General features: G+C 48.7%; 2 protein-coding genes across 3 annotated transcripts in view; both read left to right on the forward strand.

The window, feature by feature from the left end:
* Nucleotides 1-363: 363 nt before the first annotated feature.
* Nucleotides 364-53327, forward strand: FERMT2 (FERM domain containing kindlin 2). 2 transcript variants are annotated; one of them, XM_054286790.1, is made up of 15 exons: nucleotides 364-564; nucleotides 20806-21039; nucleotides 33493-33627; nucleotides 37629-37854; nucleotides 38008-38110; nucleotides 38553-38660; nucleotides 40279-40413; nucleotides 41934-41983; nucleotides 44151-44275; nucleotides 45614-45720; nucleotides 47135-47356; nucleotides 49638-49658; nucleotides 50111-50235; nucleotides 50999-51140; nucleotides 52997-53327. In XM_054286790.1, the coding sequence occupies exons 1-15, from the start codon at nucleotides 408-410 to the stop codon at nucleotides 53168-53170; spliced, it is 2064 nt and encodes a 687-aa protein (XP_054142765.1). In that variant the 5' UTR covers nucleotides 364-407; the 3' UTR covers nucleotides 53171-53327. The 2 variants fall into 2 exon arrangements, with proteins under 2 accessions (XP_054142765.1, XP_054142766.1); XM_054286791.1 differs by lacking the exon at nucleotides 49638-49658.
* A 14310-nt stretch (nucleotides 53328-67637) lies between these two features.
* Nucleotides 67638-70350, forward strand: part of GNPNAT1 (glucosamine-phosphate N-acetyltransferase 1) — a 6861-nt gene continuing 4148 nt past the window's right edge. The window contains exon 1 of the mRNA XM_054286913.1: nucleotides 67638-67694. The gene's annotated coding sequence lies outside the window, so the exon portion shown is untranslated. The remainder of the gene's footprint in view (nucleotides 67695-70350) is intronic.

The raw sequence follows: 70350 nt of genomic DNA on the forward strand, positions 1-70350 counted from the left end.
AGCCGGGCTGGGCCAGGCCGGGCCGAACCGGGCCGATCCCAAGCCGGGCCGGACCGATCCCGGCCGGGCCGCCCCCCGGCGATTCCCGGATGTTGGAGCGGCCCCCATTTACTCCGTCCTTCGCTTCCATAAAAGGCCAAGGGGCCCGGCAGCCACAGGCGCGTTTTTCCTTTAATTATTATCCCCCTCCTCCTCCTCCTCCCTCCCTCCGCCTCCCGCTCTGCCCGCCCGCGCTGCCTCTCCCGGGCGGCCCCTCAGGAGCTGCGGCGGGGTCTCGATCCCGCCCCACCGCGCCCCCAGCCCTCCCCCGGGGCGCGGAGCGGGCACAGCCGGGCCCATCCCGCCGCCGATCCTGATCCGCTCCCGCTCCGTGCCGGGCGCGGCCGGCGGCGCAGGAGGCCGGGGCCATGGCGCTGGACGGGATCCGCATGCCGGACGGCTGCTACGCCGACGGGACGTGGGAGCTGAGCGTCCATGTCACCGACCTGGGCCGCGACGTCACCCTGCGGGTCACCGGCGAGATCCACATCGGCGGCGTCATGCTGCGCCTCGTCGAGAAGCTCGGTGAGTGCCCCGGGACCCCCCGGGCAGCCCGGCATCCTCCCAGTGCTCAGCACCCTGCTCCAGTGCTGTGCTGTAACTCCCAGCGCCCTGCCTAGTGCAGTGCCCAACTCCCAGCCCTCTGCTCCAGTGTTGTGCTCCAGCTCCCAGCACCCTGCCCAGTGCAGCGCCCGAGTACCCAGTTTAGCCCCAGCACTCTGCTCCAGTGTTGTGCTCCAGCCCCCAGGACTCAGCTCCAGGATTGTGCTCCAGCTCCCAGTACCCTGCGTAGTGCAGTGCCCAGCTCCCAGCACTCTGCTCCAGTGTTGTGCTCCAGCCCCCAGCACTCAGCTCCAGGATTGTGCTCCAGCTCCCAGCACCCTGCCCAGTGCAGTGCCAGAGTACCCCAATTTAGCCCCCAGCACTCTGCTCCAGTGTTGTGCTCCAGCTCCCAGCACCCTGCCCAGTGCAGTGCCAGAGTACCCCAGTTTAGTCCCCAGCACTCTGCTCCAGTACTGCTTCAGCTCACAGCACCCTGACCCAGTACCCTGACCCAGTACCCTGCTTTAGCTCCCAGCAGCCCTGCTCCAGTACATTGCTCCAGAACCCTGCTCCAGGACTGTACTTTTGTCTCCCAGCACCCTCTCCCAGTACTGGGCTGTAGCCCTCAGCATCCTGCCCCAGTGCTGTGCTCCAGAGAGGCTCCCAGCACCCTGCCCTAGGTCCCAGCATCCTGCCCCAGTGCTGTGTTTTAGCTCCAGCACCCTCTCTCAGTACTCTGCCTTAGCTTCCAGCTGCAGGGAGCCCCCCAGGCCCCCACACCCTGCCCTAGCCCCCCATATCCTGCCCAGGCTCTCCCTCTCACCGATTTCACCACCCCGTGGCCTCAGCCCCATCCGCCGGCTGCTGCACTCCCGGGGTTTTACACTGAGTTCGGAACCAGCTCCGTTTTCGGCTTGGGGCTGGAGATTTGTTTGGGGGCGCCCCAGAATTTACCCCAAAACTCCATCCTGAAGTTTCGTGCGAGCAAAGCGCTTCCAAAGAACCCATGGGGCGATCGGTGGCGTGATGTGGGCCGGGGGACCTTGGGGACAGGGCGGTGTGCGGTGGCTTTGGGAGCACACCTGGACAAAGGGCCCGTTTGTCCGGGACGCGTGGGAACGCCGGGCCGCGACCGGAGCTCGGCTCGGTCCCCGCCGAAAGCGGGGAGCCCCGGAACCTCCTCCTCCTCCCCCTTTGTCTTTTTATCGGTTCTTTATTGCTCGGCTTTGTTTACTCAGCGGTGCAGCCCGGGCTGATGGCTGTAATTGCTCAAATAAAATATTAATTGCGAGGTCCCGCGCGTGCCTGCGGCTGTGGGAGTAGCGGAGCTGTCAGCTGCAGGTCCCGCTCCAATGCGGAGCCAGCCCTCGTGTGGCTTTAAAAAAAGCCCCATCTCTTCCCCCGTGCTTAGGTTTTGATTTATTAATTATCTCGGAGTCGCAGGAAGGAAGAGATGGATATAAATGGATATAAATACGCTGCGTTTCCAAAGGAAGCGAGCGCTCGCATCAAAGGGTCTTCGTGCTGGAGGTAGCCTGAACTCCCCGAAAACTTGATTTTATTCTGGTTGTTGGGTTTTTTTTTTATTATTATGGTTGTTTTTTGTTTTTTTTTTTAATCAGACGCTGGAGGTACAGAAAGTTTTGTTGAAGTTCAGTGGGGAAAAAAGCAAACCAGCTTTCTAGAGGTGATAAAAAATCCACTCGTGAGTGAAGGAGCGATGCTCCCCTCAGTGCCGGAGCAGCTCCAGGGCCGGAGCGTGTGTGGAAATGTGGAAAGCCAGGCATGTGCACGGGGCCGGACCTAAATTAGCCCCTGACGTAATCCATCCCCCCCGAAATGTGTGCCCGGATCCTCTCCACTTGTTAAATTAGGGATTGTATGAGAGGGAAGGAATGCGGCGGCCGTGTGGGGAGAGAGAGGGGCTCAGCCCCAGAGCCTCCCTTCCCGGCATGGTCACATCCATAGAGATCTCCCGCTGCTGCCTTCCCTTTCCCCTTGGCTTTCCTTGCCCAGCCAGGCTATACGTATTCAGCTCCTTTTAATCTTCCTGCGTGTCAGCTCTTCCAGCCCTCTCATTATTTTTATGGCTCTTCTTTGAGCTGCTGCCAGCTGAGCGGGGTCGGGTGGGACGGGGCTGGTTCCTCATCCTCTCCCCTGCTCCTCAATGCCTCCCTTCATCCAGCCTCTGCATCAATTCATTTTGCAATTTTTCCACATCAAAACCCTTTCCCTGCGTTTTTAACCTTTTCCTCCCTCTCGTTCCTCTGTTTAATTCCTTACTTCGACAACTTTCAGTGTTAAAAAGAATTATTCTTCTCCTGCCAAGCAGATTTTCTGCTTTGAGCTTTAAGGAAATTTCCTAATAGTAAAGTTTCCGTGCAGTTTTGTGCTTCCCTGTGGGATGCCCCACACTGTGGGGGATGGAAGGAAGGTGGGTCAGTGCCTTAGGCTGGGATTTGCCTGTTCCATCCTTTGGGACAAATCCTTTGGAAAGGAGATTTCTGTGGCCTGCCTGGAGTTCCACTGGAGTTTAGGACATCAGTGAGAATCTGCAGCAGATCAGCCACACTGTGGTTGCAGGGTGCTGGTAGGAAAAATGCCTTCCCTCCTCCCAGCAGCAAGGAGAGCTTGGAAAAGGGAAAAAAAAAATCTTGATTTATAAATGTTCCTACAGCATTTATTGATGCTTGTAGGAGAAAGAGTGCAGTAAATATCCTGTTGGGATGAAGCAGGAGCCCAGCAAAGTTTTTCCTCCTTAAATTCAGGGCTGCAGATATCCATAAATCCCATGGACTCGATTCCTGCCTGCACAGAGCTGCAGTTGGACTCTTTGGGAGCAGGCAGTTAAAATCTGTGGCTGATGCAGGCAGGGATTGGAGGAAGCCCAAGCAGCAGATAGAGATTCTGGTAACTCAAGTGAATTGCAATGACCTGTTGGCTCCCCTGTTATTCATCACCCGCTGGATTAAGCCACTCCATTAATTGAGCCGTGCCAAGTTCTTGGCAAAGTCATCCCTGAAAAATAAGCAAAAAACTGCTGAGGTTTTAAGAGCAGCAGCATTTAGTTGCTCTGTGAGGGCTGGGGTCTGTACTGGAAACTCCTGGTGCTCTCTCAGGGTTTTTTAGGAATTTTGCCACTATTGACTTACAAACAAAAAAAAAATAAAAATAAAGCGAGGTTTAAAATCACTGGGAGCAGAGGAAGGAAGGAAGTGAACGCAGGTTATTGTTGTTGTCAACTTGAGGCTGTTTTAAACACATGGAATTAAAAAAATCCTGCTTTTTTTTTTTTTTTGAAACATGCTTGGGAGGAGCTCTGTGGAGTTGATGGAATTCTGTGGGATATATGGGGGATGCTCTGTCTGGTCATGGGAATGAAGGAATAGCTGACAGAAACAGGGCAGGGGGGACAAATGGTGTCTGGCAGAGGCACAGCCTAAGACAGATGACCTAAATGTGCACTGAGCAGATTCAGAAAGTCTGTGCATAGAAGTTTTGTGATGGAAATGTGGATTTCTCTCTGGGATCTGAGTGGCAGCTCCAGCTCCCAGGGTTTGCTGGGAGCACTGAGCACGGTTTTGGGCTTTTACCTGAGGAAAATAGATAAGTGGGTGAAAAAAGAAAAAAACCAGCAAGATTTGAAATTATATATGTCCTTCTGGACTAAAAAGGGTTAAGGATGGGTAACGTGGTGGAATCCCTATTTTAGTGACCTGGGATGGGCAGGAGAGCTGACCTGGATAAATGTCAGAGCAAACCCTCTGCCCTCAGACAGGCTGATAATGGCAGGCACTGATGACATCTCCTGAAGCCTTGGGGTTTGTTTTTGTGAATTGAAGGTGGGATAAGGGTTTGTGCAACTGATTTAACCTCCACTGTTCCCTTTGGCAGCTCCTCCTCTATCTCTTTGTGTCACCTGGGAGAGGGTGGGATGTCACCTGAGGACTGGCACAGGGCTTGTCCCATGCAGTTTTTGGGTTGTAGCACTTCAAGCTCTTTTTTAAAGTGATTTCAGCCTGCAGATGTGTCTGGGATTCACCCCAGGGGCTCTCTTCACCATTAAATAGACTTTGCTGTGTTATCTTCCAAGGGTTTCAGCTCCACTCCGTGCAAGATCAATTCTAAATATTAGTGTTATTCTGCCTGTGAAGCCTCCTCTCCTTAATGGACCCCTGAAAGGTTTATGAATAAAACACCAGCAAAGTGCAGCGTCATTGATTTGCCCAGGTTTGTGTTTGAGGTTTTGCAGTGCTTATAAACACTCCAGGCCCTCGTGAGACTGGCTGGGGAAATTTTTTTTTTTTGCTTTGCAACTGGAATGAACTCTTAGAAACAGCTTAAGGCTATGGGGGAGAAATGCAGAGTCCTTGTCCCAGCCCATTCCTGTTGTGAGCTCAAGGCAGGAGGAGGCTGCAGGGCTTGTCTTGTGGGTGGTTTGTTCCTTCTGCTTTGGATTTTGCTGCAATGCTGCTTCCAGATCTGGGAACCTCATAGGAAGGACCTGGAGCTGCTGGAGCAAATCCAGATGAGGCCATGGAGCTGCTGCAAGGGCTGGAGCCAGGCTGGGAGAGCTGGGAATGTTCATCTGGAGAGGAGAAGGCTCCAAGGAGAGCTCAGAGCCCCTGGCAGGGCCTGAAGGGGCTCCAGGAGAGCTGGAGAGGGACTGGGGACAAGGGATGGAGGGACAGGAGCCAGGGAATGGCTCCCAGTGCCAGAGGGCAGGGATGGGTGGGAGATTGGGAATTGGGAATTCCTGGCTGGGCTGGAATTGCCAGAGCAGCTGTGGCTGCCCCTGGATCCCTGGAAATGTCCAAATCCAGGCTGGATGGGCTTGGAGCAGCCTGGGACAGTGGAAGGTGTCCCTGCCATGGCAGGGGTGGAATGAGATGGATTTTAAGTTCCCTTCCAACCCAAACCTCTCTGACTGTAGCCACCCTTCCCAGATGAGGTGTCTGAGCATCCCTGCTCAGTGCCAGGTGAGCTTGGGCTGTTTCCCAGTCTGTGCCCACAGTGTCACCTGGGCACCTTCACCTGGGACATCCCCAGCTCCTCATCTGTCCCTCAGGTGCCACCTGAGATAAGAAGGATTTTTTTTGCCCCAAAATCAGTGCTCAGTGTTGCTTTCCAAGTGCATGACAGCCATGAGAGGACTCCAGGTGCCATTCAGTCCTCAGGGATCTGTTTGTGTCCCCTCTGGGGCTGATGCTGAGACATTGTCCCAAATAATGTCACAAGTGGGACTGGTGTTTGGGGCAGGCACTGACCCTGCTCCAGATTTCCCTGGAAGATTTCTTCCCAAACTTTTAAACAGCAAATCCTGCCCAGCTGGCAGTGGGATGTGAGCACAGAGGGGATCTGGCACCTGCTGAGCACCAAAATCCTCCTGCTCCAGATCCTGGCAGGATTTTGGGCTGTTCTGGGTTGGAATTGGTGAATTGGTACCCACTGGATGCTTCCACTTCAGCAGCATCCTCCAGGAGACCAACAGCTCCCATTCCAATTTCCATAGTGCCACTTGATGAATTAATTGGGGATTCACCCTCCAAACAGCACATTTTTGGTGACGTTAAGTGACACCATGCACATTTTTGGTGACATTAAGTGACACCAGTGCTGTGAGCACGCCCCCCCAGCCATGCACACTGATCAGTGAGGGGCTGCCTCATTCCATTACATCCAAATTTGGGCTCCAGGAAGCTCCAACGTGGGCTCAGCTCGATGGTGGCTCACATAAAGTGCTCTTTGTGAGCCTGAGTGGAATATTCAGCTGAGCTGCCAGTGAGCAGAGGAATTCAGGCTGGGGGGAGGTAAAACCCACATAGAGGCAGCTCTGAGCTGCAGTCGCAGCAATTAATATCTGTATTCAGAGCAGTGATGGTTCTTTAAGGGCAAAAACAATAAAGATTTCATTTTTATTTATTTATTTTTTTAGTTCTGTCGCTGTGAGCCGTCCGATTGGGCTGGGAAGAGCTCTCAGGTCCCAGTGGGAGGGGAAGGAGCACGGGGTGGGAGGTGGTGCTGGTGCTCCTGCAGATCCCAGAGCCTGGGTTTGCCACACCACAGACAGGAAATTGTTGGGGTTGCTGCTCCCACCCAGCCCAAATCAGCAGTTTCCTCTTCCAGCTCCCTCAGGTTTCGATTTGACACAAGGCACGTGGGGGAGCTGAAAAATCATAGAAATCATCCCATTCACACACTTCCCCCTTTTTTTTAATCCTTTTTTTTTCCTTTTCTTTCCATCTTCCTCTCCATCAGGGCTTGTGTTTCACCCAGCTATCTGCTGGGTCTGTCTAAACCATACAAAACCCCAAGAAATTGTACTAGGAATAGAATCCCTAGAAATGCTCAAGGCCATGTTGGACTTGGAACACCCTGGTCCACTGGGAGGTGTCTCTTGGGGTTTAATTCAGGTTTTTAAGGTCCCTTCCAACCCCAGCCACTCTGTGTTTCCATGATTCAGCAAACCAGCACCTGGATTTTAACCCTTGGTCTTTGATATGATTTAAAAAAAAAAAAAAAAAAGGATTGTGGATAAGTGCCTGAAATTGTGGATGTGGGGAATGTTTGCTGAGTTGGGAAAGATGAGGGATTATTTGCTGTGCAAACTTCAGTTGTTTCAACATCACCAGGGACACCAGCACTGCCAGCTCCTGGTTTGGGTGTTGGAGGAGTTATTTCAGTGGTGGTTTTCCTGACAGATGAGGGGAAGGAAGGAGATTTACAGCCCTTGTGGAGCTCACTGACTTCAGCCCTGGGTGTGCTTGGGGGAAAAAGCCTCGTGGTGAGAAAACATCCTGGGGAAGCTGCATTTCTTCATTCTCATTCTGAAATGTGAATTTACTGATTGCTTAGACAAGGGCAGAGAAACAAGACTGAGCAAAACTCAGCTGGCAGGATTCAGTTCTGAATGTTCCAGTGGCTTTCTGGGGTTTATGATAGGTAATTTGGAAAATTGCTGAGATCCCCAAATTCCTGTTGGATGGCATTTTAGCAGAGTTGCTGTAATTTTGTTTTCTTGCCCAGGTTTGCTTTTGACACATTGCTGTCATCCAGGCTGAAGCTCCTACCAGGTAGAACTGTTGGGAGCGCTCAGAAGTGCTGAGAAAGTGCTCAGAAAATCAGAGTAAAGCTTTTTTATTTATTTAATTTTTATTTCTGGAGAATTTGTTTTGGTTTTTCTTTTGCTCACCCATTTTCCAGCGAGGATGCAGTGGGAGCTACATCCTCGTTGGAAAATGGGTGAGTAAAAGAAAAATTCAGATGTGAACCTCAGCTGGGAGCTGGGTGCATGGCATGGCCCTGTGCCAGCACTGATCCCCCTCTCCCAGACCAGCTGGGATCTTGGGACACCTCCACTTTTGGGTAAAATGTGCCTGGATTTGGCCAACAGGTTGATGAGAACAGCTCTGGGAGAGGATGCACACAAAAGAGGATGCACACAAAAGAGGATGCACATAAAAAACCAAACCCACCAGCTGAAACCTTCACAACCTCAGCTGATTTTTAGCTTGCACAACATCCTGACAGCACCCAAAAAATCCATCTCGCCAATGGATTTTAAATCTCTCCCCAGCCCATTAGACCTGCTTGGCTGCTGGTTGTTCTCTTTCTTTTCCCCTGCTCCCTGCAGGCACATGTACTTTGGGAAGGGTGAATTGCTGAAACTCCAATTCAGTTAGAAAATTTTATGAAATTACCTGGAAGGAGCTCTGTCCCTGTCTTGCTCAGCTTCCCATCCTGGCTGATGCTCCACAGAGCAGCTCCAGAGCTTCTGCAGCAGGAATTGTCCCCATACCTTGTTATTGTAACTTCTTCAAGCTAGGTCTAATGAGTTTTTGGAGGTTTATAATACACTCAAGATAGCTCAGCTGTCTTTGGAGGCATAAAAATTAGCAGGATGGCTTCTGTGGTAGTGCTGGAAACAGAAAGGTTGAATGAAAGGCAAAATAACAAATAGAAAAAACTGACCTAAGTGCGAAACGTTTTTACTCTTAGTAAAAACACTTTACAAAAGCAATTAGTTCCTTTATTTACTTCTTTTTCTAGTTCATTGCTCAAGCAGAACTTTTTAGCTTCTGTCTTATTAGCTGTCTTTAAGTTTGAAGTAAAGTCTCCTGAGTTTTATGAAGTGTCTTTTCACTTAATCAAAAAGAAAAACTTCTGAACTTCTTTTCTTTTAAGAAGACAAAATATAGTTTTATCATTCCATCAACAAAGAGCACACTCCTACAGTCCCTCAGAGCACGCTCCTACAATCCCTCATGTCCCTCATGTCACTCATGTCCTGCCCCAGAGCTTCAGTGCCAGGATTTGGGCTGTGATGGGTGAGGCAGATCCAGGCTCAAGGCTGGGGGTGTTAAAGTCCTTTAAAAGTGTTTTGTGTTCATTAATGAGCTTTGGTGAACAGGCAGAACCAAAGAGAAATCATGGAATTACAGAATGGTTTGGGTTGGAGGGAGCATCTCATCCCGCCCCTGCCATGGCCATGGACACTCTGCACTGTCCCAGGCTGCTCCAAACCTTGTCCAGCCTGGCCTTGGACCCTTCCAGGGATCCAGGGGCAGCCCCAGCTGCTCTGGGCACCCTGTGCCAGTGCCCTGTTCTTCCAGCCATGATCCCACATGGATCTGTAGGAGAAGGACCAACACTCACAGCTGTGGAGCGGGGTGAGGCTGCCTGAGCCATCCTCGGGACTCCAGAGGTCACTTCCCAGGGATCTGAGCTTCAGCCAGGGATTGACCATCACTGAAGCACTTGGGAAATTGCCTGGTGAGAGGTTGGGAATTCAGGTTGCCCATCATTCTCCTTTCCCTGCCTGATGCTTCATCCCTCCCAGCACACATCCTCTGGCTCCCTTGCTGGCTGTGATGTCTTCTTGGCAGCAGCAGCTCCTCTGCCTTGCACATTCCTTGGGGATGAGTCAGGACTGCAGGCTGCTGTCACCCTGGGACACTTGTCCTTTTTGGAGAGGGAAGGGACCATGGTCCCTGGAGAATTTCCTTTCCTTTCCTTTCCTTTCCTTTCCTTTCCTTTCCTTTCCTTTCCTTTCCTTTCCTTTCCTTTCCTTTCCTTTCCTTTCCTTTCCTTGAAATTTCCTTGAAATTTCCTTTCCTTTCCTTGAAATTTCCTTTCCTTGAAATTTCCTTTCCTTTCCTTTCCTTGAAATTTCCTTTCCTTTCCTTGAAATTTCCTTTCCTTGAAATTTCCTTTCCTTTCCTTTCCTTGAAATTTCCTTTCCTTTCCTTGAAATTTCCTTGAAATTTCCTTTCCTTGAAATTTCCTTTCCTTCCCTTCCCTTCCCTTCCCTTCCCTTCCCTTCCCTTCCCTTCCCTTCCCTTCCCTTCCCTTCCCTTCCCTTCCCTTCCCTTCCCTTCCCTTTCTTCTTCCCTTCCCTTTCCTCCCTTTCCCCCCCCTTTCTTTTCCCCCTTTCTTTTCCCTTTCCCCTTTCCTTTTCTTTCCTCCCAATGCTTCCTATTTTCTGCTGGATGAATCATGGAAACCACATTCCTTAATCAAATTTTCTGCCATTCCATGATTCCATGGAGGCAGGAGCAGCCAGTGAAAGCCTCCTGCTTGATCAATGTGGGGGAGCAGTTGGCAAATCAGGTTGTGAAGATCCTGTTTCAAAACAAATCCAATTAAAAAAACACTAATCCACCCTTGCTTTCCTTTCTCCCATGCCATAGAAAAGTGAGTAATCCACATTTCTCTGGGTTGCTGGTGCAAGGATTTGAAGGAATTCTGCACAGCACTGGCAAAGACCTTCCTGAGCCCATCAGTGCTGGGGAGCTGAGGTGACCTCTGGAGAATTCCCCAGTATTCCAGCTGGGCTCACCATCACTGGAAAATTTCTCTCCCTGCTCAGGGGTTGAGACAGGATTGGGTATGGCTGTGCAAGCATTTAAATGGAACATAAAGCTACCAAATATCCAAAAAGCTAAAAATTACAGGGGAAATTTTGCAGGAAAATGTGATGCCACATCCGTGGAAGTGTTCAGGGCCAGGCTGGATGGGCCTTGGAGCACCAAGGGATAATGGGAGGTGTCCCTGCCCGTGGCAGGGGAGTGGAATGGGATACAATCCAAGTTAATAAACTTTCAAATTGTCTAATTGAGCAATCCTGTTAACACTGGAAAGAGCTTCCTTCCTCGAGTTTACTTCAGAAACAGAGTGGCTTTCAGGCTTGTCAGGATTTGCTCTTCTCCCTGTATCCCATGGGCTGAGCATCTTGAGCCCTGCACTGCCAGGAGCAGCATTTTGGGACAGTTGGGGTTGATGCATCATCTCTCCAGGACTCCAGTTACCACCCCTGCCTCATCAGGACACAACTTTCCAGTGCAGAGCTCCCTTAGAATCCCAATAAAAGCCACCAAAAGAATCCCACTGCTCTTTCCAGCAGCCCTTCCCTCCTTAGCAGCAGACACTCCGTAATTCCCTGAGCAAGGACAGACACATGGAACATCCACATGCAGCGCTGCATCCCAATGGGCTCAGTCTCCTCCACTGGGCTTGGTTTTTTTTTTTTCCCCTCCCTCCTCCTTTTTTCCTTGCTCTTGAATCACTTTGTGCCACTGCACAGGGCTTTGATATCAGGGCTTTGCCATGAGCCTGTGCCCTGGCACCAGGATAAGAGGGAGGGCTCCTCAACTGGGTCATGCTCATGGAATCACAAAATTGGGAACAAGGCTCCTTTTGTCCATGTTTTGTACTTTATTAAGTCAAGCTATTTTTTCATGCAAGAAATATTCTTCTGAGACTGAAATACCAGTACAGGTCCATCTTTTTTTGGGCATCTCCGTGGGTGGGTGTGGATCTTCTCCTGAACATTTGTTTTCCTGAAACTGCCCATTAGGCTTTTTTATTTCTCCCCTTCCCTCTTCCTTTTTTCCTTGCTCTTAAACCACCTTGTGCCACTGCACAGGGGCTTTGATACCAGGGCTTTGCCATGAGTGTGTGCCCTGGCACACTGAGATAAGGAGAGGTCTCCTCAATTGGGTCATGCTCATGGAATCACTGAATTGGGAACAAGGCTCCTTTTGTCCATGTTTTGTACTTTATTAAGTCAAGCTATTTTTTCCTGCAAGAAATATTCTTCTGAGACTGAAATTCCAGCATGTGTCCACCCTTTTTTGGGCACCTCCTTGGGTGGGTGTGGATCTTGTCCTGAACATTTGTTTTCCTGAAAATGAAGTAGGATGAAATTTTTGCAGACAGTGACAGATGGGACAAGGGGGAATCTCCTCAACTGGGTCGTGCTCATGGAATCACAAGGCTCCTTTTGTCCATGTTTTCTACTTTATTAAGGCAAACTATTTTTCATGCAAGAAATATTCTTCTTCTCAGACTGAAATTCCAACATGGTTCCACCCTTTTTTGGGCATCGCTGTGGGTTAGTGTGGATCTTCTCCTGAACATGTGTTTTCCTGAAAATGCACATTAGGCTTTTCTATTCTTCCCCTTCCCTCCTCCTTTTTTCCTTGCTCTTGAATCACTTTGTGCCACTGCACAGGGCTTTGATACCAGGGCTTTGCCATGAGCCTGTGCCCTGGCACCAGGATAAGAGGGAGGGCTCCTCAACTGGGTCATGCTCATGGAATCACAAAATTGGGAACAAGGCTCCTTTTGTCCATGTTTTGTACTTTATTAAGTCAAGCTATTTTTTCATGCAAGAAATATTCTTCTGAGACTGAAATACCAGTACAGGTCCATCTTTTTTTGGGCATCTCCGTGGGTGGGTGTGGATCTTCTCCTGAACATTTGTTTTCCTGAAACTACCCATTAGGCTTTTTTATTTCTCCCCTTCCCTCTTCCTTTTTTCCTTGCTCTTAAACCACCTTGTGCCCCTGCACAGGGGCTTTGATACCAGGGCTTTGCCATGAGTGTGTGCCCTGGCACACTGAGATAAGGAGAGGTCTCCTCAATTGGGTCATGCTCATGGAATCACTGAATTGGGAACAAGGCTCCTTTTGTCCATGTTTTGTACTTTATTAAGTCAAGCTATTTTTTCCTGCAAGAAATATTCTTCTGAGACTGAAATTCCAGCATGGCTCCACCCTTTTTTGGGCACCTCCTTGGGTGGGTGTGGATCTTGTCCTGAACATTTGTTTTCCTGAAAATGAAGTAGCATGAAATTTTTGCAGGGACAGACAGTGATAGAACAAGGGGGAATCTCCTGAACTGGGTCGTGCTCATGGAATCACAAAATTGGAAACAAGGCTCCTTTTGTCCATGTTTTATACTTTATTAAGTCAAACTCTTTTTTCATGCAAGAAATATTCTTCTAAGACTGAAATTCCAACACACGTCCACCCTTTTTTGGGCACCTCTGTGGGTTGATGTGGATCTTCTCCTGAACATTTGTTTTCCTGAAAATGAAGTAGCATGAAATTTTTGCAGACAGTGATGGGACAAGGGGGAATTGTTTTGGAGGGAGGAGATTTTTAGTCCCAGCTCATTCCTGTTGCAAACACAAGGCAGGAGGAGGCTGCAGGTTTCTTGTTCCTTCTGCTTTGGACTTTGCTGCCTCCAGATTTGAGACCTTGGTAGGAAGGACATGGAGCTGGTGGAAATCTAGAGGAGCCGCTCCAAGGGCTGGAGCCAGGCTGGGAGAGCTGGGAATGTTCCCCTGGAGAGGAGAAGGCTCCAGGGAGAGCTCAGAGCCCCTGGCAGGGCCTGAAGGGGCTCCAGGAGAGCTGCAGAGGGACTGGGGACAAGGCATGGAGGGACAGGAGCCAGGGAATGGCTGCCAGTGCCAGAGGGCAGGGCTGGATGGGAGATTGGGAATTGGGAATTCCTGGCTGGGCTGGAATTGCCAGAGCAGCTGTGGCTGCCCCTGGATCCCTGGCAGTGCCCCAGGCCAGGCTGGACATTGGGACACCCTGGGACAGTGGGAGGTGTCCCTGCCTGCCCATGTGGGGCTGGATGAGCTTCATTGTCCCTTCCCACCCAAACCATCCTGGGATTCCATGAAAACGATGGTGAGAGTTGCTCATGGTGGCAGATCCAGGAGGATTTCAGGTGCCATTCTGTGTTACCTATGGATAAAAATCCCTTCCACAGGTGGTGGCTGCTGTACAGGGTATTTTCCATTGCATGTGTCAGATACATGTGGGAGATGTGATTAAAACCCCTCTCAAGTCCCATTAGCTCTGGGAGCATCAGCTTGTCCTGGCTGCAGCTTTATTACATCAGTCTGATGATAATTTTATGGGCTGTTTATCTCCCCATTTCAAAGTATCATTTTTCAAGTGTTGTGACCAGAGGCTGGAGGGATTTTTGTTCCATTTTGAACTTTGCTCTGCAATTAAATCCCTGTTGGGGGATGGAGGGGACTCCAGAAAGACTCTATTTTCCTAAAATTACAGTTTTTGCCCCAGGACAGTGGCTGTGTCACCCAGCAAACACATCAGCAGTTCTGCTGGACTTGTGATAAATGAAAATAGCTTTGTTTTTAAATTTTTTTTTTGCTCCATAATTATCCTGTAAGGAGTGGCTTTGGCATGTTTAAAGGAATTTGGGTTTCCAGAGGTCAGTGGGAGCAGTGAGGACATTGGAGGGAGGGAGCAGTGGGGTCAGCTACACAGATGAGTTTTACACCTTACATATATAAAATAAGTAACCAATATGAATAAATATTAATAAAAATAAATAATTATATTTTTAAGAAAAATCTTCATCATCTTTGGGACCTTCAGTAACTCTCTTGGCTATTGGCGTGTCCAGGGCAAGGAGTTGGGCTTGATGATCCTTTTTTATCCCTGCCAACTCAGGATTTCCCTTTTTCCTTTTTCCTGTTTCCCCTTTCCTTTCCTTTCCTTTCCTTTCCTTTCCTTTCCTTTCCTTTCCTTTCCTTTCCTTTCCTTTCCTTTCCTTTCCCCCTTTTTTCCCCTATTCCCCTTCTTCCCCCTTTCCTCTTCTTTATCCTTGCCCTTCCCCATCACTGCTGTCCTGCTCCAAATTAGCCTCTTTTTTTAGTATTTCTGGATGTTTTAGGAATATTTTTCCTCTTCCCTGATTTTCTTAGTGCTCTGAGGCTGTGCCTTCCCCTCTCCTGGACACACAGAAAAGAAAAACCCACACAAGGTTCTGTGCAATGAATTTTGATGGTTGGTAGTGGTGATTTTTTTCTCTTTTCTTCCGCTTTCAGCTTTAAATTTCTCTTTTTCCAAAGTTTTAAAATCCTTTTGCCTTGTTTTCCGTGGGTATTGATTTCAGTGGGTATGGATTACATCCCCAGGGAACAGAAGAGGGTCTCCCCCATCCCTGAGCTCACCCAGGGCATTCCCAGCTGTTTCTTGCTGGAAATCTCTTTTTCTGTCAAGGATTTTTTCTCCTCCTCCAGCTGCCCAAGAGAGGTGTGGATGCAGCCAACACCCAGCCCAGGGCTTGGAGAGCCCCTTGGAGCTGTGAGGGCTGCATTAAGGTGTTATCAGCAGGAATTTGTGCTTAAAAGTGCTTTAATCAGCTGCCTGCACTCTGTGCTTTTTGTCCACATCTGTATTTTTTCAATTCAGTGTGAAGTGCATATTAATTTTAAAATACATAAATCATTTTTTAAGAAGTGAGCACTTTTATTTTAATTTTCATATAAAAACCTTTGAGGAGTTTCAGCCCATCTGCATCAAACTCAGTGAAAAGGTGGAAAACTTGGGGTTGGTTTTGTGTAGATTACCAAAATACAAATACAAAAATGACTTTTTGCAAGAGGAAATGCTTGGCTTGTGAATTGGTTTCAGTCCCTGCACTGTATCTTAGATATATATATAAATATATATATATAAAAAAAATATATGGATATATTTTATATGCATTTATTCTGTGTGTTTATCTATACTTATATATAATTATATATGCATATAATTCAGTTTTGTCTCTATTTTATATATGCACATATATATATGGGGTAAATGTTTATGTATATGTTTATATGCATAATAGATCTTAAATATCTTGCATTTATATATATATATATAAAAATATAAGATATTTAAGATCTAGTACACATATATATGTAATATATATATTACATGTATATACATTATGTATATATATACATATATGTATATATACACATTATGTGTATATATACATATATATGTATATATATATACATAATAGATGTAATGCATATGGATATATATACATACATATATAATATATGTAATACATATATATTTTATATGTATATATAAAATATATAAAATATGTGTTTAAACACATGTATTTGTTAATTAACTTACTTTTCTATAGATAAATTTGAGATAATGGAAAGGCATTTTTTGCCACCTCAGCTTCCCAAGTGTGCCTAGAGCAGAGCAGGGATAATCCTGATTAAACCCACCCTTGGGAAAGAGCCAGGGAAAGCTCATTCTGCTCCTGTGGAAATCCCCCCAGTGTTTTGGGCTTTGGCTCTGGCATCTTTTGCTCCAGAGGGGGATGGTCCTCTTGGGCTGTTCCTGTGGGAATGCTGAAGATTGAATCCATTGCTCTAAAAGCCTTCATTTTTAATTAAGGAATGATCATTTTTAATTAAGGAATGAGCTGCAACCTCTGCTGCAGCTGCTTCTGCTGCCTCTCTGAAGGTGGAGAGAATTCCAGGGAAAACAGCATCAGCTGCAAATCCTCTGTTTCCAAAAATCAACCAAAAATCCGTGATCCAACCCAGGCAGGTTTGCAGAATTCCTCCTCAAGCTCATACAGGAAATTTTAAATTTTTTATTATTAACCCCAATGTTAAGGTGATGGAGGCATTTGCAGGGTCTTGGCTGCCCTGTGGATTTAATCCTGGATGTGGCTGTGAAAGGGAATCTGATGATTCCCAGGAAAGCCTCCAAATACCCATCCAGTGAGATTTAACCATGCACTAGGAAGAAGGAAAAAAAGAGATTTATTCAGTCATATCAGGGCTGTGTTGTCCTGAGCAGTGTGCATGGAAGGAGAGCCCATCTGCAAGAGGGGATATCCCAAAATAAGAAGGAAAATTCAGTGTTTACACCATGCTGGAGACTTGAATCCTCCTGCCTGTGAGTCCTGAGCTGGCCTGGAGGAGCTGCCAAGTGACAGCAGAGCTTCTGCAGGACGGAGCTTCAGCAGCTGCTGCAGCAGGAAAGGGACCTTAAAAAACCTGGATTGGCCGAGGAGAGTGTTTGGGAGCAGCCAAGTGCTGGGATAAATGGGATTGTTGGATTATGGCCTTTTCTGACCCAGAGATGGGGCAACTGAGAGGTGTTTTAAAACTTCTGTTCCATTTTCAGTCTCATGTGAAGGGTGAGACAATAGAGATGTTATAATTCACACCAGCACAATCAGAAGCTAATTATTTCCTAATTACAATACACTCTAAGTGTTTCTTGGCCTGTCAGCTTTTGTCACACCATGCTGTAAATGCCTTAAAGCCAATAATCTAAAATTACCCTCTTAAATCCTGCTACAATACACCTTTCATAATTCTATTTCTCCAAAATACCTAACTTATTTACAAAACCACCCTTTAAAACTTATTTCTAGTTCCATTTCAATGCACCTTTCATAGTTCTATTTCTCCAGAATATCTAATCTTATTTACAAAACCACCCTTTAAAACTTATTTCCGGTTCCATTTCTCAACAATGTCTATCCTATTCCTTAGCATTTCTAAATCAGCATTTCTTATCTCAAAGTTAACATGCAAATATATATTATGTGAGTCTTCTACTTTAAAAACTTAAAAAATTTTCTACAAATCCATTTCCCACATGGGACAAATGGGCTGCCAGGAAGGGCTGCCTGGATTTTCTTTGCCCTTCACCCAGATTCACCCTTGCTGCTGGAATTCTGATTGTGTTTGTGGGTCTGTGTGTGACAGCCAGCCCGGAATTAAAGCACACCCTGTGTGCATCTCAATTCAGATTTATTGCTGCTACACTCTCTGTGCATCTCAATTCAGACTTGCTGCTGCTTGGATTCTAGATTTCAGGGAGTTTATTGGTGCCTGTGGGAATTGAAATCTGCAGTTGTAATTCCTGCTGGACAAGCTGGCGGGATGTGACTGCGTGGATTGAAAGCTGAGGATGTTTCAGGTTTAAAACACTTCACAGAGCATCCCTTCACTCCTCCTGTGGCTGTTCTGTCCTCACAGAGGTCTCTGCAGCCATTTGTGTGATTTAAGATGCCTCTCACACTCCCAGCACTGTCTGAATGGCTTTCCAAGGGGAGCAGCCCCGTGGGTTTTGCTGTACAAAACATCCTGGACGTCCCTCGTGCGCGTTCCTGCCTCTTGGCACAGCTCTGGGAGGCAAATGAAACACCAAGTTCTGCCTGGGGGGAGAAAATAAATCCCAGCTGGGTCTGCCAGCCCTGCCAGGCTCCAGGGGTTTGGGTTCAGGCTGCAGGGGAAGGTGGGGGTTTATTTTGGAGGCCGGGAAGGAAGCGCTGTGCTTCCCTTTCCGAGGGTGTTGCTGCTGGGGTTGGGCTCCTGGAGCTCAGTCCCAGCTCCAGCTGGTGCTGACAGCTCCAGCTGCCACACCCCTGCTGCCTTCACCTGGGGCTCCTTGGCTGGGAGGGTGGCAGTGATTTCTGGTCACCCTTGCATGTGTGCAGCTCATTCATGGAGTCCTGGAAGGGTTTGGCTTGGAAGAGAGCTCAGAACCCACCCAGTTCCACCCTCATGTGCAGGGACACCTTCCACCATCCCAGGCTGATCCAAGCCTGTCCAACCTGGCCTTGGGCACTTCCAGGGATCCAGGGGCAGCCACAGCTGCTCTGGGCACTCTGTGCCAGGGCCTCAGGGAACAATTCCTTCCCAATATTCCATCCAACCCTGCCCTCTGGCAGTGGGAAGCCATTCCCTGTGTCCTGTCACTCCCTCCCCTGTAAATAATCTCTCTCCATCTTTCTTGTGGCTTCCTCAGGCACTGCAAGGCCACGGTTAGATCAACTCACAGCTGCTTTTCTCCAGGCTGAGCAATCCCAGCTTTTCCTCACACAGAGCTGCTCCATCCCTCTGCTCCTCCTGCTCTGGGCTCCCTCCAGCAGCTCTGTGTCCATCACATTCAGCAGCTCAGAGGGGCTGCTGGATCCTCAAACACCTCTGAGATCTGCAACCTGTAGTAAACTTCTAAATTCCACGTCTGGGATCTCTAAGGTGAATTTGCAGTACTTGGAGACTTACCTGAGCTCAGATAAATGAATGATAAATTGATAATAGTTGATAATATGAATAAATTGATGAATCTGATAGGTAGATAAATATGAAGTAGCCAGTGCCTGATGGTAGTAGATGGGAAGAGCCTGAGCTGAAATATTCAGCGTTGCTGTGCAGCTGTAACCCCAACAAATCAGTAACTCATGAATTGGGACTCTGGTGAAGGTTTATAAACCTTTGATCAGGTTTAACCAGGCTGCTGCCATTCCCTGGCCTGCAGGGATTGCTCCAGGCAATCCTGAATCCCTTGCAAAGCACCCAAGGCTCTGGTCAGGGTGTAAAACTCAGCTCCACAAGGCAGCTGCTAAACATTTGCCAGCCTCTTTTATATCTAACTAACCCGTGGGACAGGCACAGACCTTCCCCTTCCTGCTAGAACCAGCATCTCACTGTTAATTGAAAGTGTTAATTACTCTCAGGCCCAGAGTGTTGTTTTTGTGCCGTGGCCTGAATGGTTAATCAGCAGTGTAAACCCAAATCCCCTTCTGTTAGGCATAAATGTTACTGATTCCAAATGCCTTTGGTTTTTTCCTCCCCCTGATTTTTGGTGCCAACTCGTTCAGCTTTCAGTAGGGCAGAAGTTGGACTCCATCACCAGAGTCCATTGTAATGATTTCTTGGATTTTTTTCTGAGTAGACAAGGCTTGTGCAAGTTTGCATGCTTTTCTATATTTGGTTTTGTTTAATTTGATTGTACAAAGCTGTTGAAAAGTCCAGCTGAATGTTTCCACTTTCTGCAGAGCTGATTGTGCCATCAAGCCAGGAGTTCAGAGGGAAAATCCAGCTCGTGCTGGGTTTTCTCAGTAATCCCAAGCTCCAGATCCTGGTTTGAGATAGGGACAGACAAAAGTTCATTTGTCACCTTGTTCTCAGTCTAATTCAGATGTGGCTTGTGGGGACAATCTTCACTCTCACAGGATCATGGAATATACTGGGCTGGAACCACGAGGATCATCCAGTCCAGCTCCTGTACAGGACACCAGGAACCCCAGCATGGTGCTGGTGCTGGATTGTGTTCCTTCAGTCCCTTTGGCATTGTCACCTAATCCTGGAAATCCTCCAGTCCTCTGGAATTGCTCCTGCCTTTCTGGCTGGTGCCCCGTGGTGCTGAAGGGTGGAAACAGGAGCTGTTGGAATAAATGTCAGCTGGTGGTTTTAATTTGGGTTAAACTGGTGTTTCATGGTGGAAATCCAGGATCACAGGGGGATCTGGAGCTGAAAACTGAATTATTCTATTACTGAATATATTACTATATTATATATAACTCCATTCTCTTTTCTGTGTGGTGGAAGGACATGGCACCGTTATTTGTTGTCAGAATGCTCTGCAGGGCCAGATGTTGGTGAAAAATATTCCAGGTGCTAGGGAAAATACTGCACAAGGTTTATCTCTTGGAGTTATCACCGTATTTTGGTTCCCCAAGTGCTTCCCAACCTGCAGGTGACCTCCAAGGACCCCATGGTTACATCCCTGCTGGAAGGAGATGTGGCTGTTGAGTTTTCTTGGTCATTTGTGAGGCAATTTTTCGTTTCAGTGGGGAATTTTTAGGGTTTTTTGTAGAAACTGAAGGTCCTGTTGAATTCTCCTTGCAAAACTCCTCCTGCTTCTGTTTTCCATGTGTGCCAAGGTGGTTGGGCTCACCTTGGGATAGCACAGGTATCCCGGATAGTGGGGAAAACCCCAAGAATTGATAGTTAACCCCAAAAACTGTGCAAAATCCCTGCTGGGAGAAGTGTTGGGTCACTCATGACGCCTTGGCTTCGTGTTCCAGGTGGGATCACTGCCAGGCTGGTGATCCACACGCACGCTGAGTCTCATCTTTATTTTATCCCTTGGATTCTTCCCTGCTTTTATATCCCATCAAAACACTACTGAATACAAGCAGTTCCTTGTATCCAGAAAGGGCTGTTGGGAGTTTTTTGGATCCATAGTTCTTTCTCAGGAAAGGAGAAAAAAAACCCCAAAAACTTTAAAAACTCCTTTTGTCCTCGTTCTGGTGCCGCTTTTAACTGGGGGGAAAATGGCTTCTTTGTTGCAGATGTCAAGAAGGACTGGTCTGATCACGCTCTGTGGTGGGAAAAGAAGAAAACTTGGCTCCTTAAAACTCACTGGACGTTGGATAAATACGGGATCCAGGCGGATGCCAAGCTCCAGTTCACTCCTCAGCACAAACTGCTGCGCCTGCAGCTGCCCAACATGAAGTACGTCAAGGTCAAAGTCAACTTCTCTGACAGGGTCTTCAAGGCTGTTTCTGACATCTGCAAAACCTTCAGTAAGTGTTGAAAACCTCCCCCCTCTTGAGGAGTTTTCTGGTTGGTTTGGCTCCTGCCTTTGCTCTGGTGCTTGTCCTGTAAATTTGATAAATTTTTGGTGTTTTCTGGCTTTGGGCACTCAGGAGTTGCTTGGACATCAAACAGCCAGGTGTCCTCTCTTTTTCTGTTCCGGATCTAGTCCTTTGTGTGTAAATACTTCAATAACAGGACCAATTGAGCCAAAAAGTGATTAAAAAATGCATTTTTTTGTGCTGAATTCTCTTCCACAGCAGAGCTGTCCTTGGGTTTGTCATAGGTGAGGTGGTACCAGCCCTGCTTGTTATTCAGACTGGTTGTGATTTTTTTTTCCCCTCCCTGCAAATTTATGTGCTGGATGAAAAGCAAACCCTTAAATGGGAAATCTGCCAGCCCTGTGGGTTGTCTTCTAGTGGAAAATCATATTAGAGATTAAGTGGTGATGCTCCACTGTAAAAGTGTCTGGTGGAGGGAAGGAACTGAGTCCTGCTGTCTTCTCTTCACCCTCATTTCCTGGTGGAGGAGAAGCCCATGAGAAAGGAGACATCATTCCCTACCAGGTATCATTTTTTACCCATCTTCACAAATTCCTCATCCCAAAACCCAATGTTTCTTCCTTCCCACCAACAAAAAACCCAGTAAGGGGATGGCAACTCCAGGAAGCACTCCATACTGGAATTCTCCCCTCCCAAAAGGGCCTGCAACCCATCCTCAGCTGTAGCAAATCTGTTCCTGCTCTCAGAAGGCAGCTGAGGTTACTCTTGGCTGACCCAGTTGTTTGGGGAGGCAGGAGGAGCTCATCCCTACGTGCAGTGTCCAGCACATCCGTGGTTTGGTTGGTATTTTTAGCTGGTTACGGAGCTTTGCTGTTGCTTTCCTGTTTTGTTGGGTTTTTTTTTTAATATAAATATTGGGCAATTTCTCCTTAAAATAGAAAAGGCTTAGCCAGCATTGTGTCTGGGTGGATTTTGCTTCCCCCACCCCCATGTCCCACATTTGGGCATTTGGGATGTCGTGCTAGACAGGGAGGTCCCAGGCTTGGACGCTGATGAATCTCTCCAGCAGTGACTCACGTCAGGAAATTCTGATATGCTTCATCACGAGACAGGAGATCTGTCACTGATGCTGTCAGAACTTTATGTGGATCTCAAGCAGCCTTTTCTTCCAACTTCAGAGCTTTTGGTGGATTTATGACCAAACCAGCAGAATAATCCTGATATTTAAAGGTTTGGGAGCCTCTGGGATAGCAGAGGTTGGAGCTGTGAGCAGGCAGCAGGGGCACATCCATCCAGGGTGGTGCTGACTTCCCTTCTGCAGCATCTGAAGTACTGACATGAAGTTCCTGATTTTGGGGAAAGCAGGGCTTTTACTGGAAATTTCACTTTCCTTTGAGTGCCTCTCAGCAGCCTGAGCTGTCTGAGGACAGACACAAGCTGCAGTGATTAAGTTGTTTAGCCCTCCCAGTTGTGTTTACTGGGAGCCAGATGTTCAGCAGAGCTACTGGGAAGATGATACATGAGCTTGGCATCAGCGTGAGGGAAGAGGGACTGGGATGTGGGGGTGCAGAAGGGCTGGAGTTGGAGGGGCTGGGATGCTCTTCCCAGAACCAGAGAGGTATAAATATAAATGATGTACAAATATATTTTATATAAGTGTTAAATTTCTCCTATAGGTGTTGAAATACCACTATTTATAGATGTCATATCTAATGTGTTTTTTATTTTTATATATATATATATATATATATATATATATAACATAATTATATATTATCTAGTATATTATGTTTTATATATATATAACATATATATATTATATATATTATATAATATGTTATATATATCTAATATATTATATGTATTAAGTATATTTATATACGTAATACATATTTATATATTAATATAAATATATACTTATTTATATACTTATAATTTATATATTTAATACATCTATTTTATATATATAATATACTTAATACATATATTGTATGTACTAAGTATATTATATATATACTTAATACATATATACTTAATATGTATATATATTTTATATATATATATTATTCATTAATATAAAAACCCATATATTATAAATATATATATATTTCATATTTGGATCAAAATCTTGGCTCTGAGGGTGCCCAGAGCAGCTGTGGCTGCCCTTGGATCCCTGGAAGTGTCCAAAGCCAGGCTGGACAGGGCTTGGAACACCCTGGGATAGTGGAAGGTGCCCTTGCCCATGGCAGGGCATTGGAATGGGATGATCTTTAATGTTTTTTCCAACCCAAACTATGCTGTGATTTTGTGATTTTATGATTTTCCTTTTCCCCTCCTCATTAGTGTTTTCCTGCCCCATTTTATTTCATTACCTTTCCCTGCCCTTCTCAACATTCCTGCACAGAGCTCTCATATTCCATCTTAATCAAGCTAATTGTCTCTCCAAGGAGAACTGAGCAGACATTTCAAGGTGGAAGGGAAGGTGATCCCAGCATAGTCCTTGTCTCTGAAATCCCCTGATTTCTGAGCTCCAGGACAGAGCTGTGCCTGGGGGTTGCTCAGATTTTGGCTGTACCTGTTTGCTGTCACTGCCCCTGGACCATTTAATGACACACCTCAGTAACTCCAGCACAAAGCATCACCAGTGAGTAATTGAAGTAATTCCTGATGTTCTCAGGCCTCTGGCTGGTTGCATTTATAAAATCCTCACTACACAAGCAGGAACACACATGGATGAATTATTTAAGGCTGTCTTTAGCTTCTGTTCCCTTTCAGTTGTTACCCAGAGGTGTGACCCTTGCAGAGTGGGGTTGATTTTTAAAGAGAAGTCTCTGTTCTTGTGCAGAGGGAGGTTATTCCAAAGGGCAGCTCCCCAGGGCTCCCATGCTGGAGCCACTCACACATCCCTCACTTTCCTGGAGGTCGTGTGAAGCCGGAAAAAACCCCAATCTCAGTCCCAGTGCTGGATTGCAGCCCCTTGATTCCCACAGCAGCCACTCAGGAGGGTTGAAGGCAGGGATTGACCCTGGCAGGCAGGAGGAGAGGAGCAGGCAGGGCATGGCATGGGCAGCCCTCATCCAAAGGGTGGCCTGGAACCCTGCCCAGGAGCAGCTGCTGGCAGGCAGCTCCAGCCTGAAGGGCCAGCTTTGATCTGCAATTAAAGACCAGAGAAAGAGAAAGTAAAACTTCAAATTTCTTTTTTTTCTTTTTTTTTTTCTTTTTTTTTTTTTCCCTGAGCAGCAGGGATTTATGCTTCCTGCCTGGCTGGCAGTGGGACAGGGGGGTTGGGATGGGATGATCCCTGCTCTCATCATCCCACTGGGAGATAATTGCACCCAGAAAACTGCCCATCAAATATCCAGCTGCAGATTGGATGGGCTGTGATGCCTTGAGAAGGCTGAGCAAGAACAGAGGCTGGATGGAGTCACAGAATAAAGCTGGGATTTATTCAAAGCATCTCCTCCATGGATGCACCTTGGGCAGCACCAGAGCCCAGCCAGGGCTGCACCCAAGATCAACCAAAATGGCCCCAAAATGCACGGCCGGGCACGGGCTCTGTCCCTGGGATCAGTTCTGCTCCATTTGCACCTTGCAGTTCATTGTCCCATTCCAGCTTTAGCCCCTGCAGTCCCACCCTGCTTGTTTTTCTCTCTCCAGCCCACGGGGTTTGTGCTCTGGGGCTGAGATTTGGGTCATTTGTCCTTGGTGCCCAGCTGGAGCAGGAATTGTTTTGTCTCCCTGCTCTGTGCACAGAGCTCACCATCCCTGATATGAAGCCCAGACCCTGACACTAAAGCAGCACAAAATCTGAAAAATAGAAAAGCTAAACCTGAGGCATCAGCTGCACTCAGCATTTTATTGGTGTGAGTGGGAATATCCTCATTAAAGGTGGGATTTGGGGAGGTAGGAGATGCTCACACATCATCCAACGTAACAACAAATGGCAAAATCTTCCGATGTGAACAGGAGGGAATTCTCAGCTGTGAGGGTAGTGAGACACAGGGTGCCCCGAGCAGCTGTGGCTGCCCCTGGATCCCTGCAAGTGTCCAAGGACAGGGCTTGGAGCAGCCTGGGACAGTGGAAGGTGTCCCTGCCATGGAAGGGAACTGGATGATCTTTAAGGTCCCCTCCAACCCATTCTGGAATTCTGGGATGGCTTCACTTGATTCCAGCCCAGTGGATGCCTTACAGCTGCTTCCCTCCAGCTTTCTGCCTGCATTTTTTCTCCAAGGGACTCCAGGCAGGCTCTGCTGCTGCTCTGTGGGCACGTGGGACAGGAAAAGCAAACAGCAAGATGAAACAGTGAGAGTTTTTTCCCAGGCCTCGGCGTTTCCTGCCCCAGCAATGCTCCTTCTCCTGGGGACACGACTTATGTTGGAGCTGTAGGGTGAGGGGAGATGCTGTGACAGCAGAAAACCTCCCATCCTTCTCCTCTTCCCCTGACTGTGAAGATTTGGGACCTCTGCTGCCCTCCAGCCTGAGAAGAAGAGCAGGGAAAATTCTGGTTGATGTTCATGGGAGCACAGAGAGAACAACTCAGTGCCAGGGCTGAGAGGAGGAAGCTTTGGGAGAAAACACTCCAAAATTCATGAGCAATCCCTCCCTACCCACCCTGAGGCTGTGTAGGATGGAGAAATCCCCTTCAGGCTCTTTTATTTCCCCAGAGTCTGGTAGAGCTCACACCCAGCTCCTGCCTCATAATCCCTGTGAATTAGTCACCTGTTTTGGAAAACTGAGTCTGGGGAGCATCCTGTGCCCAGCTGGGGCATTTCCATGCCCACATTCCATCTTGCTCTGGTCTCCAGCTCCCCTTCTTGCACAGGGTGAGGGTGGTGTGATCCTGAGGAGCTGGTGGAGCTGGGGGTGCAGAGAGTCCCATGAGGGTGCAGGGCTCCTTCCCATCACCCCAAAAATAAGGAGGTTCCCGAGACTGAGCGGGCGGTGGGAAGGTGACAGCCAGCCTTGCCTGCCTCAGCCTCCAGCCACCAAATGCAACCTGAGCCGAGGTGGCAGTGGCATTTGGGAGTGGCAGGGTGCCAGCCCAGCCCAGCCCAGCCCAGGGAAGGTGACACCATCCCAGTGCCAAATGTGACCCTACCTTTTTTTTTTCCCCCCTCTCCGAACGCTCCCTGCTCCAGAACAGAACGTCCTCTGACTCCTGAAGTATTTGCAATATTTCCACGCCCTCAGCTGCCAAAAAGACTTCTATAAAAAGCCACTGTTTGTTGTTTTTTGGGGGTTTTTTTGGTTGTTTTTTTGGGTTTTTTTGCAAAACTGAAACCCTTTGGTAGATGAGGTGCAGCATTCCCAGGGCTCTGTGACAGCCATGTGGAGCTCCATCCCTGCCCAGTTGCTTTCCAGGAGGCAAAGCTGCTTGGAGTTTGTGGGATCACAGAATATCCTGATTGGAAGGGACCCACAAGGATCATCAAGTCCAATCCAATCAAGTCCATCATCTTGGCCCTGCACAGGACAGGAATCCCACCATCCCTGGCCACTGCAAACCTCCTAAACTTTCTTTTCTTCCTTCACACCCTGCTGGTAAATAAAGGAGCATTTTCCCTAAAATCATGGAGTCCTGGTAGATGCACATGAGCAGCTCAGGGGGAATTTGAGGAGCAACAGCAGCATTCAGGAGGAATTTCTTCATGGAAAGGGTGCCCAGGCCTTGGAAGGGGCTGCCCAGGGAGGTTTGGAGTCCCCATACCTGGAGGTGTCCAAGGAAGGACTGGATGTGGCACTCAGTGCTCTGGGCTGGGTGACAAGGTGGGGATGATTCACAGGCTGGATTTGATGATCCTGGATGTCTTTTCCAACCTCAGTGACTCTGGGATGTGGGGATGCAGGCTGTGGGTGCTCAGGAGCATCAGGAGGATGCTCAGGGATGACGTTCATGGTGAAACCCGGAGCACGGATCTGCTGCCTTTCCCTGCCACGAGCACAGAGCTTTGGCAGTGGCACAGCTATTTCTAAATATGTCCAGGGAATGGGTGTGGAAGGAAATCTTCCCATTTCCAGAGCTGGCCAAACTGCAACGTCCTCAGCTTTTTCAAGTGCAGAGCCCGAGCGTTCGCTGCCAGCTGCGGCATTTTCCCCTTTTATTGCCCGCCCGTGCTCAGCTGTCAGAGCAGCCCCAGGAACTGGGGTCAGGGAAATAACCAGATTTAATTACACAGTGTCTGAGATGGACAAAAAAAAAATCCTTTCCTCTCTCCCCCCCTGTCCCCACCCCATGGTGTTCTGCGTGTGGAGGAGCAGCAGGTTTTATGTCACCGTGTGAGTCAGTGAATTTTTTCATCCTTACTCTGCTGTTGACTGAGACCCTTTAAATAGAATTCCATCCTGAAGACATTAGGGGCATGCTGGTCAGGCCTTCCTTGGAATTAGCTGGATTGCTCTTTATCGGCTGAAGCAGAGGGAAGGGTGTGAGTGGATTGTTTTTCTCTTGTTTGTGGGATTAAATTAATGGAGTTTAATTGGACTGGAGCTGCAGTTCAGCCACTTCAGGGGCAAGGCTGTAGTGCTGCCCGTGCTCCAGGAGGCATCCAGATAATGGGAGCCTGGGGATTTCGTCCCACTTATGGAAAAAAACACCCAAACATTCAAGTGTTTGTTGACTCTGCCTCTCCAATGGCTCTTTTTATTGGCCTTGCAGTAATGCTTGGCTCCATCACTACTGCCTGCATCCTCCTCCTCCTCCTTTTCCTTCTCCTCCTGGGCCTCTCTGGGCTGGTGGTGCCTGATTTCAGCTCTGGGAACCACTGGCGCAAACATTCACACCCCTCCAAACCCCACTGACCCCATTTTTGGGTGGTTTTGCACATCATTGCTCCCCTGGCAAATCCGTAAGTCAACAGGCGCTTGGATTTTCCACCCACAATTTGGGAAGGCTCCAGCAAAACCTCTGCCAGGGTCAGCCCCAGCTGATTCCACACCCATAGCACTGCTTGGGCATCTCCAGAGGCTTTGTGGGATGTCCTGAGAGAGCTGCAGGGCCCCAGGCAGTGAGTGGAGAGCTTGGCTTTTGCCCAGATAAATATTTAAGTTCCTGGGCATCTGAAGAACCCGTAATAAAATGTACTGAATGTACAAACCCAGTAAACTGTGCTGGGGAGGTGAGGACCTGCTCCATCAGATACTGCCCAGTGCCCAACACAGCCACAGCCTTATCTCCAGACACTCCTCAGGTTATGTAAGTTCCTTTTTTAGTTTCTTTTTTGGGTTTTTTTTTTCGTTCCTCTAGTTTTGCAGAACTTTATCTCCAGAGAATTTATGTTGCAGATAAGTCAGAGGCTTCGTTCTGTAAACTTACACTGTGAAAAATCATCCACAGAATTCACTCATTCCAAGGGAAAAAACACCTTTATTTTTGGTTTTAAGTCTGGAATGGAAGAAAAAATGAGGTTTGAGGTCTCATTTTTCTAAGATTTGTCAGAGTGATGCACAAAGGCTGTAATTTTAATGAGTCACTGGTTGGAGGGAGCAGTGATGGAGTGCAGAGCAATCCCACTTCCCAGAGATATCCCACTTCAAAACACATTTCCTGAAGGGGGGTGGCTGGATCAGCATTAAAGAGAGGATTTCCCCTCAGTGCTGTCTGTGCTACAAGTAAATTTATGGAGTTTTTATGTTCAGGAATTAAGGAGGTGAAGGAGCCCTCTGGCCTTTAGGGGAGCCAGAAATGGGGAAGGAAATTGGACGCCGGAAGCTTCTTTGCAACGTTAATTTTCTTTCTACATCAAAAATTTCTTTGTGTCTCAGATTATTATCTGTATTTATGAGAACTGAATACTGAAAGTTAGTGTGATTTCCCATCATTTCAGGTTTTGGGGACATCCATCCATACTCAGCTCTTCCAGTCAATGATGTCATGTTCTAGATGTGGGTGATGTAAGGAAACCATAAATCTGATTTCTTGTGGGAATGGGAGCCCCTGGATCCCTGGAAGTGTCCAGGACCAGGGCATGGAGCAGTCTGGGATAGTGGAAGGTGTCCCTTACCTGTGACATGGGGTGGAATGAGATGAGCTTTAAGGTCCCTTCCAACCCAAACCCTTCTGAGATCCCCATCACAACACGCCTTGGTGGATAAAGATGCAGCAGCTGCAAGATTTACTTGGTGGATTTAGTGCACAAGGGCATAAATTGGGAATTTTGCACCCTTGTAAGGAAGATTTTTTTTAAGTCAGTCTGCAGGGTGCAGACGGTGCTTTGTGAAGGAAGAGGGTTTAATCCCAGCTCTGGAGTTTGTCTTAAATGGGAGATGAATGGGCACAGCTGGGCTGGGTGAGAAATGAGGGGTTACACTGGAAAAAAAGGCCAAGGATTTCCCTTCAGCCACACACAGCAGGCACAGGAGCATCTTGCAGGCAAATGGAGGAGAAGATGCTGCAGGCAGCAAAATGGCTTCATCCAAAAGTTAGAAAAATTTCTCTTGGAGATTCAAAGGCACCTTTCTGATCATATTTTGAGCTCCAAAACTCTTCCTTCCAGTTCAGACCTTTCTGTCTCCTTCCCATAGAATCCCAGAATGGTTTGAGTTGGAAGGGATCTCAAAGCCCATCCCTGCTCCAAGCCCCGTCCAACCTGGCCTTGGGCACTGCCAGGGATGCAGGGGCAGCCACAGCTGCTCTGGGCACCCTGTGCCAGGGCCTGCCCACCCTCCCAGCCAGGAATTCCTTCCCAAGATCCCTCTAAACCTCCAGTTTGAAGCCATTCCCTGCCTGTCTTGGTGGGTTTGTAAAGTCCTGGAGCCTGTGGATGGATGCACTTGGGAGGAATTTGCTGCTCATCCAGAGGATCCCTGCTCATCCATGGGATCCCTGTTCATCCATGGGATCCCTGCTCATCCAGAGGATCCCTGCTCATCCATGGGATCCCTGCTCATCCATAGGAACGATCCCTGTTCATCCATGGGATCCCTGCTCATCCATGGGATCCCTGCTCATCCAGAGGATCCCTGCTCATCCATGGGATCCTTGCTCATCCATGGGATCCCTGCTCATCCATAGGATCCCTGCTCATCCATGGGATCCCTGTTCATCCATGGGATCCCTGCTCATCCAGAGGATCCTTGCTCATCCATGGGATCCTTGCTCATCCATGGGATCCCTGTTCATCCATGGGATCCTTGCTCATCCACGGGATCCCTGCTCATCCATGGGAGATCCCTGCTCATCCCTGGGATCCCTGCTCATCCCTGGGATCCCTGCTCATCCACAGGATCCCTGCTCATCCATAGGAGATTCCTGCTCATCCATGGGATCCCTGCTCATCCATGGGATCCTTGCTCATCCATGGGATCCCTGCTCATCCACGGGATCCCTGCTCATCCCTGGGATCCCTGCTCATCCATGGGATCCCTGCTGGCATCCCCAGGCTGTGCTGCCTGCTCCACCCCCTGCAGCCATGTGCTGCTTCCAGGCAGCTGCCCAAAACTTGCCCTGGACCCTTCCTATCCCGCTGGGAGCATCAGGAATGACTGAGGGGCTATAAAAAGTCTCTTTGCTATCAGATGGTCAAGCCCTGGGATGATTCCAGGATTGCTTCCAGAATCCCAGCCTGGCCCAGAGCCTCCCCCTGGCCTCCCTGAGTGCTTCCAGCTGAGAGAGTTGCTAATGCACCATAAATAAACCTCAGAGCCTCAACCTTGCTCCAAAATACCAGGGGAACTCCTCCATTTAGGCTGTGCTGCCTCTTGTCCCCTGCATGTGACCGTGGTTGTCCCAGCAGATTCCTGCTCCATGAGGTAAGCTGGCTGGGATAAATGGCAATGCATGGAGCTGCCTGCACTCAGCCTCTGGGTATTTGTTGCTAGAAATGGTCAAAAAGTTGGGCAGGGAAGCTGGAGGGGTGGGTGGTGGGGTTTAGTGGGATGATTTGTGCGGTAATAAATCAGGGTTAAATTAAAGCTGAAAATAAAAGTTGTGTATATAAAAATGAATACTATAAAATATAGCTATAACTATAACTACATTTATAAATATAAATATGATATTATATATTATATAATAGATATATATTATATTATGCTATATAATATATAATATATATTATTATATATTATATATTATATGTATACTATATATAGTATATATAGTATACATATTATATACTATATATAATATATATAGTATATAATATATAGTATATATTACATACTATATATATTATATATAGTATATATAGTATATATACTATATATTATATATATTTATATTTATATCAATATTATATTAAATTATTTATTTAAATAATATTTTTAAAAATATAAATAATATAGGAAAAAATATCTCTAAATACAGAAATAAAACTAAATTAAAAGTTCAAAAAGTTTGTCTATAAAATATAAATATATAAAAATATATATATTTTTTAGAGATCTAAAATCCGTATAGATATCTAAATCTATATATTTTTAGCCTGGAAGTGTTCAAGGGCAGATTGGACAAGACTTGGAGCAAACTGGGATATTGGAAGTTGTCCCTGCCCATGGCAGGGGGTAGAACAAGGTGGACTTTAAGGTTTCATCCAACCCAGACTACTCTGGGATTCAATGATATGATTGAAACAAATAAATAGAAATATATAAATAAAAATAAAGCTTAAAATAAATAAAAAAAATATATATATATAAAGTGTAAGTAACTAAAAGAATATAAATAAAAATAAAATATAAAATATTAAAGCAAGATAATGGAATGGGACAGCTACAATATAAAAGGCAGTTAAATCCAGAAGTGTGCAGCCTCTGCATTCAGGAATGCCAGGTTTAGTGAGATCCTACCTGAAAATCACCTGGATGGGGGAAGTTCCCAGTGTGGCATTTCCCAGCCTGTTTGCAGGAAGGGATGATGCTGGTCAGGGTGGGCACTGTGGGGCTGTGTCCTGCTCGGGTCACGTGCTGGGGACCAAATTCCTGTGTTAATTATAATCCTGTGTTAATTATAATCCTGGGGGTGCTCAGGGAGCTCCCACTGCTGCCAGCATGTGGTGGGATCCCAGCCCTGTGACTTCTCCTGCCTGGGACCATGGCTGGTTGTGTCCTTCAGCATCCCTTGGGTGGGAAAGCCCAGCCTGGCTGCAGCCAGCTCCTGGCTCCTGATCTTTCCTGCACCAGGGATGGGACCAGGGCTGCTTTCCATAGGGCATTCCAAAGGGAAGGTTCTGCAGCTGAGCATGTTGGGGTGATAGATGCAAAAAAACAGAGCAGGAAACAGCACAGGAGCTTCAGCATGGACAGGCAGCTGCACAGGAGACTCCAGAGCTCCTTCCAGGCTCAGGCATGTCCAGAATCTCCATCAGAGAACCACAGGATGGTTTGGATTGGAAAGGACCTTAAATCCCATCCCATTCCACCCCTGCCATGTCAAGGACACCGCTCACCATCCCACATTGCTCCAAACCCCATCCACCCTGGCCTTGGGCACTTCCAGAGATCCCAGGCAGGAAAATGGGAGAGGTTTGCTGTGAAAAAGAAACACTTTGGCCAAAATCTCTTTAAAAAGTGGGTAAATTATAGGCTTTAAACTTTCCAGTCTGATGTGTAAATAAATGGCTTAACTCTTGGATTGCTCCTGTGGAAGTGAGAGGGTCTGGCCTGTTACCTACATGGCTAAGTAGGGATTTGTGTGCTGATCTCTCTTTCTATTTCTATTTTCTATTTCTATTATTATTTCTATTTCTATTATTTCCATTTCTATTTCTATTTCTTTATATTATTTTTAAATTATTGTATGCTACTATAATATTATATATTATTTCTAATTTTATGTTATTAATGTGAGGATTATTGTTTTTATTATTTATATTTAATGTTTGAAGGTGTTACTGGGCTCTGTCACAGCGCTCACATTTACATATGAGTGGCTACACCTGGGAAATTCCACATTTTATCCAAATGTTATGTTACCTTTCCAGCCAAGGACAATACTTTTTTACAACAGGCTTGCAGGGAAAACGTTCTCAACTTGATTTTTAACCATTACAGAGCAGGAAATTCATCCAAGGGAGATACTGGGCATTGCTGGATGTTGTTCTTAATGGAAAGATATTCTTTTTCCCCTTTTTCTCTTTTTTTTCCTCTTTTTTTTTCTCTTTTTTTCCTTTTTTTTCTCTTTTTTTCTTTTTTTTTTTCTTTTTTTTCCTCTTTTTTTCTCTTTTTTTCTCTTTTTTCTCTTTTTTTCTCTTTTTTTCTCTTTTTTACTTTTTTTTCTCTTTTTTTTCTCTTTTTTCTCTTTTTTTCTCTTTTTTCTCCTCCTTTCCTCCTCCTTTCCTCCTCCTTTCCTCCTCCTTTCCTCCCTTCTTTCCTCCCTTCTTTCCTCTTCTTTTCTGCTTTTTTCTCTGTTTTTCTCTTTTTTCTCTCCCTTTTCCTACCTTTTTCCCCTTTTTCCTCCTTTTTTCCCATCCTGCCATTATAAAAGTTGGCCATTTTCCCCTCCAGACATCAGGCATCCAGAAGAGCTCTCCCTTTTGAGGAAACCCAGAGATCCATCAAAGAAAAAAAAGAAGAAATTGGACGATCAATGTGAAGACGACACCTTCGAGCTGGAGGGGCCTCTGATCACGCCAGGGTCGGGTGAGCTGGCAAAAAAAATGGGAGCAGGGGGGAAAAACTGTCACAGCAACGTGGGGCTGCTGGAATTTCTGAGGGTCTGTGCAAGAAGCAGGCCCCAGGTCCGTGGCACAGGTCCTGGCAGGCTGCAGCACTCGCTGGCACGGATGCATGTCTGGGGCTGGAGCTGGCACGCATTTCTGGGAGCAGAGCAACCCCCAGGCTTCACAGAGCAGCCCAGAGCCCAAGTGTGGCCACCTGAGCACTCAGATGGTGTTGCTGAGAGCTTTTCTTAGCCTGTTAAGAAAGGAGTTAAATGGAAAATCGTTGCTAATGTCTGCATTCCTGGCGTGGTTTAGGCTGTGCCACCGTTCTGCTCCGTATTCACAGCCCAGCAAGGGCAGGGTTTTATTAATTGCTTTAGTGTTGCTTTACATGAACGGTGTAGCTGTGGATTGTGATGCTAAAAAAAATCCTTTTATTGCTGGTTGGCCAGTGTGGATTCCAGATCCAGAGCAGGATTGGGAAGGGAATTTCTGCTGGAGTGACATCCCTGATGGAGTTGCCACAGGCAGCAAATTGATGCAGGTGTTTGCAAGCAGAGGGGCTTTTCAGCTTTTTTCCATGGCTGCTGGAATTCTAGAGTCTGAAGGCAAATGGCAGGAGTTTAAACCATGATTTTGGCCAAGTGGATTTGTGGAGAAAGCCACAGTGGTGAGCAGGAGAGACGGGTCTGGCTGCCAAAGCTCTCGGGTTTAAATCCAGCAATCCAAGGGCAGCAGGGCAGCTTTAATTAAAAAAAAAACTACCTTGGAATTGTAAAGTTGTGTTAATTGATGTTAAATCAGCTGCAGGGAAGGTCATGGAGTGTGGTTAATGCCAGTGGTGGCACAGGGCTTGCAGAAAGGGAGGTTTTGGCTGTGCGGGCTGATGTGCACCACGGGGCTGGAACAAGGAAAAATAATCCTCCTTCTGCTCTGATCCCACTCTTTCTCCTCTCTTAAAATTAAAAATACTTCTGGCCTTGCCCTCTTCCACTCCTAGCTCAGACAATTTGGGCAAGGCTCCAGTCAATTTTCATTTCCATTTGGCATTTTCATCTTGAAAGTCCATTCTAAGCCTTTCCAACAGGCAGTGTTCACAGAGAGCATCTCTGTTAGATTAATAGGAAAGACTTGGCCTTCTTTGGGGGAAATGTATGCAGAAGCTGGGCTTTATTTTAATTATTTATGGCTCTTCCAGTGAGTCACTTGGCTGGTTTTGCTCTCCTTGTGAATGAAATCACTCACAGCAGGTTGAATTCCTGCCTGTTCAGGTGCCATTCGATAAAAGCCGTGGGTTTCATCTGAATAAATCATTGCTAGTGTTGTTCCAACATCAGTTTGTGTGCTGAAAGCTTCTGGAAAAATAATTAATAATTCAGGAGGTGCTGATTTCAATGTCTTGGGAGTGTTCTGTCACTGAGTACCCCAAACCTGGCAGTGAAACCATTTAAATCCCAGTGAGCAGAGTTGTCAATACACCCACAGGAGGTGTTGCCCAACACTTTCCATTAGAAGACCTGTAGTCACTTGTTTATATAAATTAGCCAAATTTGTAGCTATTTCTGCTGGAACTTTCCATGACACTGCCTGCCTGGGGCAAATTTTTTTTTAGGGAAGCTTCTTCTGTGATGTTTGAGGTGTTTGGAGAAAGAGATGAGGAGAAAAGTGCAGGGGAAGCTTTGCTCTGGTGGAGCAGACACTCAGTCAGGAGTGTGGGGGATATTAATGGAAAAACTTGCCCAAAATTTGGGGCAAAAAGTGGGATTTTCTCTTGTTGTTCCATTTGATGCTCAGCCTTGTGTACTTGAGCCATGTGAAGGCAGAAGCTGCAGTGAGGGTGGATGGAGAGGAGGGAAGAGCTCCTTTGGGAAGTGGTTTATGGGGGTTTATGGCTGGTTTTTGTTGGAGTTCTCTGCTCCAGTGCTGTGACAATCCATGGGGAGAGCACCTCCCTGCTGCTTTTGTAATCACAGAATCACAGGATAGCTCGAGGAAGGGATCCTCAGGATTGTGGAGTCCCAGCTCCCAAAGTGCAAGTACCCGGTCTAAAAACCTGGAAATCATCCCTGGCCTTTTCCTTGCAAATGAAGGTGGATTTTTCCATCCTTTGACATCCCTGCTGCTTTTTTTATCCTGCCTGGTTTTCTGGATCTGTCCTGGTGACAGGTCCCCATGGTGCTTGCAGGTCCCCAAATTATCCATCCAGACTGGGATGCCAGCAAAACGAGCAGGAGCATTAAAAGCATCCTTGTTTGGTGGTTTTTGCTTACATTTTCCACCCTGCCAGGCAGTTTAGAATCAGGTTTGTAATTATTTGGAGTTTCCTAGCCATGATTTTGGCTGTCAGTGACATTGGTGCTGCTGATTCCCACTGTCCTTCCTGTTCCTTGAGAGCCCATTGTGAAAATTGAGGGTTCAGATAGGTTTTTCCATTGGTTTGGTCTTGGACTTTTCCAGTTCAGCTCAGTTTTCTGTCATTCCTTGGCCATGAGGGTGTGGGAATGGTTTGGAGCAAGGAGCTGGAGCCAAGGTGGTGGCTCAGGGCAGCAGCAGGAGGTGGCACAAAAGGTTTTGTTTGTGACATTTCAACTCTGTCACCATCTTCAACAACCTCAGCAGAGCTCTGGGAGGGAGAGCTTGGGTGCATTGAGTTGCAGGCTCATGATTTAGGAAGGACACAGCCCTTTCCCAAAAATCCAGTGTGGTGTTGGACCTGCTGGTTCTGGTGGGCAGGTTTGGGCCCAGCAGGTGATGCTGGGTGAGCTCCTGGCCTGAGGTGTGCACGCAGGCGAATTCCTGGCATCAGGAGATGGTGGTTGATCCTCCCTTATTCTGAAAATCTGCATTTTATATAAAAATTCAGTGTCCCTGTGAGGTGAAGAGAGGCTGTTTGATTGGATGGTTTGGGATGGAAGGGACTTAAAAAGGGACTTAAAGCACTTCTCATTCCACCCCCTGCAAGGGCAGGGACACCTTCCAGAGACCAGGTTGTCCAAGCCCCATCCAAACTCTCCTGGAACACTTCCAGGGATGGGGCAGCCACAACCTCTCTGTTTAGCTCTCAGCTATTTTAAGCTATGAGATACCAAGCTGGATTTGGGGTTTTTTTCTCTTCAGATTAATAATTTTAAAATGTTTGGGTGTTTTAATGTCTGCCTTGAGTCGGTACGAGCTGTGAAGCTTCAAAAGGCCTGGGAGAGTAACATTTGCTTTGGGATCAGTCTGGCACCACATTGCACCACTCAGCACATTAATCCTGAACTTGTGTGGCCACCTCAGCGAGCTTTTCCATCCGGGAATGCCACATTTCCATGCCCAGCTGTCCTGGGGACGTCACTTCAGTTGCTTTGCTGCCACCAGCGCTGCTGCAAACGCTCCATTAGGGTGGTGCAACCTCACCTGTGCTGTTCTGCCCTCTTCCAAAAATGCCCATTTTTGGCTTCTGTCCTTCTCCTGCTCTCCGGGTGACTTTCTCTCGCCTTCTCACTTCCCTCCTTTCTTTCCCTCTCTATAGGCACCGATATTCTTTACATCGGCCCCGTCAAAGGTGAGCTCCACCTCAATAGGACTTTTGCCCTCTACCTCTGGTCTCTTTGGCTGCACCCTTAGTTTATTTTCCTGCTCCTCTAAAACTTTTGACTTCCAAAATCTTTAAGCAACAGGTAATACCGGTAAGTCGGGGGCCACTCACGTCCCAGATGCCACAGAAACACAGGGGGCAGGAGCGTCCCGGTGTGGGAGACCTGAGTCTTTTCCCATCCTTTGGGCTGGAAGTTTTCCATCAGTTTTGCTCTTGGAGAAGAGCCAAGAGAGAGGAGAGGAACAGGGAGAGCAAGCAGCGCAGCGTTTTCCCGTTGAGAAAAGATGAGAAGGGAAAGTTTTCCATGCGCCGGCTCCGGGTTTGGGCAGAGCCGGCGTGGCCGGGAGCAGGCAGGGCTTGGCCCGAGGCTAATTCCCGGCTTTTATTCCCCTCGCTGGTAGGAAATATCTATTCGAGCCCAGGACTCTATAGCAAAACGATGACGCCGACCTACGACGCCCACGACGGCAGCCCCCTGTCCCCCACGTCCGCCTGGTTCGGCGACAGCGCCCTGTCCGAGGGCAACCCGGGAATCCTGGCCGTGAGCCAGCCCGTCACCTCCCCGGAGTCCTTAGCCAAAATGTACAAGCCCCAGACGCTGCTCGATAAGGCCAAAATCAACCAAGGGTGAGTGCAGGAGATGAGGATTTGGGGGTTTTTTTTTGGATGATTTTTTAATGGTGTCCTCGAGAGCATTGTGGGGACTCCACCGGAGCATTCCGTGTGCGTTATCCCGTGTGCGTTATCCCATGTGCGTTATCCCGTGTTGGCAATCCACAGGTGGCTGGACTCGTCCCGATCCCTCATGGAGCAGGAGGTGAAGGAGAACGAGGCTTTGCTACTCCGGTTCAAGTACTACAGCTTTTTTGACCTGAATCCAAAGGTACAGAGCTCCTTGTTCCGCTCCCATTTTGAAATTTCCATCCTTTGGAGCGAAGGGTGCCTGATCTCTAACTTGCTGTTGTGTTGGTAAATCTCCCAGAGACCGTGGAAGTTTGAAAATTGGTTGTGCAGGCATCAAACCCAGGATTTGTGCTGCATTATACCAGGGGATTTGGATGTTGCTAGAGGTGCTTCAAGAGTTCTTAAAGCCTTCTAAAGAGTTCTTAAAGTTCTTCTTGTCAGTGGCAGAGGATTTTCATTCTCAGATCATTGTGTTGAGATGAGAGATCATAGAATTCCAGAATAGTTTGGGTTGCAATGGGCCTTAAAGACCATCTCATTCCACCCCCCTGCCATGGGGAGGGACAGCTTCCAGTGGATGGGGTGGTTTGTGTCGAGCTGGGCTCCTGGTTTTCCGAGCATTCCACGTTTCTGTGCCGCAGTACGACGCGATCAGGATCAACCAGCTGTACGAGCAGTCCAAGTGGGCAATCCTGCTGGAGGAGATCGAGTGCACGGAGGAGGAGATGATGATGTTTGCAGCACTGCAGGTGAGACACAGCCCCAGACACCCCTGGGTTGGGTTAGGCTTGCTTTTGTTCTCAGACTTGTCTGCTCATTAATCTGGTAAATGAAATTGTGGAATCACAAAGTGGTTTGGGTTGGAAGAGACCACAAAGCTCATCCAGTTCCAACCCCTTCCACTATCGCAGGGTGCTCCAATCTGGTCTTGGACACTTCCAGTGATGGGGCAGCCACAGCTTCTCTGAGCAACCTTTGCCAGGGTCTCACCACCATCACAGACAAGAATTCCTATCCAGCATCCCATCTAAACCATCCCCTCTTCAGTTTAAATTCATATTTTAAGCCTCACCTTGTCTCTGATGGGAGCTTGTCTTTCTCATGCTGGTAGGAGTTGGAAGAAGTAATTTCCCATCTCCAGATCCTCACTTGAGTTTATGAGATAATTTAAATACTTGCCACTGATTATCCTTCATGAAAAAGAACTTGACCTGTTTTTACCAAACATGTTTATATCTATTTTAACTTCTAGTTTTGTCCTTCTTAACCCATCCCATACGAACACGGGGTTACTGAACTGTGCCTTTCTGGCTTTCTGCCCCCAAACCAGCTGGGGATAATCTGTGGTTTTCCCAGAACTACTTATTTATCTGGTTTATGAAATGCTCTGTGTGATTTGGCATAAATGCTCCACCTGCTATTGAGTTCATGAGAGGGATGGCAGGCCTTTGTTCCGTGTGGTCTGGCACACCTTGGAGCTGTAGGAAGCAGAAATGTCCCCCTCAGGAGCAGGGCTGCCTGCTCCAAGGGCCCCTCCCAGGAAAAAAAGAGAGAAAAGCAGAAATATAATGGCTCAGTTTACATCCAAGTGCTCCAGAGTGGGTTGGGCATGGTTCTTCCTGTGAGGTTTTATGGATGTTTTGGTTTTCTGGGGTGAAAACAGATGCAAAGACAAAGAATCCTACAGCGGTTTGGGTTGGAATGGGCTTTAAAGGTCATCTTGTTCCACCTCCTGCCTTGGGCAGGGACACTTCCACTATCCCAGGTTGTTCCAGCCCCTTCCAGTTTGGCTTTTGACACTTCCAGAGATGGGAGATCTTACAAATATCCATAAACAGCTGGTGGGAGGCAGGAAAGGGGGTGGACAGAGGTGCCCAGTGGCAGGAGCAGAGGGCATGGACACAGCCTGGAACATGGGAGGGTCCCTCTTCACATCAGGAAGCATCTTCATACCAGGAGGGTGACTGAGCACTGGCACAGTTTGCCCAGAGAGGCTGTGGGGCATCCATCCCTCGAGTTCCTCCAAAGCCAGGTGGGTTTGGTCCTGGACAGCAGCTCCAGGTGGCCCTGCTGGAGCAGGGAGTGGCACCAGGTGACCTCCAGAGGTCCCTTCCAACCTCAGCTTGGTGGGGAGAGCAGCTCTGCCCTGTGGGGTCCAGAGATCTCCCTCAGGATGTGTCTGGAGTCTCCTTGGACTGGAACCATCCAGGATGGTCCTTCCTGAGCCAGCAAACCCCCCCAGCATTTGCTGCCCTCTGCTCCTGGTGTCCCACTCTGCTTCCCAAGCATGGTGGCTGTGTCACCATGGTCCCGTGGGATCCTGGGGTCACACGGGCACCCAGGGGTGACCCTGGCCTTGCCTTGCAGTACCACATCAACAAGCTGTCCATCATGTCCTCGGAAAACCACCTGAACCACAGCGACAAGGACGTGGACGAGGTGGACGCCGCGCTCTCGGACCTGGAAATCACCTTGGAAGGTGGCAAGACGTCAACAATCCTGGTAAGGGAGGTTTTCCAGGCATGCAACCTCATTTATTTCCTATTTTTCTTTTAATTCTGATGAGAAAGTTGCCCACACCCCAGCAATATTTTCTTTAAAACACAGGGATTTTAGATACCGAGGGTTAGTTCTGAAATGAGGGAACCCTGGGCAGCATCTGCAGAAGTCTTGGAGGAGCCAGGATTTTGCTGATCCCCCCCCTGCACCAAGCCTCCCTCCTGATGAAATAATGGAAAACTAAATGGAAATTAAGTTGATTTTTATCCTCACCACTGATTTTCCCAAATAACTGAGTTTTCCACGTTGAGGTTCCTCTTCCACTGTTTCTAATTCACGTTTTACAGCACCTAAAGCAGCTGCTGGATTTTCAGAACTAATTTAGGCTTATGAAACCCTATTTTTATTAGACTGGATTTTAGCCTAGGTCTGTATTTCAGAGCATTTGGGGTTTTTTTTCTTGATATGTCGTTTTAGCACTGGTTTTCCACCTTTAAAAATATAAAGCCTGAAAATTAAAGTGCATTAAAAGGACTCAGTCTTGTCAGCCTTGGCCCAGCACAGCTTTTCCAGGCATTTTGCACATTTAAACCGTCTCTTTCCAACCCTAAAATCTGAAATTTTCCACTTTTACACTTCATATAATTTTTTAAGCGTTTATGACGGGTCTGTTTGAAGCTACATCCATCCTTAGATGCTTTATTGGCATTAACAACAGCAGAGCTTTGCAGTATGAACCAGAAATAACAACAAATTTTTATCACCAAGGCATATTTTCTAATTCCTTTTGCAAAACCAGATTTGAAACACATCAGTGAGGAACAGTCCCTGCCAGACAGGAGTGAAGAGGACAATGATTCATCCAAAAAATCCCATCCCTTTCCGTAGGGCTTTGGAGCAGGAGCCATTTCCAGATGCATTCGAGTAATTGAATACGGATAATGGGCAATTACTGGATTGTTTGTTTAGATTCTGCATTTTTTTCCCCTGTGGTATCTGTAAACAGTTTCTCATTGCAAACTGAAAGTAAACTGTCCTGCTACTGGAAGCTCCTGGAGCAATCCTCCCTTTCTTTCTCTTTCCCTGGGAATTGCAATTGCCACCCTGATGCAAAAAAGGGAATTTAAACTCAATATTTTCAACATTTTGGGGGAGAAAAAAAAAATGTTTCAAGGCTTAGAAATCCCAGTTAGTTCTCTGCAGAGGTGCCTCTTCTCTTTTTGTTTGGAGCATCAGGAATAAGTGAAGGGAGGAGAAAATTCGCTGTGCAATGGTGACTCCAGTCTGGGAATTGGCTCCAGCAGCAGCAGGAATTCCTCAAAGGAAAATCAATCCTTGTCCTCTGCTTTCAAATCAGCAGAGCTAGGCCTTGCATTTTTCACTGCTGGGAAGTGGTTTGGGCTTTCTCAGGGCAGTTTCCCAGCCCCTAAGCCCTGATGGTGCTCCTGGTTCCCTCCCCTGCACCACATCCCTTCCCTGTGATCCCACTGCTCCCAGTGATTGGGATAATCTTTGATTTCCAGGGTGACATCACTTCCATCCCTGAGCTCGCTGACTACATTAAAGTCTTCAAGTAAGTGCTGATGGGAAGAGCTGCTTGTGGAACTGGTAATGCCTGTGAATAATTAATGGTCTTGCCTCTTAATTTCCTTTTTTTTTTATCTCCCTGCCTTATGATATTCAGAATATTCAATACTTAAGTTGATTGGTTCTTAAATACAAAATTCAAGGTGTTCTCCTGCTCTGGTGCATCCTATAGCCAGCAGTGTGTGCTTGGGTGTTTCTTTAATACCCAGGAGAGAACAAACCATCCTAAAATGAGGAGTGAAACCTAAAAACCTCCCTCTAAGACTTCTCCTGGTCTGCAGGAGGCTGGAGGAATTCCATCCAGCCAGGATCCCAGTCTCTCCATGCCAAAAGGAGCAGGTTAAGCTGACTCTGCCCCTTTCTCAGCTTGTTCAGGATTTAGGGGGGTTTTTTTTAGCTTGCTTTGACTTGGTTGGTGGTTCATGGAAATCGGGAGCAGCAGCGTCTGCACTTGGAGGAGCATTTTTGGCAGCCACCACCATCTTTTGCAATTTATTGCCTGCTGCAGTGAAAGTTCTGGAAGCTGGAAACACTGATGGGATTTCACAGCAGAGCTGCAGGATAGTGCTGGTGGGGGGGACAAGCTGCAGACAGTGAAGTAGCTCTGGAACAAACCTTTATTTTATGAATTGTTTGGTTCTGGAGCCAGAACCTGGCACTCTCTGCTCTGCAACCCCTTCTCCCTCTCCAGAGGTGAATTAACGAGGTCTCTGCCTCTGTCTGGGCTTGTGGTCTGCCTTAATTGGGATGAAGATTCAAGGCTGTGCCCAGCCCCTCGGTGTTTTTTCCCTCCCTTGAACAAACAAACAAACAAAAAACTTGTTCTTCCCTTTGATCTGCTGATTTGCCAATCAAATTAGGCACCACTCCGGGAGCTAATTGCCTGCAAATTGGAGCACCAGGGGATGGAGCAGCCAGAAGCTGCTGGTTCCTCACTCAGTGCAAGCCCCAAACCCTGGGGTTGGGGTTTGAGGCTGTCAGATTGAACACAGAATTCTGTTTGCTCCTAAAAATGGGGCTCAGGTGGTGTTTTAGTGCCAGAAATGCAGTGTGAGTGGTGCAATGTTTGGAGCTGTCCCAGCTCTGGATGTGTCACACTTCAGCTGGGGAGGAGAACTGGGGGAGCAGTGCATGTCCCTTGCATTCCATATATTTAATTCCATATATTTATTTTTAAATGTGTCCCAGCATGTGCCTGGTGTGCCTGTAGAGATTTGGAATGGTTCTCTCTCCCCTGCCAGCCAGGTCACTGCCCTTGCCAGCTAAAATCACAGAATCCCAGAGTGTTTGGGGTTGGGATGGACTTTAAAGACCATCCTGTTCCAACTCTGCCATGGCAAGGACACTTTCCACTGTCCCAGGGTGCTCCAAGCCCTGTCCAACCTGGCTTTGAACACTGCCAGGGATCCAGGGGCAGCCACAGCTGCTCTGGGCACCCTGTGCCAGGGCCTGCCCACCCTCACAGAGAAAGATTTCTTCTTAATATCCCATCTAAAATACTCTCAGCAGCATTTTCTGAGATGAAAACACAAGAAATGAATGAGAGGCTGCAGATCCAGCTTTAGAATAAAGTTTATAAGTCAGGGAAGGTTAAAATATTCTGATATCTGGGGCTCTGTAAAGGCTCTGGACTTGTGCTGAGATGAGTTCAGGGTGCTTCACATTGCAGGGCCACCAGTTCTCCTGCAGAATCAAGCAAAATCCATGCTCTGTGTAGAAAAGAAGGGAACCTTTTGTGCCTAGGAGTGTTTAAAAAGAAAACAAGGAGTGCACTCAGGCGTGTGCGTGACTGACACGTCCTTGGAAGTGCTGCTTCCCCCAGAGCCTGAGCAGAGTGCTTCCAGTTTCATGTGGTGTCTGGAGAGGCAGAGTTTGCAGTGCTTCATGGACTCCTCTGTTTTTGTAGCACAGCCCTCCAGCTCCCCCCACCTTCCCCCACATTATCTCCCTGGGATTGGAGAGGCCAAACTTGGAATTGGAGCTGAACTCCTTGAGCCAGCAGTGCAGGAATGGCTGAGCCCCCAGGCAGGAGTGGGAATAACCCAGGCTGCTGACAGCAGCTTGCCAGGGCTGAAATTCTGAGCAAACACTGAGGTTTCCAGCTTGTTTTAGGAGCTCAGGCCAAGTGAGATGTCCCCCCACGTGTCCTGCAGGCCCAAGAAGCTGACATTGAAAGGCTACAAGCCCTACTGGTGCACCTTCAAAGATACCTCCATCTCCTGCTACAAAAGCAAAGAGGAATCCAACGGGACTCCTGCTCACCAGATGAACCTGAGAGGTAAGAGAAGCACAAGGCTGGGCTAAGAGAAGCTGCTTTTTATTCCAGGAATAGGCTGCTCCTCGTGCATCTCGTTTTCCCACTGCTTTATCGCCTCGGAATTCCATCCTGGGGTTGGGTAAAGGTGTGTAAAGGAATGACTAGGCTGGGTTTGATATCGTGGCACAGACTTGGAGTTCTGAGTGTGATTATGTGTGATCCCACAGGGAAGCACCACCAGCCCCCCAATAGCTTGGGAAGAGAGCTTGGAGAACCATGGAATGGTTTGGGTTGGAGGGGACCTTCCAAACCTTCTTCCAACTTTCCACCTGCCCCTTCTCCTTTTTGTCAGCTCTCCAAAGGAGTGCACTGACTCCCACAGCAGACACTGGAAAGAACAGACCATTTTCTTCCTCTGCTGCCTTTATTTCTCCTCCTCTCCCTGCTGCTGGCTGGGAGCAGCTCACTCCAGAGCTGAAATCCCTGTGGTGGCTGCCTGTCCTTGTGTCAAGTGAAACATTCCTGCTCCAGCAGCCAGGGAGCTGCAGTGAGCTCGTGTGTTCTCCCCGTGGGTGCAGGAGCAGGGGGGATGCCAGGTGACCTCAGGCTGCTGTGGGAGCAAGGCCTGGCCCCCAGGACCCTTCTGGGAGCTTTTGGCAGATCTGCTGTGACGGCATTTTCAGAAATCTGCGAGGCGGCGTTGGCGCGGCGCCCGTGGCGGGGTCGGTTCATCACCCCTGTGTTTACACAGCCCCTTGGAATCCTCTCCAGGCACCAGGAGCAGGATGCTCACAGCCAGATCATGGAATCCCTCCATGGTTTGGGTTGGAAGGGGCTTTAAAGCCCATCCAGTTCCACCCGGCTCCCACAGGCAGGGACACCTTGCACTAAACCGGGATGGTCCAAGCCCCACCCAGCCTGGCCTGAAACACTTCATGGCATCCCATCACTCATCAGTAACATAGAGGGGATTCAGGGTGACAGCCAACACCTGTCCAGTCACCTTTTCCTGTCCTTTCCTGAAGATTTTGGGGTGTTTTCCAGCCACTGGATTAATTTCTGATTCCAGGCAGGATCCAGGAGTTCTCTGGGTTTGATTTTGCTTCATTGCTTTCAGATCAGGTCTTGCTTTTCCCCCCATTTTCCTGGCACTTGTAAAAAGGGACATCTGACAGGTTTTTTTCTGTGCTGTGTGGAGTGTTCATCCCATCAGAGGTGTGGGACAGACCTTTGGCAGCACTGAGATGCCACTGGAGACCCCTGGGTCAGGGAACTTTGCTCTTTCTTTTCCTATTTTCATTTTCTTTGCAATTTTTTAAATCATCATTCCTCACACCCCTGCTAAACCCCTCATTGCAGGATGTGAAGTTACCCCTGATGTGAACATCTCTGGTCAGAAGTTCAACATCAAACTCCTGATTCCAGTGGCAGAGGGGATGAACGAGATTTGGCTGCGCTGCGACAACGTAAGTTCATCTCTTGGACTGGCCCCCTCTTCAGCCTCTTCCCACCATCCTGCTCAGGGGCTGTTCTTTAAAAAACAAATAGAAAATGCTCCCACCTGTCTGATCTCAGCATTCCAAATGTGCTCCAAGTCACCTGTGAGTTCATGTGGGATTCACATTCTCTGAACCTGAGAGAAGCAGAGAAAAGAATGATCAAAACAATTCTTATCTCATTTGCTGCGCCTGTCTTGTGCCAAAGCAGAATGCTGTATGGAGATTGTTTACCCAGAGTGATGGTGTTTTGTTTCCTTGGCCTATCAGGGCCAAGGGCATGTGCAGGCCGTGGGTCAGCAGACACTCACGAGATTCTGGGCAGTGGAGTTGAGTTTGAGTTGGGTGATTTGTGCAGATTCAGTTTAGATGTAATGTAATATAGTGCAATATAATATAGAATAATTTAGTATAATCAAGAAATTAACTAGCCCTTTGATAAGTTGGAGTCAGATGCATCATTTCTCTCCCCTTTTCCGGGGTTATCTGCATTTACTAGAAGTTCAGAGCAGAAAATCAGCTTTGACTTTGTCGTGTGGTTTTTGGCCACACGTTGGTCGGTTTCTGCCTGTCTTTGTGCATGCTGGAGTCTCCTGAGGCTGGGAGGGGAATGAGGGCTCCATGGGGTGTTTTTGAGGGCTCTGGTGGTCCCCCCATGGCTGTGGCAGACACGTGTCCCTGTTTTGGGGGGCAGGAGACGCAGTACGCCAGCTGGATGGCCGCCTGCCGCCTGGCCTCCAAGGGCAAGACCATAACCCTAACCCTAAACAAAAATTGACCCAAAATAGGGATTTTCAGAGCTCCCTGGTGCCCTGCCAGAGTTTGGTGTCAGAGCCAGCTGGGGCAGACATATCTCTGAGAAGCCCAGCTGATGTTCCCTTCATCTGCTTGTAATCCCAAGCAGCATCCCAGTCATTTCTCCACATATCCCAAACAGAAAGATCTGCTGAGCTCAGAGTGAGCTCCTGAGCTTCCCCTCGAGCTTCCCCAGCCAGAGTGGCCTCGAGTTTGTGCAGAGATGTGGAGAGGACAGTGAGGCCATGAGCCTACCTCTGAACCGGCAGCTCACCCTCCCCTTCAGGCCCCAGCAGGAATCACAGAATGTCCTGAGTGGGAAGGGACCACAAGGATCAGAGTCCAGACCCCCAACAATCCCACCCTGGGCATCCCTGGCAGCGCTGGCCAAACACTCCTGGAGCAGAAAATCAACTTTAGCTTTGTCGTGTGGTTTTTGGCCGCACGTTGGTTGGGTCCCTGCCTGTCTTTGTGCATGCTGGAGTCTCCTGAGGCTGGGAGGGGAATGAGGGCTCCATGGGGTGTTTTTGAGGGCTCTGGTGGTCCCCCCATGGCTGTGGCAGACACGTGTCCCTGTTTTGGGGGGCAGGAGACGCAGTACGCCAGCTGGATGGCCGCCTGCCGCCTGGCCTCCAAGGGCAAGACCATGGCCGACAGCTCCTACGGCATGGAAGTGCAGAACATCCTGTCCTTCCTGAAAATGCAGCATTTGAACCCAGACCCGCAGCTCATCCCAGAGCAGATCAACACTGACATCAACCCCGAGTGCCTGGTGTCTCCTCGCTACCTGAAGAAGTACAAGAACAAGCAGGTAGGTGCTGCTGGTGGCCTTGGCTGGGCTGGACACGCGTGCTGGTGTTTAACACGGCGTGGTTTGGGTGTTTTGGATGTCCTCACTCGCTGGGATGCACGTGGTTACTAAAAGGAGGTGGGGCTGAAGGGTTTGGTTTGGATCCAGCACCTGGGGATGGCACCCAGCACCGGGATTGTGCCACGTGCTGTGTGAAGTGCACGGGCACGGCGGGGAACCTTCAATTGGAAATGCATCTGAAATTGGGTGATGCTTATTTTAAACGCATTCTGGGAATGGTTTGGCCCCTGCTGATACTGGTTTGGCTCCAGCTGCCCCATCTCTGCCCGGTGCTGGGGTTAAAACCCCTTCCCCTGCACAGAATCCATGGAGAAATCCCCGGGATCAGCGGAGTTGCAGTTGCTTGCAGTGCTTTATCCACACTTGGCTGTAACACGGTTTGCATATTTCTCTCTTTGCTTTTCCACTGCTTCCAAATGCCAGTCCTTGGAACATTGCTTCGGTTTTGAGTTGCTGTGGCTCGTGCTTGAACTCCATCCACGCTCCATCCCATCCCTGCCTGACAGGGCTGAACTTTTCCGCTCTGGGAATAAATGCAGGATTCTCTCAAAGAGAATTATATGTCAGAACAGCAGCAAAAATAAGGAAAGCATTGCTCCGTGGCCTTTTGGTGACTTAAATCCTTCAGGCTGCTGGCTGGGGCTGGATGTGATTTCTCCAAGCCCAGAAGAAGGCTGCAAGTCAGAGAAGCCGGAAAAATATAACTTTTTATTGGCACAGCACGATGATTTCCTGGCAGTGGAGTTATATTTTATATAGCCCTTATTATTCTCCTGAATAAGCCTTTATATCCCCTTGGATGGAGGAGAGGCTGCATAAATATACTACTTTAACATATATATAGAGAGAGATATATATTTATATATATAAAATACTTTCTAGGTTTCTGGGAAAACAGAGGCACCTGGAAAAATATTAGCTTGGAAAATTTGCTTAATGTGCAGGTATCCTGGTTATAAAAATAAAATCTATGGAATTGTGGGGATGAGCACGATGGGGATGATCCCAGTCAGGATGTGGCCATGGTGTGGACACCAGGGCCCTCACAGGCATCAGCTAAGCAGTGGATTTAGGATTTTCCTTGGTGGCCAGAGGCAAAGCCTGGAGCAGCAGAGGATGTTTGCTGAGAGGAATGAGGGATGGAGGCTGCAGGAATGTCAGGAATTTGACCACAAGGGTCCTTCTGAGGCACAGGGAAGGAGGGGGAGGAGGAGGAGGAGGCTGTGCAGCCCACAGGAGGTGCTGAAATGGGAATTGGCTGTGGATTTATGGAGGCTCTGGGTCCTCACCAGCCCCACACCCACTGGGGTGATGTTTGTCTCCACGTGCAGCAGCGTAGGGTTGGCAGGCTAGGATTGGAAGCACCAAATCCTAAATGAAAATAAACAAAACCCGATCCAAAATAGGGATTTTCAGAACTCTCAGGTGCCCTGCCAGAGTTTGGTGTCAGAGCCAGCAAGAGCAGACATATTCTGAGAAGCCCAGCTGATGTTCCCTTCATCTGCTTGTAATCCCAAGCAGCATCCCAGTCATTTCTCCACATATCCCAAACAGAAAGATCTGCTGAGCTCAGAGTGAGCTCCTGAGCTTCCCCTCGAGCTTCCCCAGCCAGAGTGGCCTCGAGTTTGTGCAGAGATGTGGAGAGGACAGTGAGGCCATGAGCCTACCTCTGAACCGGCAGCTCACCCTCCCCTTCAGGCCCCAGCAGGAATCACAGAATGTCCTGAGTGGGAAGGGACCACAAGGATCAGAGTCCAGACCCCCAACAATCCCACCCTGGGCATCCCTGGCAGCGCTGGCCAAACACTCCTGGAGCTCTGGCAGCCTCGGGGCTGTGCCCATTCCCTGGGCAGCCTGGGCAGTGCCAGCACCCTCTGGGGGAGGAACCTTTTCCTGAAACCCATCCCAAACCATCTGAGGACCAAAACCATCTCTCCACAACGCCAGGGCCCAGCTGGGATCACTGCAGTGCTCCAGCAGGGCCGGCGTGAGCGGTGACTCTCTGCTCGCTTGTCCCTGCTCACATTCCCTTTGGCTGCTTTTCCACCTAAGGAATTGTGCATGTGGTTTGTTTTGGTTTTTTTTTTTTTTTTGCTTGAACTTTGGTTTGCAGTTAATTTACACTTTTTCTTTGCTTTGTTGCCATATTTCTGATTGCTTTTTTTTCTTTCTGCCTCCTTTTCTTTTTTTTTATTTTTTCATTTCGCCTTGCCATCTTCAGCCAGGCTATGTAAGAGACTTGGTAAGTGACAGCAACAATAAAATTAAGATAAACTTAAAATAAATTTAATCTAGAACCCCTTTGGTTTAGAGAGCAGCGGTGACAGCACTAACAAAACCTGCACCCTCCCCGTGACACTTGGGCCCTGGTAGGTTTTATAACAGTCCCCAGTGACTTATGGGGTGAAACTGGAAACCCTCCACCACAAATTTGCCTTGTTGTTTCCTCACATCCTTAAAGTTCCCAAGAGCATGAGTGGGAATGTGAACATCTCTGGTCAGACAGCTCCGATCTATATTTGCTTTCCTGTCTGTGGAGATGGGAAGCTCCATGTGGGCTCTGAGCAGTCGGAGCTGAAACAAAACCTCAGGGGAGGAATTATCGATTATCCGCGCTCGGATCCGCGCGCGTGGCAGCGGAGGTGGCGCTGAGGTCCCCTGTCCCCTGACCCCGCTGTGTCTCGCCGCCCGCAGATCACGGCGCGCATCCTGGAGGCTCACCAGAACGTGGCCCAGATGAGCCTCATCGAGGCCAAGATGCGCTTTATCCAAGCCTGGCAGTCGCTGCCCGAGTTCGGCATCACGCACTTCAACGCCAGGTGGGTGCGGCTGCAGGGCTGGGCTGGGCTGGAGGAGTGAGTGTCCTTCATGGGTACAGGGAGTGGGTAAAATACCCTGGAATCATTGTGGAACAGATTGGGTTGGGTTGAGTTGGGTTGGGTTTGGATGCATTGGGTTGGGTTGAGTTGGGTTGGGTTGGGTTTGGATGCATTGGGTTGGGTTGGGTTGGGTTGGGTTTGGATGCATTGCGTTCGGTTGAGTTGGGTTGGGTTGGGTTTGGATGCATTGGGTTGGGTTGAGTTGGGTTGGGTTGGGTTTGGATGCATTGGGTTGGGTTGGGTTGGGTTGGGTTTGGATGCATTGCGTTCGGTTGAGTTGGGTTGGGTTGGGTTTGGATGCATTGGGTTGGGTTGGGTTGGGTTGGGTTTGGCTGGGTTGGGTTGGGTTTGGATGCATTGGGTTGGGTTGGGTTGGGTTGGGTTGGGTTTGGTTGCGTTGGGTTGGGATGCATTGGATTGGGTTTGGTTGGGTTGGATTGGGTTGGGTTAGATTGGGTTATGTTGAATTGGGTTGGGTTGGGCTGCCTTGGATTGGGTTGGGTTTGGTTGGGACCTCAAAGTTCATCCCATTCCAACCCCCTGCCATGGGCAAGGACATCCCTGTGCAAGTCCTTGGCCAGGGAAGTCGCTCTGCAGCTGAAATTAAAAACATGAGCTGCTGTGATTTGTAACAACGATTTTACAAGTAAACTCAGCTGCTGGGTTTGTGTGTGTGACCTGTTTTTCTCAATCCCTGTGCCAGGTTCCAGGGTGGGAAGAAGGATGAGCTGATCGGCATCGCCTACAACCGGCTGATCCGCATGGACGCCAGCACGGGCGACGCCGTCAAGACCTGGCGCTTCAGCAACATGAAACAGTGGAATGTCAACTGGGAGATCAAAATGGTGAGATGTGTCTGACACCCTGTGCTCTCCCCTGCTCCTGTCAGAGAGACAGGAACCACTCCTGGAGTCCTGGAATCCCACAGGGTTGGGTTGGCAGGGACCTTAAAGCTCATCTTGTTCCAGCCCCCTGCCGTGAGCCTCTCACTATCCCAGGTTGCTCCAGGCTCCATCCAGCCTGGCCTTGGGCACTTCCAGGGATCCAGGGGCAGCCACAGCTGCTCTGGGCACCCTGTGCCAGGGCCTGCCCACCCTCACAGCCAGGAATTCCCAGTTCCCAATCTCCCATCCATCCCTGCCCTCTGGCACTGGGAGCCATTCCCTGTGTCCTGTCCCTCCAACCCTTGTCCCCAGTCCCTCTCCAGCTCTCCTGGAGTCTCTTTAGGCACTGGTGGAGTTGTGTGTGACCTTTAAGGAAAAACCCCAAATCTTTCTCTCCTGTAGCCAGGAATTATTTTCTCCATTCTCTGAGCCCCACATAATTAAATGAAGTGAAACCTCAGCACTGATGCTCAGGCTCCATCCTAACCCATAACACAAATACACAGGGCCTTATCCATACTAAAATTCCTTTCATTTGCTGTACAACTCAGACTTTTATGTAAATAGCAAACAAAACAGAGTAGTTACTTCCCCAGGCTCTGAGATGGGCTTTCCCCCTGCTGTTACATTTGGGTGCACAAATTTTTGGGCTCCTTTTTGGCAGAACACACAATTAAAACTTCCAGGGATACGTGAGAGCTGTTCTCCTGCAGTTTGCAGCTCATTAAGAGTTGCTGGAAAAATTATTCAGCGTCCCCCTCTGCCTCAGAGTCATTGTTTTGACTCAGTTGCAAGCCCAGATATCCCAATTATCCAGCTTGGATACTCTGCTGGGAATCCCCATCCCTCCTGCAGAGCTGTCAGTGATGGGGGGACAAAAAGAGAATGAGCACCAATAAATGAATGGTTTGTTCAGTCACTCCAAAATGAGCTCCCCCAGACCCCATAAGGTATTTCAGTGGCCAAAATTCAATTTAGAAAACCAGAGAAGAGTGGAAAGAAAGCCCAGATTTCAACAGGTCTGTGCCCAATCCCTGTTTTTCTGGAAGCAGGGGAAGTGTGGCCACGTGCTCACCATGGAGAGGTGGAAACACACTGGGGGATCGTTTCTGAGTCATGAGGGAATACAAGGGGTAATGGTAATTCAAATAAATAAATGAATGGATAAATAAATAGAAAAGAATAAAAAAGGCACAAAAGATATTTCAGTATCTAAATATTTGAATAAGAGTCATAGGATATTTAAAGGGGGAAGGAACTCATAAGGATCCTCAAGGCCAAATTACCATTCACAGAATCCCAGAATGGTTTGGGTTGGGAGGGACCTTAAAGATCAACTCATTCCATCCCTGCCATGGGCAGGAACACCTTCCACTGTGCCAGGGTGCTCCAGGTCCTGTTAAACCTGGCCTGGGACACTTCCAGGGATCCAGGGGCAGCCACAGCTGCTCTGGGCAACCAGAGAAGAATTCCTTCCCAATCTCCCATCCATCCCTGTCCTCTGGCACTGGGAGCCATTCCCTGGCTCCTGTCCCTCCATCCCTTGTCCCCAGTCCCTCTGCAGCTCTCCTGGAGCCCCTTCAGGCCCTGCCAGGGGCGCTGAGCTCTCCCTGGAGCCTCCTCCTCTCCGGGGGAACATTCCCAGCTCTCCAGCCTGGCTCCAGAGCAGAGAAGCTCCAACCCTTGGCTTCCTCCCGGCTCACTCCTACACTGGCACCACAAAATTTAGCTCAGGCATTAGAAATCCATCTGAACACCCCGAAATGAGGGAGAAGGGGAGGCAGGGCTGGGCTGAGCTGGGCTGTGTGTGCCCGCAGGTGACGGTGGAGTTCGCGGACGAGGTGCGGGTGTCGTTCATCTGCACCGAGGTGGATTGCAAGGTGGTGCACGAGTTCATCGGGGGCTACATCTTCCTGTCCACGCGGGCCAAGGACCAGAACGAGAGCCTGGACGAGGAGATGTTCTACAAACTGACCAGTGGCTGGGTGTGAGCCCCGCAGCCTCGCCCCACAGGAACCCCCATGGCCATATTCATGTTTAACTTTCCAAAGCTGTCCTTTGACATAATGCTGCTTAATAAAGTAAGCTTGAAATGTATCTTTTTTTTTTTTTTAACAATTGGATTTTTCGTTGGTTTTTTTTTTTGTTTTACTTTTTTTTTTTGTTTTGGTTTTGGTTTTTTTCTGTTTGTTTTTTTTGGTTTTGTTTTGTTTTGTTTTTTTTTTTTGCATTACCAGACCAGTTAATCTGTGTGCACTAATGAGCACTTCTGTTAATTTGCTATAACCAGACCGTGTCTGGGCAGGGTGACAGTGACCCACAGATCCAGACTCCGATGGGCAGATCAGGATAAAGATTTAACTGACTTTAAAAAAGCCAATTTTTGAAGAGAACTCTAAGCCATCTTCTTGTAAAGCCATCCAGGGCTAACCTATATGAAGTCTATTTATCATGTTTAATGCATGAGTGTTTTATTTCCTTTTTTTTGTGTGTTTTTATTCTGTACATTTGACCTGTTTGAAGTCGTCCTGCTCCCAAGCAGAGCTGCCATCTCTCCTCTCACACTACACCAGGACTCTGAAGGTGCCTGACATGACTTTGAGGATAGTTTTGTGTGGCCTCGAAGATGATCTTCTGTTAGTCTGTTATAGCTTGGTTTTATTTGTTTAACTTGCCTTTTGATAATCATTTATATTGTCTTTTTTTTTTAATTTTATTTGTACACCATATTGTATTATGACACTTTTAGTATTCACCAGCATAGTCACTGTTCTGCCTCTGATATGCAAATTTTTTCATTACGATATGAAGTAAAAGGTTTATGAAGTAAAGGTTTTTGTGTAACTAATGTAAAAAACCACAAATTTTATAAAGTTGTACAGTTTTTGTAACTAGTCTCACAAGCCAGCTAGGATATTGCATAGATCAGCAGTAACTGTAGGATGTCTGGAAGGGGTATGGGGACAAACCGAGGAATAAAAAACCCACAAAAAATCCAATTTCAGTCCAGTAAATTTTGATCTAAGTTAAAGGGGATTCCAGAGCTGTGCCACAACACCCTCAGTAGCTGATCCCTGGGGCCAGGGCTGCCAGGTTCATTAAGCCATTCCCATATTAATGCTAACGAGGAGGGGTCCTGGGCCCACCTAATGCCAAGGAATATCCAGTGTTGCGTTCCCACAGTCCGTGGTATCAAGACTATGTTCAAATACATTTTATTTTAAATAAAAGTCAAATCTTCTATTTAACATTCAGCTGCCACTCCTGGTTTTTGGGGTCTACCTGTGCCATGGAAAGGCCATAAACAATTCCATAGGATGGAGCCATCCCATGCCAGCCTTGGGCTCCCTGCTGCTGCCTTATCCCAAGTTTGCTGAAACAAATGACACCAAAAAGTTACAAAATTCTGGAATAGTTTGGGTTGGAAAGGACCTTAAAGTTCAGCTCGTTCCACGTCCTGCCAAGGGCAGGGACAAGTTCCACTATCCCAGGATGCTCCAAGCCCTGTCCAGCCTGGCCTGGAACATTTCCAGGGATCCAGGGGCAGCCACAGCTGCTCCGGGCACCCTGTGCCGGGGCTTCACATCCCTCACAAGGAAGAATTCCCTCCCAATATCCCCTCCATCCCTGCCCTCTGGCAGTGGGAAGCTGTTCCCTGTGTCCTGTCACTTGTCCAAAGTCCCTCTCCAGCTCTTGGAGTCCCCTGTAGATCCCACTCCCTGGCCAGGCCGTGGGAAGCAGCCCAGGGATTCAGGGAATCACAGGATCTGAGCTGAACCCAGCACTAAATGTCCCCAGCTGCCACATCCACAAAGCTTTTACATCCCTGCAGTGACTCCACTGCTACCCTGGGCAGCTCTGCCAGTGCCTGACCATCACTCCATCAAGGAATTTCCCCTAATATTTCCCCTAATACCCAACCTAATCCTCCCCTGGCACAAATTCATCTCCCCATTTCCACACCGATCTTCTCACACCACGTGCCCCGGGACTGGCTGCACCCTTGCTCCATAAAACCCAGGATAAGGAAGGGCAGGCCTGGAGGGGCTGGGCAATTCCTCCCACTCCAAGAGCAGCACCCAGGGCGTGCCAGGGATGCTCCCAGTCCTGCCCCACAGCCCCAGGCTCCTTCTCTGGGATGCAGCAGGTCCGGGCAGCTCCGAGACACGCGAGCGCAGGGCGGCGAGCGCGCTCCTGGCAGGCAGCACCAGGATCTCGGCTGGAACAGCTCCAGAGATGGGTGTGTGATGGGATGGCTCCCTGGAAAACACTCACTCACTGTCTCTGAAAAACATTCACCTATTGCCTCCCTGAAAAACACTCACCTATTGCCTCCCTAAAAACATTCACCTCCTATTGCCCAGCCTGAAAACATTCACCTATTGCCTCCTTGAAAACGGTCACCTATTGCCTCCCCAAAAAACATTCACCTCCTATTGCCTCCCAAAAAACATTCACTCCTATTGCCTCCCTGAAAAACATTCACCTATTGCCTCCCTGGAAACACTCACCTATTGCCACCCTGAAAAAAATTCACCTCTTATTGCCCAGCCTGAAAAACATTCACCTATTGCCTCCCCAAAAACATTCACCTCCTATTGCCTCCCTGAAAAAAATTCACCTCCTATTGCCCAGGCTGAAAAATAGTCACCTTCTATTGCCTCCCTGAAAACACTCACCTCCTGTTGCCTCCCCAAAAAATATTCACCTCCTATAGCTTTCCCGAAAAACATGCCCCTCCTATTGCCTCCCTAAAAAACATTCACTCCTATTGCCTCCCCAAAAAATATTCGCCTCCTATTGCCATGCCTGAAAACATTCACCTTCTTTTGCTTTCCTGAAAAATATTCATCTCCTCTTGCCTTCCTGAAAACATCTACCTCCTATTGTCTTCCTGAAACTCACCTATTGCCTCCCTGAAAAACACTCACCTCCTATTGCCCAGCCTGAAAACATTCATCTCCTATTGCCTCCCTGAAAAACATTCAATCCTATTGCCCAGCCTGAACAACACTCACTTCCTATTGCTTCCCTGAAAAACATTCACCTCCTATTGCCTCCATGAAAAATATTCACCTTCTCTTGCCTTCCTGAAAAATATTCACCTCCTATTGCCTCCCCAAAAACATTCACCTATTGCCTCCCTGAAAAACATTCCCCCCTTTTTCCTCCCTGAAAAACCTTCACCTCCTATTGCCTCCCCAAAAAACATTCACCTCCTATTGCCCAGCCTGAAAACACCTCCTTTTGCCTCCCTGAAAAACATTCCCCCCTTTTTCCTCCCCGAAAAACCTTCACCTCTATTGCCTCCCCAAAAAACATTCACCTCCTATTGCCTCCCTGAAAACATTCACCTCCTATTGCCTCCCAAAAAAACATTCACTCCTCTTGCCCAGCCTGAGCTCAGCAGGATGGGGAGGTGACAAGATGGAGCCAGAGCCCTCAGTCCGTCCATCCCCAGGGCTTCCAGGGCTCGGGCTGGCCCTGGCCGGAGCAGGGGAGGTGATGAGGCAGGAAACGCTGAGCAGAGAAGCAGAGGAGGTCAGGGAAGGGCCATGGGAAGGCAGAGGCTGCCGACAACCACAGCCCTTCCCCACACGGCCCCCCGAGGGTGGGAGCTGGGAGAAGCCCGGTGGGAAACTGCAGGAAACAGGGAAGGGTCACCGGGGGTTTGAGGTGATCCGATGTCGTTTTCTGCTGGGTTTTCCAGGATATTTCCTGGATGAAAACTTCACTTCTCCTCGGATGAAAAGATGCAAGTGGTGATGAGATGTTGGGGTAAAAAATGATGTGGTTCTCCTAAAATCTGGAGAAACGGCAGATAAAATACGGCACAGATGGGAGTGGGCACACTCTGAGGATGGACAGGGGTGAGGAGGAAGCGTGAGGAGCACACTGGAAAAGGGATTAAGGAGGGAAATGGGGAGAGCTGGAGCCCATGAGGAGGGAAGGATGATCCACCTCGGGGACAGGCAGCAGAGAGGACGAGGAGCTTTGTGGTTCTTTGCTCCATGATCCTGAGCCAAAGGAAAACCAGGATGTGGTGGGCACAGAGGGTTTCCAGTGATGTGGAAATCACAGCTGGGTCTGGGGTGTCTGGGCATCAAACCAGCAGCAGAGGATGAGGAGGGTCTTGGTAAGGCAAGGCACAGCCAGTCCCAGCTCCTGCAGCCCCAGCACTGGGAGAAGACACGGAGATTTATTTTGCTGACACAGAAATCTGGCCGTGGTTGTTTCTTTTGGGTAATCAAAGCAGTAATCCAAATTAAACCCAAACCCAGGAGAAGCCAGCCCGTGGGTGTCCCCAGCCCCCAGGGTGACTCAGCCTCGGGGAGGAAAAGCTGAGACTGCCTGGCATCCACAAACCACGGCTGTGCTTGGGAAAGAGGAATTATTTCCAACTTCCAGTGATAAGCGCATGGTGAGGAGGGAGATTCAAAGCCAACAGGGCTGCTCCAACCTCGGTTTAACAACAAAAAAGTGGCAGAGATGCCTGAAAATGGGACAACGCCAGCCCTCCAACAGCAGCAGGGCCAGGGGGGTGATGCTCCTCCCTTGCTGACCCCGCTCCGGGACCTCGAGGAGGGGAAAAGGAAAAAATAAATCACGTTTTGGCAAGGCACTGATGCAAACCGGCTGCCAGGCTGAAAATGCACCTCTGAATGCATGCAGCAGGGGACTGGGATGCCTGTGCGAGCCAGTCATGGCCTGGGGGCTCGGCTGGGATTCCTACAGCGCTTTAAGCCCCGAGAAATTTAATACCGAGCAGATGGGCGGGTGTGGAGCGGGATCGGCGCAGGTTTGGATGCGGGAGAGGTTTGCAGATGCTCAGATATGTTTTTAAAAACAGCAATAAAAATAAATCTATATCTATATCTATATCTATATCTATATCACATCTATATATCTATATCCATATCTATATCTATATCTATATCTATATCTATATCTATATCACATCTATATATCTATATCCATATCCATATCTATATCTATATCTATATCTATATCTATATCTATATCTATATATCTATATCATATCTATATATCTATATCTATATCTATACCTTTATATGATCTATATATATATATGCATATATAAAGATATATCTATATCTAAAATATATCAAATCCCTCCCCAGCAGGGCTGTCCCCTGCAGCAGGCAGGGAGTGAGAGCTGAGTTTGGAGACATCCTGCTGACAGGATTTGATGGAAAAGGGACATTTTGGGGGAGCAGCTGGTTTGGGGTGAGGGGGAGAGCAATCACTGCCCATCCTTGGAAATTTTCAAGGTTAAGTGGATTGGGGGCTTGGAGCAACCTGGGATAGTTGAAGGTGGCTTTGGTTGGAAGGAGATGATGGTGAAGGTCCTTTCCAACCCAAAACATTCCATGATTTTGTGATTCTTCTACAACACAAACACAAACCTGTGATTCTTCCATAACACAAACACAAATCCGTGATTCTTCTCTAACACAAACACAAATCCGTGATTCTTCCATAACACAGACACAAATCTGTGATTCTTCTCTAACACAAAGTGATCCCCAAGCGCTCCAGAAGGAGCTGGGTTATTCCCCCCACCCAGGACACGTGGGTTTCCAAAAGCCCTCCCGTTCCTCCCGCCCCAGGGGCTTTCCTGTTGTGGGCAGGGGCTGAAAAAGCTCCCTAAATGAATCCCTGGCAAACCCAGGGCTGGTGAGTCACCGCAGTGTCTGGGGAAGCACACTGGAGATTTTCCAGCCTCCGGGCCGGGAAGGGGCTCCTGGGTGGCCGGCAGCACTGCCTGGCTGTGAGCACAGCTCTCCCAAATTCCCGGTGCTCCCAGCAAGGGGGAACGCAGAGCTTCACCCGACCTCTCCAAGCATCCCAGGGCTGGGATCAGCACCTTTCACCCCGACCTGCCCCACACAGGGACTCTGAGGGCACTCAGGAGCAGCAGGGATGCTCCTGGAGTTGATTAGGGGTGCAGGGAAGGCAGACCTGGCGTCGCCAGAGCTGGAAGCACACACGGATGTGGATGTGCCTGGTGCTGTCTGGCCTCATTTCCCAGGTGTATCATCCCTCATCTCCGATGCAGGAAGGGATGGGGAGGATCCAAAGCTCTCCACAGTCCAGAGTGACAGCACCAGGAGTGCTTTAATGGCTCTGATTAAATCCGGGCGGGTCAGCGACCGCGCTCCTGCGGCTCCAACCTTTCTGGAGAGCAGAGGGGGTTTTATTTGTTTGCTTTCAGGCTCACAAGAGCCCCGGGTGCTTTGATTTGCAGCCCCGAGGCACTAAACAGATAAAGGATCCATAAATATCTGCTGGATGTTATAGATCTGAATCAAATAAAGTGCCTCCCCCTGCTCACAGCTCTTCCCGTAAGCACCAGTGCGATCCTGGCCTGCTCCCGTTTCCATCGGCATCCCAGCCTTCCCTTTGAAACCCCCTGCATCCCTCCAGCTGTTCCACATATTTCAGGCTTCAGCCTCCCCCCAGAAACTGCTCCTTTGGTTTCCCTTAAGCTCCTCTGTCTGGTTTTCATCATTCCAGGATGCGAACGGGGAATTTTCCCAGGCCGAAGGTTTGCAATGCCCTGGATCTTCCCCTGCTGATGGGCTGTGGGCAGAGGATGGGAAACTCCACTTTGAGAAGGACTTGAAATCCCAACATGCCAAATTCATCTCAGGGAGCTCACATCAGTGTGATCAGCACTTGGTCTGATGTGTGGAGCTGCATTTCAGGAGTTTTTTCTTTTCTTAGCTTGACACAGGAGCAGCAAAATGTTTCCCAAATTCCCAAGCGACTCAGAAAGGGCCAATCCCACATTTCACAGTGGCTCAAGTAGGCAGGAACCTGTCAGATACGGAAATCATTCAGAAAATTTTGCCTTTGATCCCCAGCTAGGACAAAGAGCTGGTAACAGAGCTCCCTTGTGCTGTCAGCTCCTGGTGAAGCTGCAGATTCCCAGCTGGTGGGAAGGCTCTGCTTGGAAAACTCCCACTCCCCCTCCCCTGAGAATGCAGCACTTTGAGCAAATAAAGCATTTGCTCTGGGTTTTATTTTTGGCTTTTGGTCAACAGCTGGTCCGTCCCTAATGAGTGAGCTGGGCTTTGATTTCCTGCCTGGAGAAGGGGGTGAGGAATGGGAGAGGATCTGGGTTAGAAATTTGACCCACACCAGTGATCCCAGCTGGGATTTACTCCATTAGTCCTTTTCCTGGGGACGTGTCCCAAAGAGAGGAACAGGAACAGCTCGGGAACAGCTCAGGGGACACAGGGGAACTGCAGGGGTGCCCAGAGAAGGGAAGCTGCTGATCCCAGGCTGTGCAAGGACAGGCACTGCACTGCCCTCCACGCTGGGCTCAGGGAACGGGATGGCTCTGTTCTTCCCCTTGTGCAATTTCTCCATCATCATCACAGAATCCCAGAATGGCTTGAGTTCAGAGTGGCCTTAAATCCCATCTTATTCCATGGGCAGGGACACCTTCCACTATCCCAGGTTTCTCAGAGCCCCATCTGACCTGGCACAGAAAACTTCCATGGATGGGGCAGCCACAGTTTCCCTGGGCACCCTGTGCCAGGGCCTCACCACCCTCGAGCCAGGAATTTCCTTCCCAATATCCCATCTAAACTTGCCCTCTTTTCCACATCTTCTGTTTCAGAGCATTTGGGCCCCCTGAGCTCAGGTTTGGGCTCTCCCCCACCAGTGGGAGATGGGATGCTGGTCCCAGTCTGACGGGAATGAGCCCAAAAATTCCTGCTCACCCAGGGGCAGGGATGGCCAGACCTGACCTGGTAAAAACCAGATTCCTGCTATCCCTCATGGCTCTCAGCAGATTTAGGCCGGAGGGCAGCGAGCTGCTGTGACCCTGAGGAAAGAGTTTTGTGAGTTTTGCTTTTCCCCTGATGAGATAGTGAGGAGAGATCTTGGGACTGGCAAACCTGGGGAGAAGCTTGACCATCCTTCCAGGGGGACAGGGATACCCCCAGGCCACCCCCAGCCCCATCCATGCTGTGCCCACCCTGGGTGGCCCCTCTGGAGGGACCACATCTGATTCACATCCTCTCCCAGCTGAAAATCCTGGGCCAGCCCCTTGCAAGGATGCAGGGGCTCCCTGGAACTCAGGAGGGCCCAGCTGATGGCTGTGGGCAGCTGCTTTATCTCCTGGATGTTTTTCCCCTTCCCATAAACAGGAGGAGAGGGTGGGAATGTGTCTGAGACAGGGAAATTGTAAATCTTGCAGAGAACTGAAGGGACAGATCCTGGAAGGGAACTGGAGTGGGAGCAGGGAGTGAGGGGATGTGGAGGGGATGAAGAGCCAGGGTGGGTGGATGTGCCCCTGGCACAGCCTGGAGCAAAGGGAAGAGCAAAGGGGAGCCCCAGCTGCTCCCCCAGCACCCACATTGTCCCAGATACCCACAGAAAATGAGAGCGCCTGGAACCTGCAAGTCTCAAATTGTCCTTCAAGTCTCAAATCGTCCTTCAAGCCCTCTGTGACCAAGTCAATCCAAATGATGCCATTAATTAGGCAGAATTCAAGAACAACCCTGCAGGATTTCCTGCCTCCTCTTCCTCCCCTACAACTGTGCCACGAGGTAAGACAGAGGAGGAAAAGCTCATGAAGGAGAATTAAGGCAAGATGCTCCATGGAGCATCCCTGATTCATCATTTTCCTTTCATTTTGAGGGATCCCCATCCTCTCCTGGTCCACACACCCCCAAAGCAGAGCTCACCTTCCCCATCCCAAGCATGCAACTCGTGAGGAACACTGGGCTTCATTAAATTCAGGTCACTCGGTGCCAGGGAAGCACCAGGCACGGGCAGGGATCCCCCATTGTCTGCACGGCTGCAGGAGCAGCTCAGGCACGGAAGGAGCTGGGATCTGATGGGAAATAACTCCACCTAGAGGGAGAAGGGACTGCGAGAGCAGGGCTGGGCACAGTCCCCATGCTGGCACAGAGGAGGGATCACTGGGACAGCAGAATTGTGGCTTCACACAAGGGTTTGGGTTGGAAGGGACTCCCAAACCCATCCAGTGCCACCCCTGCCATGGCAGGGACACCTTCCACCATCCCAGGGTGCTCCAGGTCACATTCAACCTGGCCTGGGACACTTCAGCAGCCACAGCTGCTCTGGGCACCCTGTGCCAGGGCCTCCCCACCCTCACAGGGAGAAGTTTCTTCCTAATCTCTAATTTAAACCCCCCCCTAGTTCAGTTTGAATGCTCTGTCCCTTGGGTGTGTGTGAGACCATCAGTTCCCAGTGACCCCATGGCTGGCTCAGATCCCACCTGTCCCTTCCCACCCCAGGAACAGCTGCCCCTCACTGGTCTCACACAGAAGATTCTTCAAATCCTTCATTTGGGACACTTAAATATATCCCTTAAATATATCCTCCAATAGCCATGGAAGAGGAGGGCAAGGGATCAGGGCTGTATTTCCTTTGGAGAAGCTTCAATCCTGAATTTAATGGAGCTTTGGGGAACACAGCACTCCTTAAGTGTCCCACTGAGGGGACATCAGGTGACAGCAGAGACGGTCATGGGGCAAATGCCATCCTGGTGCCATCCTGGTGCCATCTTGGTGGAAGGGGAAAAGGCAAAAGCTGCTGTTTACTCACTAATCCAGAAAAACATATGGAATCCACAGTGTGCTCATTTTGTACAGGAAGATCTGCCATCCCACGTGCTCTGCCTGTGGCTGATGAGAAAATGTCCTTTTACCCCAAATTTCCAGAGTCACCTGCAATGGGCACACCCTGGACCTGCAGCACTTTGGGATCAGAAGCACCATTTGGGCTTCATCCCCCATTTCTCACCCCCAGGCCAGATTCATGCTGGATCTGATCCCAGCTCCGATTTTTGGGGATGAGCTGATAATTTATAACTTCCCATAAAACAGCCACATCCAAAGAAAAGTGAGATGCATAATTAAGTTGGAGCTTTTTTGTTGTATTTTTTAAACCTTGACTTGGACTCTGAGCCAGGATATTGGAGCATCAATTAGGGGAAATGTTGTCAGCTTTAGGTAGGGATTTTCTCTATAAAAAAGAAGGGGGCCTGGGACATGGGCAGGAAAGATGGGAAAACCTGAAGACACCAAACACTCCCAGCCTCCATGGATGCAACACCCCTGTGGCTCCAAAGGCTTTCTGGGCAGTTAAATTACATTTGGCTGCTTGGTTAAAGATGGGATAATTATTTCCAGGGAGGCAGACACGGTCCAGATGCACTTCTCCCTCCATAACTGCACTAACACCACCCCAAAGCCCAAGGAAATGCCATTTCCCAGGCCCAGGAGGCCATCTGGATGGCAGCAGAGCTTTGCCAGGTCTCCTCTTGACTTTATTAAGCAGATATTTAGTACCTCATTATCTGTCTGCAGGAAACACTTGGGGGCACACAGCAGCATCTTCCACTCCAGGAGATGAACAGGCTCTGCAAATTCCAGGTGCCTGGAGCTGCTCTGTGCTGCTCTTCTGACATTTCCACCCCTCAGGATTTGTTTGTGGCTGGATACAGCCCTGTCTCTGAGAGGTTAAAAGAGCCAGAGGCTGATCCCTGGCTATTCCAAGCCCTGAGCATGTTTCCAAAACAGAATGTAAACACTTTTATTGTGGCAAGGATTCCTCTGCTCCTCCTGCCTTGTGTCATGCAGCCAAAGGAAAAGGAGAGCACTTTTTCTCCCCTCATAAAGCAGGGTGTGCTCAGGCTCTGACATTGACATCAAACAAGTGCATGGCTCCCTTCCCATCTTTCTGGCTGTCCCTCGGTCATGGATTTGCAATTTCCCTGCTGACAAATCCGGAGCAGCCAAAGGAAATGAGTTTGCTGGAGTTTTGGGGGTTTTTTTCCCCCACTGCAACAGAAAATGCCACAGTGGAACTGGTGGAGAGGAGATGTGGAAATGAGGAAACAGTGGAAAGGTGTTATTTCAACTTTCCCCTCAGAAATCCTGGCCTCAGAGATACCAGGGAGCCTTGGAAAGAATTACAGAATATCCTGAGCTGGAAGGCACCAAGGACCAGCTCCTGAAAGGTGCCTGTGCTCAACTTGGGCTCTTTCTGCAGCAGCACTGACACACCCAGAGCACACAGCCTCGAGCTGCACCAAGGGAATACAGGTTGGATAACAGGAAAAAGTTTTTTACAGAAAGAGTGATAAAGTTCTGGAATGGCTGCCCAGGGAGGTGGTGCAGTCCCCATCCCTGGGTGTGTTTAACAAAGCCTGGATGTGGCACTGGGTGCCAGGGCTGAGCTGAGCTGTTGGGGCTGGACTGGACTCGATGATCCTGAAGGTCTCTCCCAGCCCTGTGATTCTGCGAATTCTGTGAATTCTGTGATTCTGTGGATTCTGTGATTCTGTGAATTCTGTGATTCTGTGGATTCTGTGAATTCTGTGAATTCTGTGAATTCTGTGATTCTGTGATTCTGTGAATTCTGTGATTCTGTGGATTCTGTGAATTCTGTGGATGACAGCCCAGCTCCTGGCCCTGCCCAGATCCCCAACAATCCACCCTGGGCATCCCTGGCAGCTCCTGGAGCTCTGGGGCTGTGCCCATTCCCTGGGCAGCCTGGGCAGTGCCAGCCCCCTCTGCATGAAGACCCTTCCCTAATACCCAACCTAAACCTTCCCTGGGTCCTGTCCCTGCTCAGCAAAGCCCATTTCAAGTGTGGACTCAGCACAAGGGGCTGATCCCTGATCCAGTTTTTCCCATCCTGGAACACCAATCAATGTAATGGAGCTGTTGGAACGAGTCCAAGGTGATCAGAGGGATGGAGCAGCTCTCCCATAAGGAAAGGCTGAGGGAGAATTGGGATTGTTCAGCCTGGAAAAGACTTCAGGGTGACCTAATTGCAGCCTCCAGTGCCTGAAAGGAGCCTACAAAAACATGGAGAAAGATTATTTACAAGGGCCTGGAATGACAAGGAAGTTTTCCCCATCCACATCATTCCCCTGCTCCGGTTTAGACTCTTGCTGCTACAAAATCCACGTGCAAAAAGATCTGTCAGCACCTGTGGTGGGGAACAGGACAGCTCTGGTCTCCAGGACTGACAAACTCAGCCTTGCTGGGGCAGAGCAAGAGTTTTAACCAAAATAAAGGATTTTCCCCTCGTTTTTCAACATTCCACTGCTGCACAGGAGGGCTGAGATGCACACACAGAGTGCAGTGCTCAGCTGTTAAACCCCACAGGGCAGATGCACCTGCTGGGTCAGGATGTGAAAAGCACCAATCACTTGTTTTTAAAAGTTTAATCGTAATAAAATGGTTATAAAAATAGGAATACAATTAGAGTAATAATAATTTGGACAATTTGGATTAGGACAATATGAGACAATAGAAACAAAGAGTTTCTGGGCAAAATAAGCCTAAAAAAAGGTCCCACGTTAACAGAGGATTAACCCTTAAAAACAACAGCCTGTTGCATATTCATACAGCTCACCCATGATGCATAAATTCCATTCAAACACAGGATTCTGTCTGGGCAGTGTCAGTTTCTTTCTCTGAATCCTGACAGCGCCTTCGAGGCAGGAAGAAGTTCATTTCTCCTGATAATGGAGCAATAAATTCTCTTTCTCTGAAAGATTCAGGTGTCCTGTGGCTGCTATCTCAGTGCGAGCCCTTTCTTTAAAAAAAATATCCCACATAGCACAGTTTCTATTTTAACATTTTGCTATAACCTAAAACTAAAACTATTTAACACACCACTCAAGAGAATTAACACAGCACCACTTTCTGACACAACACATATAACATTCATTTGAATATTTGCAAAAAGCCAACCATAAAATCCACATTTTTCACAAGGATATCCCCCCACAGCCATTGCTGGGAACTGGGAGGATGCTCCTGGAGGAAAATTGTCCAAAAATTGCTGCATTCCAGCTGCAGGTGCAGGAACTCTGCCCTGAGCCTCAATGGGGAAAGCTGGGCTGACCCCATGTGGCCATGCCCCTGTTATGGCAGGGTTTTGGTTTTAGAAAGCATTGACTTCCAAATTTATTTGCATAAATTTTTAAATCTACCTCAAATCTATAAAACTTTTCCATCCAGGAAAAGGCACTGTGGTAGGGGTTAAGCTAAACCCCTGTCTGGCATTTTTTAGACCATGGAAATGTGTCCACACTCTCTGTGTCCCTGTTCAACCAGGCAAAGCAGCACAATAAAACATTCATTTTTAGCATGGATGGGACATTCCCACTCCTCTGAATCCCTCAAAACAAATGAGAAGGGATAGGAGGGGAGACTCACACCCAGTTTGTGCCTTTCCCTCCCAATAAAAGGTTAAATATTGCAGTGGTTCATCTGGCTGCAATCTGAGCTTCGCCCCCAGATTTTGGGTGTGCCTGGACCAAGGAAGGTCGGTGTGTGTCATCTGGTCACTCTGGGCCTGAAGAAGTCAAAAACTAAGGAATGTTGATTGTTTCCATGGTTACAGGATGATTCATTCTGATGGTGAAATAACAGGGGAGACACATGGAAAATGAGAATCATGTCTCAGAAGCGTTTTGTGTAATTATTGCGTTCACCAGTTCTCCTGCTGCAGGCTATGTGCGTGCCCTGACCTCAGCTATTCGTAAAACTGTCCCTTGAGATGATTCCAAAGTTGGGGTTTTTATTAAAAATGAATTTAAACCCTTACTCATGGAGTCTGTCAGCCTTGGACACTGAACAAGGCCCGTCCCAGTGCAGGTCTTGTCCAAGCAGAGCAATGGAGCCTCCAAAAAAAAATCCCACTGAGATAAAAATGATCAAAGTGAGGGCCTGGAGGGACAGAACAAGAGGTAATGGCTTTTAATTGGAATAGGGTGGGTTTAGATGGGATATTAGGGAGGAATTGTTCCCTGTGAGGGTGGGGAGGCACAGGGTGCCCAGAGCAGCTGTGGCTGTCCCTGAATGTCTAGAAGCATCCAAGGCCAGGGCTTGGAGCAGCCTGGGATAGAGGAAGGTGTCCCTGCCATGGCAGGAGCTGGAACAAGATCATCTCTAAAGGTCCTTTCCCACTCAGCCCAGTTTGGAATTCCACATGCCTCAGCCTCGGCATTCCTGAGGGGGTGCAAGGAGTGTGTGTTTGTGTCGTGCCTCGCTGCCTTCACCTTTCCCCTCGCAGAGCCCACTGGGCCTTCTGTGAGGGTGAAAAGACCCTTCAGGCAGCGGGAAGAGCGGCAGAAGCACCGACCCCGGACAAAACCCCCCACCAATACACGGCACCGTCCGCCATCTTGGCGGGGCCCTGACGGGGGCGGGAGGGGCGTGGCCCCTCTGAGGGAAGGGGCGTGTCCGCAGCGCTCCCGCCCAATCCGCGCGAGGGAGCACGCCGGGCCCTAAAGGTCGCGAGGCCGGCTGAGGGCCGAATGAGGGCGTGGCCGGAGGGCGGAGCTCGGCGGCGATTGGCTGCGCTCGGCTCCGGTCGGCTGCGATTGGCTGTGCTCGGGAGGGCGGGCGCGCGCGCGCGCCGGGCCGGGCATGGCCCCGCCCACCGGTTGCCACGTCCGTGCGGCGCGTGCGGCGGGGCCGGCGCGCGCGGGTGAGTGCGGGCAGGGGGGCCCTGAGGGGCTGAGGGAGGGATCGGGGGGGATCGAGGGGGATCGAGGGGATCGGGGTCCCCACTCTGAGGGGTCGGACTGGGGACGGGTCCCATCCCCAGGGGGCTGCTGCAGCTCAGGGGCGCTGTGAGGACACCACTGAGAGACTCTGCGTGTGTGGCGGGTTGGTATGAGCGCCCCGAAGGTCTGTGTGTGTGAGGCAGCGGCATGCACCGCCACCGAGGGGCTGCGGATGGAGTGAGGGCTGCCCTCAGCACGGCGTGTGTGAGTTGAGGGGCTGGTTTGGGGAAGGGTTCTACCCCCGAGGCGCAGCTTGAGCTGTAGGGACCCCCCGAGACACCGTGTGAGGGGTGAGGAGGTGTGGGACCCCCCGAGATTGTGTGTGAGGTGTGGAGACCCCCCCGAATTGAGGGGATCCCCTCACGGCGCCCTGTGTGAGGTGAGGGAGCCCCTGGAGAGGTTGGTGTGTCCCAAGGGGCTGCTCCGGCTGAGGAAAGCCCTGGAGACCCTCCGGGGGCACAGCTGGGCTCTGTCACCCCGTACCCCAAATCTGGGGGCTGGCAGGGCTCTGGCCTGGCACCCACTGACCCTCCCAGGGGTTTGGGGGTGTCCCCCGGGATGGCAGCTCAGCTCAGGGGGTCCCTGGCCATACCCTGCTCCCAACACGTGTGGGGACCAGGGCGACCCACAGGCCTGAGCTCTCCTTCTCTGTGTCTTAATCCTTTTTTCTTATTTTTAATTGACATTATCCTAAATCATATTTCTGCCTCCAGAAAACAAACGTAACTCTCCGCTCCATCCTGCTCCAGCTGTGCCGGGAGTAGTTGGGAAAGTGACTCTGAGTTGGTCACTGATTGCTCATAGAGCATCAAAAATTTGATTTTCTCTTTGTGCTTTTCCCTGGGTGTGCTGTAACCCTGAGCTGGAGTTTGAGGTTTGCTTTGTTCTGTACAGACACTGTTGGAATGTTGATGTGGACGCTTGGGAGTTCTGGGGGACAGAGGAGAAGTGACATTGGGCTGGTTGAGCTGGAGGAACAGAGAAATCTGTGGGAATGTTTCTCTTTGCAGTTCATCTTTCCCTCTGTTCCATTTTGAAAATTCACACGAGATGAGAGTTTGTGTTGCTGTTGAATTGCTGTAACAGCAAATGTTTTACTTTTATATGCAAAATTAGGGTGAGAGCTGGGATTCAAAGGCCGGTGTGTACCAGCAGGTGGCATTAAAAAAAAATTATGTTGTTTTTTTTTTAGTTAAGAACTTCCAGTTGGGTTTCTGGAACCACTTTCACTTTTGAGGCTCATTACACTGTGATGCCTCACAGCAAACATTCTCTTCTTTCTTTGGGCTGTCAGGTGTGTTATGTTAAAAAGTGCCATCCCAAACATTTTTTTCTTTCTGCTGTTTGGCCTGACCACTGCTGTATTCATGGTGCAGCCAAGGAAATCTGTAGATTGTTAAAGAAATGAGAAGTTTTCATGAGCTCTGCTTATCCCAGAACCCTGACCAGGTATTCCACAGGGGACAGAATAAGAATTATTTTCCTTTATCATGGAATTTATCGTGGCATTTATAATGGAATTCCAGGTTGGAAGGGACCTTAAAGCCCATCTCATTGCACCCCCTGCCATGCTCAGGGACACCTTCCACTGTCCCAGGTGGCTCCAAGCCCTGTCCAACCTTGACTGCAATAAGGAAAATGCCTCCCTTTGTCACCCAGAATCACCCAGTCTCTTCAATCATTAACAGGTGTCCCACTGTCACCTTGGCCCTGTTTCCTGGCCACCCTGGGGCTGTGCTTGGCTCTGCAAACACACACAGCAAACAGGAGGGGCAGGCTGAGCTGGGGCTGTGCCATCACCCCTGTGGGACGTGGCACCTTGTGCCCCAGAGATGAAATATCTGTGGGGTGGGACTGCCTGGGAAGAAATGCAGGTTTGAAATAAATTGAGCAGGAGTGCAGCTGATGGCTGGACAGGTTGTTGGGAGGTTTTTTGGGAGTGATGCTTTCCTTCCCACAGGGCTGTGGGGGTGAATCCCCTCTCTGAGGCGCTGTTTATCCTGGGCTGTCCCGGGACAAACACACCAGCTCTGTGTGCACACACTCTGGTGAAGGCTGAGCAGATGAAGTGAACAGCAGTGTGTTCACCTTCCTGGAAATCCCTGAGGCACACCCCATGCCATGCTGCAGGGGGAAAGGCTTTAATTTAGAGTTTAAACCATGCCAGAACAGTTTATTTAGAGTTTAAACCATGCTAGAACAGCTTATTTAGAGTTTAAACCATGCTAGAACAGTTTATTTAGAGTTTAAACCATGCCAGAACAGTTTATTTAGAGTTTAAACCATGCTAGAACAGCTTATTTAGAGTTTAAACCATGCTAGAACAGTTTATTTAGAGTTTAAACCATGCTAGAACAGCTTATTTAGAGTTTAAACCATGCTAGAACAGCTTAGAGTTTAACCCATGCCAGAACAGCTTGTTTAGAATTTAAACCATGCCAGAACAGCTTGTTTAGAGTTTAAACCATGCTAGAACAGCTTATTTAGAGTTTAAACCATGCTAGAACAGCTTATTTAGAGTTTAAACCATGCCAGAACAGTTTATTTAGAGTTTAAACCATGCTAGAACAGCTTATT

This window comes from Melozone crissalis, unplaced genomic scaffold (assembly GCF_028551555.1).
Source record: "Melozone crissalis strain CALT ecotype California unplaced genomic scaffold, PUWL_Pcris_2 ptg000056l_1, whole genome shotgun sequence".
Lineage (NCBI taxonomy): Eukaryota > Metazoa > Chordata > Aves > Passeriformes > Passerellidae > Melozone > Melozone crissalis.

What these genes read in the sequence shown, in the direction of transcription:
- FERMT2 (XM_054286790.1), top strand. Translation starts at nt 408, where the DNA reads ATGGCGCTGGACGGGATCCGCATGCCGGACGGCTGCTACGCCGACGGG. An exon ending in AAGGCCAAAATCAACCAAGG is followed by an intron (nt 37,855 to 38,007) that starts GTGAGTGCAGGA and finishes GGCAATCCACAG; the next exon opens with GTGGCTGGACTCGTCCCGAT. An exon ending in GCAAGACGTCAACAATCCTG is followed by an intron (nt 40,414 to 41,933) that starts GTAAGGGAGGTT and finishes TTTGATTTCCAG; the next exon opens with GGTGACATCACTTCCATCCC.